The following is a 70,723-nucleotide window of genomic DNA, read 5'->3' as shown; positions in this document are numbered from 1 at the left end:
TTGCCATTGAAAAAATGCCATTTTAATGAGTATGTGCTTGCAAATCCCTGATGTGAATACCAGTCTTTCAAACACTTCCATCTGGTCTCTAAACATGTAAACAGCCTTAATGCTGGGACTGGTCAAATTGCTCAGTGCTGATTTTATGAGGCTAACTTAAAATTATCCAGTTCCCAGTAAGTGGCAAAGACAAAACCACCACATACAAAGTAGAAGGTGAAGAAAGCCTGTGTCACTGGCAGTAAAACTTCCGTGGCCGAATTCAGGTCCTGCGACTACTGACAGGTGTGAGAGGGGCTGAGGAGGAGGTAGAAGCACCCTGGCAATTTGCAGTAGCTGTTGCATCCAGCTGTTTGTGAAAGGGAATATGAATTATATCTATTCTGACTGTGGTTGCAAGAGCGAAGTGTTGTCAAAGGAGGAATGCTCTTCATGTTTCATAAAGGTGCTAGCCGGGAAGCAAGGTGACAGAGATTTTGCAACTCCATGGGTCTGCTCAGACATTATACCCTCTGAGAGCCAGTCAGTACCGTCGCATTAGTTGTCAGTTTGTCTTATTCCCACAGAACCAAAGAAATTATATTCTCCTCTTCCTCAGGAAATTTGTAAAAGTTTCATGCCTGCATGCGGTGAACCCAGAAATGGGCAGCCACATTTTGTTATTCTTAATCACTCAGCTCACCCCTTTCAGAGAAGTATGAACCTTTCCCCTCTCTGCAGACATAAACTACATGCACTGCTGCAGGACATGAGATGCTTTTTCTTAGGAACATTTGTCTTACCACAGCATCTCAGCTTTCCATCAAAATGCCGTCACTCCTTCTGGGCTGGTTCCACCTTGGTGAAGAAGGGTGTTCTCTGCAGACGTCCATTGATTAAGGGCTGAACTTAAACACCAGATTTATCTGAGGCAATATATTTGAACTTGGTCCAATATTATATGGTGAAAGACTAGTCTGCAAAGAAAATGAAACATTTAGAACGCTTTTAGGTGAAAAAGACACAAAACTTACCTGGGAAATAGGGAACAAGATTGCCTGAAAGTATCACTTAAGACCTAATGACAACAAACTCCATTTGCAGAAATTATTTAACAAATATAACCTACCTGTTCCTTTCTGTGTGTATCTGAGCAGCTGCATTTCAAAAGTAATTAAAGTTAATGTGCTGTGCTTTGTAGTAGAACCACAAAAACTTAATTGGTATAATTAGTGGTGAGATAGCAAGTGCATCTTCCTGGATAACAACATGTCACCATTTGATAAGAATAATAATGCATTTAATAAAGAAATCAGGGCCCTTCCAATACATTAATAAAATAATGAAGTAGAAGGCACACATGTGCAAATGATGAATTGTTGGTTTGGAGACTGCATACAATTGTCTGAGTAAGATGGATGGGGAAGTGGCCTTCTTGAAACCGTCAGCTATGGCTCTTGGCTGAAATCCAGTTTGCAATAGATGAAACAGCCACGCTGCCCTTTGCGGAGAACGTGTTGCAAATGCTTTCAGCGGAGGCCAGCATGCCTCCGCAGAGCAGGATATACAGTGGCTGAAGAAAAGCAGCTTTTTTTTATCTCTTCCTTAAACCCTTCTGTATTGTTGGTGCTGGGCAAACAGGAATAAAGATGGACAGAGAAAGCCAGGCATGTGTAGCAGGAAGGGAGCTACTGAAATTCAGTGTACAAACCAGCCTGTTTGACCCAAATCGTTTAGAGGCTAAGACAGGCAGAAAATTATGATTTATTGCACAAATGGCCTTAAGCTCAAACATAGACAAATACACCAAGACAAAAGCTTCTCAGGCATTATTAAGAATCAGTAAATAGAATCATTTTAATTAATGGGTGCCTTTAAAATTAAATTAAGTGAATGCTGCCAGAGTTACGAGAAGACCTGCATCTCCAGTGGATAAAATAATAAAAGGAATTGTCCTAGTAAGCAAACACCAAAAGAGCTAGTTTTAGGCAGAAATGGTGTCCAGTGACTGAGAAGAGGATGGGTCAGAAGATGGCTCTTGGTCGTGACATCTTTTGTCCCCTAATCAATGTGTGACCTCATTCATTCCTGCTCTTAATGTATTGCCCAAGATGGGGAATTGGAGGTCAGAATATTTACTTGTTGAGTCCGGTCCCAGCAGAGGAAGACTGGGGTGGGAAGGAGCCATAGAGAGTCTGATGTATATCAAAGAACAACTCATTTGTTAGCAGTGCTCAGTGAGATTTTATCTCCCTTGCAAGCATACATGGAACAAACTACAGCTACTTGGAAGACATCCACCTGGCTGTGCACCCTCAATACTTAGAACTTCACATTAGTAGAAGGCATAAAGCACAAATCCTTCAGCTCCACACAAAAAAAGTAGCTCTAGCTTGCACAAATGGCTGGTAAAAGCCTGCTGACACATGGAAGCCTTACAGCCATCCGTTAGGCTGCAGGAGTACACAACATACACTCCCCACAGTCTCAGTTTAGGAGCAGTAGGTGTTTCGGAACCAAGGTTATCTAATTAAAAAAAGTAAGGTAGCGATGGTCAGCACATGTGCAAATATGAAAGGAGTGAGACTGAACTTGTTCTTGACCTGCTGCTGGAAACAGCTGTGAAAAGACCAGACCATGTCCGAAATGTAAGGAGAAGTTGAAGAGAAGCACTTTGAATGGCAGCCAAGCATTAGTGAGCTTCAGACGAAATAACGCCCTAAAACTGGGCAGGCTGTGATTAAATACTATGGTCTAATGCTCTAAAAGTTAATTAAATACAGGGATAATGTGGGGCTTTTGCAAAGCTGTTTTTATGGTCATTAGTTGCTACGCAGCTGAAAAGGGAATGAAATGCAAGGGAAGAAGGCACTAGCTGGACTGGCTGTTCTCAGGCGTAGTCTTCCCGGTGAGAATGCTGCAGGGCTGGTTCTCCCCTTGTGCTCTGCAAGGCACAAAAAGACCACTCCAAACTCAGAAAGCCTAGTCTTGACCGCTTGACTTTTTTTACCACTATAAAAGTCCATCAATTTTCATTGCATTATCACTGATTTACATTAATGCACAAGGGAGGGGAAGCAGTTTATGTGAAATAATTAGGAGTGACTTGTACCCAGCAGAAAAAGAGCTGGAGCTAATAAGCTTTCAGCTAGAAACTCTAACTTGATAATATTGCGACACGCAGCAGCTTCCATATGTCAGTGGGAGGGAAGGGCCACAATGCCAGCGGGACCAGACCTAGCCCGCTGCATCGCTGTGCGGGGGATGCTCAGGTGGCAGATAGCTGGCAGCATTGCTCTCTGCTTTTCCCCCTGGAGCTCCTAGCACGGGCACCTACTGGAGATGTAGTTGGTGTTGTCATGCTCTGGATATTATCAGGAACATTTCCTCCGGTTGCTGTAACTTGCACCAAAGACTGCAGATGCCGTCAACAGATCAGAGGGAGAGGGGACACTGTGGAGGTAATCTATAGCCCTCTTCCCCGACTGAGGTGAGACCAGAATCAAGGCTTTTATTTCAGAAACCAGAAACTCAGCAAAACTAATTTGTGGTGGTGCTATTAACAGAACACAGGAAATTAACTAAATCTTTCATTACTTTGACTCATAGAAGTGATTGACTTGGCTGGAATATGGATTAACTGCCTGTCTCCCCTAAGCTGGCAAAGACCCCGTAGTTCTGTTTGAGTTAGATGTTGGTAAGTAGTTTTCAGACAAATCTGTATGGGGCACAGGTTTGACAATTAAAGATATTACAGTAGTAGGTTTCTGACAGAATGGCTTTTTATACAATCTCTACTTGCTTCCTATAGCCACAGTCGTTTTACCTGAGACCCTAAGAATGTAGATGAAACTCCAAGAGAGATATCTTCTGCTCCTACAAAGCTTTGAAAATGTATGCCTGAATATTGGAATGGGCTTAGTGAAATCAATGCCCTAACTCCTCTGCCTCCAGCAGTTATTACTCTAAACTTACTTTTAATCCTTAGTCTGGCTTGTTGTCCCATTTCCTATAACCATCAGACCCCAAATGCTGGCCTGAAGCATAGTGTTAAGCATTTTTACAGAGTGTATGACTAAGAGCAGGCATAATAGAGGAGAATAACCTTTAAATACATGTATTCACAATAAAAGATGCTTTGGTGAATGGTTAGGAGAGGGCTCAGAGTTAATGGAAAATGTCAGAATGTTTCGAAGATTCATTTGATTATTAATTAAGAAATACCACAATGCACATGAAATCACAGGCAATAGGTTTGCTTCACTGTTAAAAAAGAAAAGAAGCCTCTTTAAATTATATTGGGCTGAAAACAGGGTTCATAATAGAAACACTGATAGAATCTTAATTATAGAAGCAATTGTACGGACTAAGGTTCTGGCCGTGCAATTTAGGAATTAGAATGCAAGTATTTAAGAGGCTTAATAGGCCTGTTACTATTCAGCTGTAGATAGCAGCTGGCTTTGGGAGTACTGTAGCTAGGGATGCTGCAGAAAAAGGGTTCATAATGGAGGATAAATTAAGCAATTTCCAACCACTTCATTACGTGATACTTGCATGCATTCTCAGTCATTTTTGACCCAAGTGGTTAGCCTAAAATCTGGAGTTTTAGAAATTGTTTACAGCAAGAGACTTTGGTGATAGTCAAGGATTTGCTGCTGCAATCCTTTTTTATTTACCAAGGACATGTTAAATCCTGTTTTCTTAAACATAATAAATCAAACAGGAGAAATGTTTTTGCTCACAGAATCCCTCTGCAGAGTGTCTTAGGTGTCCAATACTTTGTACAGTGATAGGTACTCTTTCAGCTATAGCTCTATAAAGGACTTTACAGTCTTTTATCTTAAATTCAGAAGTCAGCTACGCTTTGCTTTACCTAGAGTTTTTCTAGAGCCCTTTATCTAGAGTTCAGACTAAAACATAAATTACAGATGTCAGTGTACATAAACAAACAAGCAAACAAAAAGGTCTACTTCTGAGTTTCCCAACTCGGATTTTGTGCTTTAAGTTAAAACATCAGTAAGACAGAAAAGCAAATATCTTGACTGTATTATCAAACTGTCATGTTCTGCTGTGGGTTGTTTAGAACAGCTATTGATGAAGACTATCCTGAAAGCAAGCAATACTAGAGAAAGGCTTATGCTAATAAGACCTGTACTTAAAAATAGTTCATATATTAAATCCTTTAGAGTCCCATCCTGAACAGTGCTCCATTTATTGTACCTGCCACAAAGGTGAAAACATGACCCTTCTTGGCAGAAAGTCCAGACCTTTTCTATAGGCCTTACAGAGTTATTGCAAACATGCTGAACATTAGGAAAAGAAATTGCATTTGGCTTGACAGACTTGACCAAGCAGAAATGCCTAATATATTTCCTGAGTATCAGGGATAAAAGAAACCCCTGCGATGGTTTCATCCCTAATAATTTCATTTTATAGCTTTGGCCTTCATAGATTTGGCTGTCAGAGTACAGGAGCAGTTCTAAAAGCCATAAGAAACAGGAACTGCATATGTACCAAGGCACAAATACCAGAGAGTTGCCTCTCCTGGAAACCCTAGCATTTCCTTCTGTATCCCTAAATACAGAAAGAGTGACCTTCTGAAACCGGCCAGTCTATAAATGCTGTTGTATGCTACAGATGTGCTATTACTGGGCTTCTACCACTTTGTCTTGCCTGTGACGGGTGAACAAGGTGAGAGAAGACGACATACAAAAGTCCTAGAGAGTCCCTCTTTACAGAAAGAAGGAATAAAACAAATGTTATCATGGGGAATTTGAGATAAACAGAACAAATACTGCACTCAGACTCTGACACCGGACTGATCTGAACCCATAAGCTACACATATTGTTGACAATAGTCCTCTTCCATGCTCATGGAGTTCCAGCTCTCTGACAGCTCTCCTACGTCCATTCATTAGTCACAGAAGGGCACATTCCTTCGTCTTCTGGACAGCTGCAGACTAAACACTATTAGCCTCTTTCCAGCCATGCTTGAAACAATACATTGCTAGCTCAGAGAAAGCAATCTGCTGTAGCCTCAGGAAAGGATCTTTTCAGTCTTTGTTACATTTTGAGTTGTTTTCATCCCTGACATGTTCTATGAAAGCTTCCACAACTGTGTATTTTTTAAGCTATTTTTAATCCCCCCTTCAGAAAAAAAAAAACCAAAACAACAAAACAACACTCAACTCCCTCTCCATTATCTTTTCTTTCCCTGAGAAGTCTCTTGTGATTTATTTTCTTATGCCCCAATAGCTGATAACTTCTTTTCCTTCAAGCCTCAGGGAAAAGGATTCTTTTATCTTCCACAACAAGTAAGTACATTTTTTGAGCAAAAGTAGGATCTAGGTTTTTGCTGTTATTTATCACACCACTGAGACAGCAGGATGCCTTTGCTGGGACCTTGTGAACATTATTTATTTTGAGATTAGATTTGGAAGTTTGAATGCAATCAAACAAACTGGTAACATAGCATAATATATGCCCTCAGAGTGCCAATCCTCTATTCCGGCAATCCTCAAATAACCACCTTAAAATTCTAGTAAGAATGCCCTTGCTAGCATTATGCTGTAGGTAGAGTCTGTTAAAGGTGGAGGACCTCTCTCCCAATGAGTTGCCATTGGAAGGAACAAACAAAATTGGTTAAGAAGAGAGAAAACTTGGGATATGATCAGATCCTATGAGCCTAGCCATAAAGCAGTGTCATCCGTATACAGTACCCTACCTTTCTCCTCAAAAATTTGACTTTGTGTCCTCTCACATGTACTATTGAGAGCAACTAGAGGTTAATCCTTCCTTCCTTTGCTGGCTGAGCGCTTTTGGCACAATTTCCAAAGAAATTGGACTTCCTGAGTGAATTAGCAAAATCAATGAGTTTTCGAAAGAATAAACATGTCGGAAGTTACTTCGACAGCTACCTAGGTATGTTAAACCGAATTAAAGTATATCTATCTCCTGACAAGATGAAAGGTCCCTGGATAGGCATTTATTTCATGTAGTTTTCCATTTCACTGCAGGCAGATGGAGCTCTGTGTTGAGGAAGTTGTTTCTGCAGTGTCCTGAAGGCAGCAGCAGAGGATGTCACCCATGTTTTGAGCTTAGGAATCAAACGAGGAGTTTGTCATCTGAAATCATTGCACTGAAAGCCAAATGACACAGAACAATAATGCTTTTCCGTGCTGCTGACAAGAATGATTCAATGGTCCTTGCTAATGCCACCTGCTCGAATGCTTTTCTCAGCAAGCACAAAGTTCGGGAGACAGGAGCTGGTGAGCCCAGCTGGGTCCCACTGCGATGTGCTGGAATAAGTTTTATTTATTTTGCGATGAGATTTGCAGGTGTCAATGCAATCAACAGAATCGCTGATTTAGTGCAATGTACCAGCTGGAAAGATCCAGCCAGTTTCTGGAGCTGCCCCTTTATTCCTGCTGCCACTGGCTGTCCTCTTGCTGTTCTGGGCAGATCACCACTAGAGTCAAGGGGCTTGAGTCCTGCGAGGACCAGAGTATCTCTTTGAATGCAGGGACTAGCTTTTATGTTATAACACATGTGAAGAGTGTGATGTTATTCATAACAACGATTGAATCTTAACCATTAGGGGGCTTCTTCCTTCCTACTTGTAGGTATAGCATTTTGCCACATGTTAGACAGAACTGATGAACTAAGCATTAACTAGGACTTTCAAAGATGGTTCTGAAAGATGTTTTATTTGTTTTCAGGAAGACAGACACCACCTATCAGGGGTATTTCTTTGAGTGTCTGTCTTGATATGGTGTCAGACCCAGTGAACTATGAGATGTTTCACATGGTTTTTAAATCCCATCACAAACTAAGATGTCCTAAGCCTAGGCACTGCTGGAACAGGGATCTGGGCTGAGAAGCTGCTAAGAAAGATGTGGCAAAGCAACATCAAGGATAGGAAGAGTTAAATGGCTGAAGAAAATTGAATACAGATGATCATTTGGGATTTTTTCCTACTTAAGTCAGCATGAAGGGGAAAAAATGCAGTCACCATAAACAGTCTAACAAACAGAAGCACAGAGGAAATTGCTGTGGCCGGGAAACAAGCAGGAGAAAGGCAGTTTACCCACTGGTTTCAATGGAAGCCACAGAACTGCTTAGAAAAGGAACAGAATGCTGCAAGAGTCAGAAATTGCAGGCTAAGGCCCAGATCCAGGAGCTGAAGGAGGCACAGGCTCACAGTCACAGGCTTACTCAGGAGCAATTCCCAGATCCAGGTCTCGATGTGAGTTCTGTCCTCACCCAGATGCCTATGCGCACAATTTTCCCCCCTGGCCTGCTGCCCAATTGCCTTCTCTCCAGCTACTGCTTCTCTTCAATGACTACAGAAAGCCCAGTAAGAAACACAAAATCTACTGACTGGCGGCTGTACACAAACTCTAGTGTTGTATTTTTTTATGTCAAAATATTAAAGGCAATGGGCCTATTTCCATTACAAATCTCCAGGTTCAGCCTCATTTTTCGCCCTTGGAGATATTCCAAAGCAGTCTGGACATGGTCCTGGGCAACTGGTTCTGGGTGGCCCTGTTTGAGCATGGCACTTGGGCATGATGACCAATTAATTCACAGAAGAATTACAGTGCTCGCTGTTCTCAGACAATTACGTGCAGCGGTACCACAGCAGCAAAATTTGGCAGGTTAAAGTTGTTGGATGTTCAGCCATGAAATATGAACCTGAAGTTGTAGCTAGAAACCCAGGTGCAGGCTGACATAGGGGATACAGAGCACCTCCTGTGGTCACCCTGGTCTCATCATCCCCCAGAACAGTCTATTTCTTCTACAGTAGCCACATCCCTCGTAGAATGAGAGCAGTACACCTGGTTCTAGTCCATTAAATTTGGCTTTTATTTTCCCTTGTGCAATTTCACTAAAATTCAATAGAATTACCCCGGGGTGAAGTCACTATTTTGGGTTTGGTTTTTTTTTTACATTAGGTTGTAAACTACCTCCTTATTTATGCTGTAAAATCTTAATCTGTTAGACATCCATCAACAGATTACAACGTAACTGCATAAATGAGCAATGTAATTTGTTGCTGGTTTCCTGTTTTGTTGTTCTTTTTGTTTTTAAACTAGCAATCCCACTAAATCCCAGGAATTACAATTAACTGCAAAACAATTGCAACCATTACAGAACCAGCTAAAAGCAATTCAACAGCTGCATCTTCTAAAATGTTACTGAGTCCAGAGACCTGCAAATAATACAGACTCATAGTACTAGCTACAATTACGATGTGGCTTATAGAACATGGATAACTGTGAATTACATGATAAATATCTTTAATTTATAAGGTAGTTATTTGTAGTGCGTAGTGTATAACAAAAGAAAGCAAACCCAAATGACTGCTAAAATCTTTCTAACATTTTATATATTTTTATAGATATATGTTTTAGATCTATTACTTTATATTGTTTTCTTTGCTTCTTATAGAATAACTGATGAAGACATTAGGTCTAAAGCAGAGACATACATGTATATACACAAACAGTCCTCCACAAGAAGATTCTGCATAACTTGCTATATAAAAGCTTTTCAAACAGTAATTGATATATTAAAAAAAAATACATGAAAGTGTGAGTAGGACTTGGTTTTGGTGGGCAAGAACCTACCAGATCTCATCTCCCATTCACAATGAGGCATAAAAGCCTGATTTTATAGTGTAGTAGGGAAACAGGCCTCCATTTTTCTAAACTCTTGGTATTGCTTGTTGTAACTGCTGAACAGCTGCCCAGATTGTTGAATCTGCATTTCAGAAAGCACATCAGACTCCAAGCAAGTAGAGATAGAATAATCAGCTCACATTACTTGCTTCTACAAGTCATTCCAACAGTTTTATATACAGTATATTTTCCACTGTTTTGCTTCGCTCTTTGCCATTTCAAATTATTTTAGTAATGAAACTTGCATTGTTTAGCCTAGGAAACCAACCTATACTTTGATAGACATCCACACTATTAGAAACTTAACCTGATCTAAGATAGCTAAACATAAGTCAACAAAGTGGGTAGAAGAAAGCTTTACCTCTCTAAATAATTCCTCTTTGCACCCTTTGCTGAGTGGTGTAAATGGTAAAAACTGCTTCTAGTGCCTATGGATGTAATGAAAAAATATTACTGCTAGAAAAATCCTGTGCATTTAAAATTATACAAATAAGCAGTTAGGTTCAGGTAGACATTCACATACATTTCAACGTCAAATGTATTCCTACAAAACAACATACTGTAAGCTGGTATCTATTTCAAACTATATGCAATGAGTGCCACTTAACGTAGGTTCTGTTATCAAATTTGTAAATTAAACCAGCAAGAGTGAATAATTTACAAAGTGGTAAAAGCCCTGTGTGACTCTTCTTTGGTATACCACCAACAATCATTTTATCTCTCTTTCCCCTTTCATTTTTACCTGAGAACACCACCAAAGTCAGGGTGTCTGAATTAGTTTTGTTTTCTTGTGTTAGGACAACCTCCCAATCTACTCTTCCATTCAAAGACAGGTGTAAAAGACTTGTTTGGTAACCTAGCAGAGAAGCTTTTCTTATACACTCTCTCTCTTACACACACATATTTGAAAGGTTCTGTTGATCCATTCAGTGGAAGGATGAGCAATATACTGGGAAGATGAATATAGAAAGCATTATTTACTTTTAAAATTTTGTGGATGTCCTGTTAAGTGAAGAATAATTTGATGTTGCAAGCCTAGAGATGTACACTTGAACATGAATTATGTTCATTTAGAAATTACCTAGGTAGGTAGACAGATGAATTAGTAGTTCACTACATAAACCCCAAACTGAGGACACGGTCCCAAGTAAGGGCCATTTGTTTGTTGAAGCTCTTTTAATTAATTGTTTTTGCTAAACGATGAGAGGGGAAGAGGCATTCCTGTTGTAAATTCAAGTCACATACATTTTTCTGAGTATTCAACCAAGACTCTATGGTGTAATCCAGTGATTTCAGTTCCTTCTTTTGACCATTTTGCCAGCTTAACGGAAACAGCTCTGGACTAAGCTACAGAGTAAATGAAAGAGTCTCCAAATTCTCCTGGGACCCTCCATTCCACCTCTGGACTGCTTCCAGTACACCAGTAATTGTACAATTATGGCAGCATTATATATAGAAAATCAACATGAGTTTTGAAGTCGTTCAACAATAGCTAAGCATAATTATTTACATTACAGTCACAGAATATCTGTGAGGAAAAAGAAAAACCACAAACAACCTAAAATTAGGCTTTTGGGGAAGGCAAATTGTAGCAATTAACTGGCATGGTAGCTCTTTTTAAAGTAATGTTGATGTGTTCAAAAGGAAGAAATTTTGTTGGGTTTTCTTTCAACTGCAATGCTAGCTCTAATGCTGCAATCAGAGTCTGTGTGTACTCACTTAAGAAAGCAGAGGGAGCTGTCTGATGGCAATTACAATTCTCACTGCTAGGGAGCCAGGTCACAAATTAGCAATCTGTGACTTCTTATCATATCTTGCAAAAAGACAGGCCTCATATCCTTGGGAAGACAAGAGAATATGCATTGCATTATACTGTAAGATAGAGCTTGTAATTAATTTATACCTACAGAATAATTACATTTCACTAGAACTGAGTAAAAACAATATAAACTACTGACTGCTACGGGGTATTTACAGCAGGGAAACTAAAGCTGTTTTTTTTGTAGTGGGAAAAAAAACCCATCTTCTTGAAAAATATGTAGAATAATTGAAGAGCCATGATGATACAAAACAGTATAAATAAATATAATAGCCCTGAAACATAACATAATCAGGTACAAATGATACACTTTTAAAAGGTGTGAACAAGATAAGTGAATAGCGTACCTACCGACAAATTAAAACAATGAGTTATTAAAAGTCATAGTTACAATGAATTAGTAACAGTCGTATTTTCCACAAATAGGAAATCCTGCTGTAACCAAAAGTGGTTCTTTGGTTCAGCACTGTCACACCCAGCACGTGGAGGTCTCGCCCCATTGCTCAGTGAAGCTGTGCTCCTTGAGATAACCAAAAGCTGTGCTAGTGCGTTTGGCGATTGCCAGTGCCCCACGTGTGGCAGGAGAGTGAATTGGCGGAGACAGTCAGCAAGGGCCTTTTCTTCAAAGGATGCTCGCAGCCAGACAATGCAGCAAGGAGCCATTAAAAACTGAAAGTAATGGAAATAAAGAGTTCATCACATACAATCTAGTGGTCCGTCTGGCCCTATGCCCACAAGCACAAATGTCAGTCTTACCCTGCAGGCAGTGTTCCCAAAACTAAAGGAAGAAGGTTAATTGAGATTAGTGCCTGTTTTTGATGGGGCCCATGAAAAGTCCTAATTAATAAGGCAGTATGTTGAACAGTGAACATAATTTATGATAAGTGCAATCTTTAGAAGACATGAAGAGCGCTAACCAACCTGATGCTGAGTGAGAAAAATCTTATGCCTTTCTCACTTTACTTTTTAGAGACACTTCTACCTGTCGAGTTTAAAGTTAGCACTCAAGTTTTTATTTTTTTGAAAGCCAATATGCTTGCTTCATACACCAGCATTATCCAAACTCTTGCTGATGTCACACCAAATGGATACAGCTTCAAATCAGCTTACATTGTGGTCACAGACGACAGGCTTCTGTAAATCTAAGTTAAAGTAATTGTACTTACATTTGTTGATTTTGCTTGTAGTGATATTTTTCTAGGCTTTCTTGAAACGTTAAACATAGCTTTTCTCCATTTCCTATCACCTGTAATGATCTTACATATTTTTGCTCACACTGTTGTGGCAAAACACCTTTCCACACAAGGCCAAAAATTTTCATATAGTAATTCCTGCCTCAAACTAACTGTCCTCAGGTGAACTAGGCTGGTATCCTGTTAAAAGGTATATAATTTAAGAATTTCACATATTAGAGATTTAATAATTCATATACATACACAACACACACATATACTTTCAAAGGTAAGGGAAAATAATTTACTGTTTCCTTCATGATATACTTGTTTAATGTCCTGAAAAGTCCCACACAAAACGGTCAACATCATGCAAGACTTCATTTTTTCTGATACACACTGAGTATGTACATGCACATGTCCTTGTGTTTTATATCAAGTAATATAAATACATTCACAAATACACAGATAAAGTATATGTATCCAGTCTGAAATAATTATATTCAGATGCTGAACAGATTACATAATAAACAGCAGAAATAAATCAGAGTGTAAAATATTTTATCTTCAAATGTTCCTGTTATCATCATTACTAGACAATGCTCCACTTTTCCTCAGTAGATAGATTTATTAAAACAGAGAACCAGAATTTTTTTGTTTCTTTACCAGGTCTACTTAAAAACTTGTGCTTGCATCTTGTCTTTTATTCTAGCCATAATTTTAATTCTGCTTGTCCAGAAGTCTGATTCTTCCAAATGTTCTAATGAAACTCAAATCCTTCCACGTTGTGCAGCCATTCTTCCTTTTAACCTTTGCTTTCAGTCAATGCTGGCATCTTCTCATTTCTTTTTCACTAGCTTAGTTGCAGTTCTTGAGTGAGTAGTACTCACGATTCATGTATCACCACCCTAAGCATAACTGTCACAATTTGCAAATTATAAAACACGAAAGAAATTCAGGTGGATGTAATTCTGTTGACCACAGCAAGCTCTACCTAACTACAAACAGTCTCATTGTGGTCCTAACATTTTATTGAACAGTCTGTATGTAAGCTGAACATTCCTTAATACTCACACATGAAACAATCATCTTCCATAATTTTTAGTCCTTTACATTATGGTATTTGCATGCTACACTAATGGACTTAAGTTTCTTTGCAGCATATATTTTCCTCATACTTAGTTTGCTGCATAGAATTCTTTAACATGGAAAGAAAACTGTTCTTAAGAAAACCCATCCTACTTGAAGGATGCTTATCCTACCCTAAAGCAATCAAAATCAAATTTGTTACATACTGTTAAAATCAATGACAATTCTATGGATCATGCATAAAGCAGTAATTAATCAGAATTTGCCTACATCATGAAAAGAAATCATTTTATACTTTTATGAATTAAAAATGTACTCATATTTTGATATATGTGGTATAAAAAAAAAGAATTAAAAATATTGTAACTCCCATAATAGAATGGCAGGTTGCCCCAAAATACGGTCTAGAACCCAAAATTTTTAATCACCTTTTTCATGTAATACATGATATATATCAAGTATATATCATGCATAGATAAAGACACATCATACACCAAAAGATTTGCCACAAAAGCTTTAATTCATACTTGCATTTTGTAATTAAATAGACTTGTATTTTGTAATTATTATGCTTCATTGAAGCCCAATTAGGAAGAAAACGGTATTTCTCAGAAGTTATGGCATTCTTATAAATTTTACATTTCAATTATTTTATGCTCAAACTCAGTTTCTGGTGTACTTTAAAACACTTATGATTCCATATGAGATACATTGAATTTGTTTGATGTTACTGCATTATGCATAGCCTTTTTTTAGACAATGTAAGAATTTCAGTATTTCAGACTTAGGGTCTCATTGCATTGTTTCATTAGGAAATGGTCTTTCATTTCCAAGAATGGGAAAGATTGATTCCTGCAATTAGCAACAATTCTCCCATCGACTTCTGTGGTGGCAAGATTAGGCTTCCCTTGTACACCTTTACAAAATTATTCTTACAAAACATATTTACGGTACTCACAAAACAAAGCTGCCAATATCTCATTTGCTTGTGTTTCAAGGAAGTGTTTTTACTGTAAAACGACTGTGCATTACAATGCTTACCACAAAAGGGGCCGAGCAAGGAAACCCAGTTCTAATTGACTCTGATAAGAACACTCACAGATTTTCTGCTATACAAACTTTAAATGCTTTTGCAATCAGGCACCCCGAATCCTGTAGTACTGATTCCACAGTGTGGCTGTGAGGGCTCCTTTTGCCATCTCTGTATCATTTCTTTCCAGACAAGCACAGAAGTGCTGAAACATCACACTATTCAAAACACCTTTAAGCCTGGTCCTGTCCTGCATTTTTTTTACATACAGAAAAGTACTTTTTCAGTCAAGTAGATTTTTGATTGCATAAAAATGTCTTAGTTGCAATTGTGTGCAGATTTAAATGTGCTTAATAAACAAGCAAGATCAACCAGTGGCATCGCAAAGTATGCAAAGTTTGTGGTCAAGTCTTCCTGGGAGTAAGACCTGCATTACAAGTAGTAAGTTTTGTAAATGTATCCACAGATTAAATAGCAGGGCTTCTACCACAAGGGCTTGAATCTACCCTTTCTACTCCTTCCAAAGTTCCTGTACTTTCTTGGGTCGTCTGTATAAATTGGATGAGGATTTCAGAAACCACACAAAACACCACACAGAAAGATTTTTAGATTCTCTACAGAGTACTAACGTCTCAACAATCCTATTCAAACTGATCAAAGTTCAGAGCTTGGGGTTCTTCCTCTGTCTGTGTTGGTACAAGCTCAAATTCAATTCACAATTAAAACTAAATAGTAGCCTTAGCATTTGCCTTACTGTTTTTAATGTGAGGGATAATGTTGTATGGCTTTTGTCTCATATTCTTAAGGAAACAAAAGAGCTCACAAAAATTATATGAGACAAATTAGTCAGTTTTAAGATCGACTTTTATTGAAAAATTAAAACTGCATTGCGTATCTTCTTTATAACTTCGACATTTCTTAAACAACAAAACAGAGATTCTGTTTAAAAAATCTCTTCCTATTTGTCACCATTCAAAAAACAGATTATGAACTAAGTCAATAACAATTTTAAAATCCTGGGCTACTCCCAAGGCCCCTGGTTCTGTCTGTCTGTTGTGAATAGTATAATCTAACTGTCTTCTCTAAAAAGTACATTTAATAATACAATCAGATTTTTTCTCATTAAAAATCAACAGCTGCTGTTGATTTTTATCCAATGGTCAGTCTTTTCCAAATAAATTACATCAGTTAATAAGCACTGGAGCTACGTGTTCAGCTAAGATCTTGCCTATTGTTTATTTGATCTGAATTCACTCACACAAAATTACAGTGATTGTCCATGTGATTCTAAAGGCAAAATTGCTATCTTAGAGTATATTTTTAAACCTCAGAAAAACAAAGATACTCACCTGGAATTGCAGTGCTTTGAATTATTCAACACTTCTGTGTATCCATACTTCCTGATCTCTCACAGTCAATAGTGTATGGATTAAAAAGCAGGAAAATTCCAGGTAAGCTTTTGTCTGAGAAGCTGTAACATATTACTCAGATGAAAATTACCTACTGAGAAGAAAACACAGATGAGTTCTCTCACTGATGACCATAACTGCTCTGTTAAAATCACCTAACCAAGTCGGAAATCAATATGAGCCCTGTACCTGTGGAAGCAGGTACATGTAACGGGGAAACACTCTGGAGTCTGATATTAGAATTAAAAGCTTTGCAAAAATCTAATTGTGGGTATCATCTGTGTCAAGACACACCACTGCAGAAAGGGAAGATAAAATGCAGAGGGTAGGAAGATAAATTTACCCCCTGTCTTTAGAGAAAACAACTTTCTGATAACTGTCTCACTTCTGAAACAGGCAGGAGGGGCTCCATTATTCCCACCTAGCTGCAAACTATCAATGGCAATAGGTGGAACCTCTGATGATTTTGATCTCCAAAACCAAGATATTCTATTAAATGAAGAAGCAGAAATTTTACTGAGCAAAACACTGTGTATGTGCTGAAGATATCTAGACCTATTTCTGACTACATCACAGGACTGTCCAAGGTTTGCTGTATGAATGCCAGTAAGCCATACTACGGTCTGTTTTACAGTTTCATGATCAGTTACATCAGGATGATTCTCTTTACACAGATTATGTGCTTCTAGGAGACACAACATTTCAAATACAATAACATATTATTAGAATATTGAGATGATGATCTGGATACAAGGTCCATGAGGTTAAAATACTAAGGTTAAGTCAGGATCTTCAGTAATACTGTTGCTGAAATATCTTGACTAGGGAGGTGGAGGAAGTCAGAAATTCCCACCTAAGAACTGGTTGAAGAAATCACAAGGACCATGGTGCTGCTTGTGTGAAAGATGTAAAATGCCCTGGTGAAGCTAGGTCAGCAGTTATACATCTTTGCATCGATCATACTAGTTCATATTGTTCCTCATAAACAAGAAGGACTGAGGGAAATATTTTAATCTTCTGTAGCTGCCCTTTGAACAAAGTAAAACTGTGACAGAGACCAGATTTCAGGCAGAAGCCTGTGAATTGAAGTGTGACATGTACTACCTCTTCAAAACAAACTTCTTCCTGTATTCTAAAAAGAGCTCTCAATGAGAGGCCCTCTAGTTTCGATGAATAGCTGATACCTATAAAGAATGACATTTAATATTATGGAAGTTGATACTGAAGTCAATGTTCACACTGCTTCTGTATTGCAGGCCTCAGGTCATACAGCATGCACGTTTACATCAAGAAATGTTAAGTATTGAAGACATGGTAAGATATCAGGGTTACAGTTAAGGAAGATTGAGGTTTAAGATCAAGAAGGCAAGAAACCAACTACACTGTCTTGAGGAAAACAACCTAATGAAAGAAATAGTGTACTGGTGAGATTACTGGGGGTATTCATGGCATAAAAATAACAATGTAGATAATATTTTGAAAGTCAGACTCATAAATCTAAAAGACAGTGACAGATTTATAATAATTTTTAGATTCAACTCAAATAATTTCAAGAAAAAGTTTTACAGAAGGTTACAGAAGGGGGATAAGCAACAGTCCTACAAAAAGCTGGAAAGGCTGTGCTATATGTTATGGCATTTACCATGGCAGCTTCTTCCTTCTCCCTGCTATGACTCAGCCAGAGATGTGAGACAGCATCCTCAGAAAACAACCAGTGGGACCTGCAGGATGGAAATCTCTCCTGGCTGTAGTTGTCCTTCCACAGGACTGAAGTGGGCCAAAGAGGCTGCGAAAACTGCATAGCATGGCTGCATTTCTCTGAACATTTCTAAAATGATTTAATTTTATTACTGATTTGGAAAAAAAAAAAAGAAAAACCAATTAATTACTGACTTGCATAGAAGAGAGCCATAGAATCATGTATGAAAATACTTGAAATTAGCATATTCCATTTATCACCATGACAGTAACTCAGTAAACAGAGGATTATTGAACCTTCATTTTGTTCCACTACTCTGTTTCCAGTATGGAGTCTTCCACTTGGTAGTATTGATTATCTAATGATTAAAACTGAACAAGCTGCAGATGACTCTGGTGTCTATACTTTGAAAAGTCTAGCCAGTTTAAATTGTTGTGACAAGCCAGCTGTATTTAAAGATTCTGAGATTACTTTTGTTTTTATTTATTTTATAAGTTCCAAACACATAGTGAATTCCATTTCACTAAAAGAATGATGCTGGTTAAAACTCCCATAGAAATGCTATAGACCTTCAGGAATCTTCCCACAGAATTTAGTTAAAATGGTCATAGATCTCAGTCCTGAAATACAACTCAAAAACAGGGGCCTTGGTTAGCAACCAATATTCACTAGAAATGCATTCAGTACACTGAACAGACAGTCTGACATTACAATAAATAAAACTGAAAATTCTAATAGATTAAAGGGATCTCATCATTTGACAGTCTATACACAATGTTAGAATTCCTTATATTCAGTAAAATTATCTGTAAGTTATTATTTTAAGGGCACTAGGATTTAAATGAAAGTGTCACCTAATATTTTTGTATTTTTTCTTTGGCTCACAAAGACACTAAAATACCATAAACATTATTTAGAACTTCAATAATATATAAATAGGATACATTACAAACGGAAGAAAATACAAGACAACTCTTCAGCATGGTAAATCTCTGCATATAAATAAGCAAATATTTCATATACCTACAATTCAACAGTTATCTTGCTGTAAAACTATTACATTTAAATCCTTTTACACAAAGTCATTTAACAATAATATACACAATCTACACAAATTAACCTCTAAAAATACAGCAATAATATACCTGTTACAATGACTGTGCTACTATTATCCCCTGATGTGACACTAAAGGGGAAATACAACTATTTTCCTTGAAGGTGCTGTTAGAGATTGCTGTTTTGTACGTGAGAGAAGCACCAACAATAAGATTTAATACTGTTATACATTTTCTTTAGCTCCTAAGAATCTACATTTTAGAAATGTTTCTATATGTCTATTTTTACCTGGCAGAAAAGTCTTTAGCACATTATCCACATAGTTAGTTGTTGAAGGAAAAGTTAATTCTCTTAAAGTGGAAAACATGCTGTGGCTTAGATCTAAGTTTATAACCACATTTTATATATATATGTATGTGTATATATATATAATTATATATATTTATTTATACTGTACATATATACTGTGCATGGTTCTTAATTTGCTATTTTAGTAGTTATTAATTTCCTGCTGACTACAGTAAACAAGACCAATGTAACAGTCAATAGTATTTCACTTCAAGATAATACATTTTCCCTCAGCAGTATGATCTACCAATACATATACATTTCAGTAGCCTATAGTTTTGTTTAACGATGTCTTAGGAGATTGGAACTTACACAAAGAGAATTTCCTTAAAACGTGTTCTGCAGAACTGGTTTAAAAAAATAGCCAGTGCTGGAAAACAGTGAATTAGAGAAATAAATAATTCAACCACTGTACTACAGCTCCTGCCCCAATCTCTCTATTTCCTCAAGGAGGAAGTCAATGTCAGACTTAGTCGCTGCTGGGTTTGAGATGACCATTCGAAAGAAGTTGACTTTATCGCCCTGAGGCTGATATCCAACCATGGTAGTACCTGACTCCATCATCAGTGCTTTGATTTTTGGTGCCACCTTTATAATTTAAAAAATAAAAAAGAAGAGAGAGATAAGAGTAATTAAAAAATTTCATCCTTTCTTTGTATGTCACAACATTTCTTAATTTGGAAAAAATAAATGGACAGATCAGAAAGGCACTAGTTTTTATAAAAAAATCTGTAACTGAAAAAGCTTGAAAAACTAAACATGTAGGATTGGATATTTAAAGGAAAATTGACAATCATAATAACCATCTTTTTGATTAGTAGATTCATAGCATCCTAGAGCATTCACTATGTAATAATTTTATGTGTTAAATGTACATGTCAATTTTTTTGTGCTGAAGATTTTCTCATGAAGACAGGTTTCTGTCTTTTTATGAAAACCTACTCCAGAGCCATCTTTTTGAGGGTAATGGATGTTTTCCATGAGAGTATTATATATTCTCAAAGTCATTTTCTGGGGTGGTGGTGGTGGGAGGGACAAGAGTGATGGAAATTTTTCACCAAGATCTATGTGCATTTATCACATTCTCACTTCCTCACTTTAATTTACAAGGAATAATGTTCTAAAAGTCTTAATATTTGGTATTGACTAAGTCCAGTTTTTCTATCCAGACCTTCTTGCTCCTGCTCTACTCTCTGCCAGCCAAGGTCAGATGTCTGTCTCTTTTACTGTTTTGTAGGATGCTTTACAATGTCCTCTAACATTTAACAGGGTCAAGTCAAACATTTCAACCTTCTTACCAGTCTTATCTTTTTTCCTCTTTTCTCTCTTTTTTGGCAATTTCTTTATCTAACATGTCACTGGGTAGACCCAGGAATTTCTATTCTCTTCTGTTCTCTTTCCCCAGTGTGATGCAGACATAAAATCCTCTACAAAACCTCCCAAGTTTGCCCATTCTTCTCCCTTCCCAAACATAAAAAAAAAATTGCAATTCATTTTGACAACTATAAAATCATTCTTTTGTCTCTTGAATGTTTTTCATTCCAATTCTGTCTGTCCAAAATGCTACTACAAAATTAATGTATTTCACTTCCCTCAAGTCCTAAGTAACACAATACTTTTCCTGGTGGTGCCTCTACGATGCCTTCACTTTTCCCTCTATCATTTCTTCAAAGAAATTTCTCCCAAAGTCCTCCAAAGGCTATTCATTTTCACTGAAAAGCATTAATGCATGACTAGCCAAGCATGTTTAAAATCAAAATAAAGACCTGAGAAGGACCTACAGGTTTCCATGCCCTTTACCCGTTCCAGCATTTTCAAATAATCACTCTTCCGTTTCTCTTGCTGATATACTGTCCTGTTCCAACAGAACTAGGACGTCTTTGTGGCTAGCTACTTTTAAAGATTCGTAACACTTTTGGGAGCACAGAAGTGATACAAAGCAACGAATAACCAAGTATGTTCTGTAACTGGTTCTATAGGGGAAATGTGACTTCAGTCTCAGTATAAATGGGAGACAAAAGTGAACAAATATCAAGGTCATAACAAGCAACTGGAGAACTGTTGTCCCAGAATTTGGAACATGTGTCAACACACAGATACATTATTTTTAATAAACAGAGTACTTTGAGTTGAAGGAGTAGACTGTATTTTTGCATTTAATAAAACCCACATACCCTGTGCAACTTTTCTCTTCTCTCATCGCAGTCTGGCATGCCCCTGAGACTCGGCGGAATATACCAAAAGCATACATTTGTATGCTCTGGCTGCAAAAGGAACCAAACACATACATCAATAAACAAAATAATATAGATCAATCACACACTAAAGGCTGGTCAGTAGCATATTTTAGCACAGAGATGGAGGAGAAAATATAGTAATAACTTTCTTAGTTCTGCATGTTAAAACAAAATAAATGGATTACAGTACTGCTGGTTGCATCTGTTGTCTCAGATTCCCTACACATTGTCCCATTTATGATGTTTTAGGGTGCTAATGAAGTGCAAATGCTTTTCACCTTCCCACAGTTTTGTGAGGAACTGTTTTCCAGGAATTATTCCATCATTCATACCCTAAATTGAGAAGTCCTCTTCAGAAGAGAAGGAGAGGAGATAAATCTCACATTTATGGTACAAAACCACACGCATTTGGCCAAAAAAACTGCCCAGATGCCAATAGTCATGTAGTTCTTTAGAAAATAAAAGCAGTTTTGCACAGGTGGCTTGAATAACTGTGAGAAGTGTGAAGACTGTTTTCGAAATTGCATACAGATTTGGCTCCTCCATGCATGTTAAATGAAAGAAAACTTACCTCCCCTTCAAAAACCATCTCAAATTCTTCTCTGGTTTTGATTTTAGTGTAGAGATATTCTGCCAGCTCCAGGCATTTGTTGATCTGATTTTCAAATCCTACTGTACCCTGTTTTAAAAAGAAAGTAAGTATTAATTATATGGTCATTTTTCCTCCTCCAATGCAATTATCTTTTCAGATAGGCTTCACTCTTAAATGTCTTCAATCAGAAAACATTTAACAGTATTATTTCTTGTAACTTAAAAGTAAAGTTAATCAACATTGACTAAATGTGGCCTGACTGCAATCACTGTTTAGTTTTGTTCTCATTTTAAGAGAATTTATTATGATAATAACAAGGGCTTTTGATTTTTTTAATAGATTATTTTTAGCTCTTTTTTTCACTTTCCAAAAATACTACGAATATTAAGTCTTGGCTTCCCAGCTCTCACTGAAAGACTAGGAACGTGGAATGGGAACTCAATTGAAAGAGTAAGAGTTGGGAAGTAATTTATTTCCTCTGAACAGTTTGCTAGAAATTTGCATTTAAAAAAGTCAGCAAGCAAAATCCTGCAATATGTTTGCTAAAAGTCATTTGCCTACCAACTGATCTTTTGTCATATCTGATTTGTTTTGAAAGATCATAATCCCAATAAAGTGGATGAATGCTGATAATAAATGAAATAAGAAAAAAAAAGTTGTGGGTTTTTTTTTAAAGTACACTTTGTACATGAATGAAGAAGTAAGAAGGACAAGTACAATCTTAAATTATTGCTTATTTGGGGTAAGTTCTTTGTACTGAATAAAATGACTGAAGGTAAAGTCACAAGAACAGTTTTGGACCTAGGCTGTGTATTTCTATTATGAGGACAAGAGTATGACCACTCACGGTGGCTAATGCTGAAGGAAAAATTTCCATAGCCCCTGATATTTTGTTTTCTTAACATTTTTGTAATATAATCGTTCAATCTGCTAGAAACAGGCTCCATACAATACTTCAGAGAACTCGGGTCCAAGAAATCTGAATCTGTCAGACCAAACAGAAACCCAAAGTAACAAATTTCTGGAGAAATTTAAATTCCAGATATACAGATCAATTCACCAATTTTAATCTATAACATTTTTAAAGAATCACATCCACAAATATCTTACTTCCAAATTTTAAATATGACCCATATCCATTATGGTTTCCACTATATTTTTTTTCTTTATTGTGAAGTGCTCTACTTCTTTAGTGAGGTCAGTTTAACAGATGATTGTAACAGCAGAGGTAGAATCAGCATGCTAGTTTTAACAAAATATGTATTCAGAAAAATGTTCGGTCCATGCTTTAATGGTGTCAGCACTTGGTAATTAGAACCATAAACAACACACTTCAAAATTGCTAGTCACAGTTCGATTCTAATGTGTCATAAGCAGTTTCATGTTACTGGATTACAATCAAAATTATTTATTTTGGAGGAAGAACTGAGTCTGAACTGAAATGTACTTAGCCTGGTAACCAAACCTATGCTGATTACTAAAGCAATTGTTGTAAGTATTTTGTGTTGAAGTGTTTTGTTTCTTTTTCTGAAGTACTTTTAAAAATAAACGATGACAATTCTACCATCTGTTTAAAAGTAACTGTATATCTAAAGTTCTGTTATTTTCTTCACTCAGTCTTCAATACTGAGGAACTCTGCATGAAAACATCTCTTATCATAACAGGTTATTTACTATTGCTATCTAACTCTCACCCAAAGTGAAAACCGTTTTATGATTTTGGCATAGAATTTCATCTCAGTTTTATAAAAAAATATTAGACCATGGACAGGTTACCCAACTGAATTCCCATTTTTTCAGCATAGGGCAACAAGAATAATAATAAGATGATTGCAGATAAAGAAATAAAAATTAAATGTGTTTTCTTGACTACATGGACCCTCATCTTGCAAACACATAAGCCTATTATCTAAGCCCATGCTTAAATTCAGCCATCCAGGCATATCACAGTAGTACCAGGGAATCAACTGTTAAGTCATCAGTTGGGCAAAGCTTCTTAAGAAAAAGGCTTTGTTTTCAAAGTTGCTTATAAAATCTATGCATTGAAACGTGATGCTTAAAGGACCCTTGTAAATCACCAAGTCTACCCTACTGCTACTACACGTAATCTGTCATAAAATACATATGTAACTATATACAGTTACAACAAAAGACCATTTCAGTGTCCTGCCCTCACTGATTTTACTGCAGGACCCATCTAGTGACTTAAACCTTTCTTCTAAATTCCAACTGAATTTATTGATGGCTAGTGTTGTTCTATGGCTCTTTTCTGACTTAATATTCAGATACCTGTGTGTTTAGAGATTGTAATTACACAAACATTTATGTCAAAAAAAAGTGTTCCATTATATGAGACTTACAAATTAAATAAATACATTTCTGATTTTTGAGCTGATTTTTTAAATTATTTACCTTTGCCTTCCACATCAACCAGAATTTGAAAATGTCCACATGTCGACCACACTGTATTGCCTTATCTCCAGTGTCATAAGATACATCATACTGTTTGTCTTGCTGGAAGAGATAGCCTGCACACATTTGATTGCAGCCTTGAAGTATGCCCTGTAATGAAAAACATGCACTTATATAACTTATATGGCATATGTGCATATGAAACTGTATGCATTAATGACATACAAAAATATATTTCAAATATACAGAGAAGACTTGCTCTTTAATGGGTCAAATTATAAAATACTGACCTTGCTTTGTAAACCTGATCCACAAAAATCATTTCATAACCTAAGAGGGTTCTTTTACAAGTCCCTGAGTAGTCATATGGTTTTACACACCCACACCTGAAAAAACATTCTCAGATTAATTGGATTACTAGTGTTTGGTACTAATTTTGTCCTCTTCACTTGGTAAGGCTATGTTCTTAAGACTTAAATTTTTGATGTGTTAAAGTACACAGTAGAATAAAGCTGTGGTTTCTCAGTGCAGCAGATAGCTACGGAAAATGAAAGAAAAAAAATTGAACACTTCAACTTTATGTATTGTCCAGCTTTTTGAAAATTAACATTAGTGATAAATATAAGTACAAATTACCTGAGCCAGTCATTTTTGCTTACAAGTAAATATGGTCCACAGACCAATAGAAACCTACAAATTACTGGTAAATATCTCTGAAGGAAACAGAGGAGCAAATTCGTGTATGTTACACAGAAGTCTTATATATGTGACATTTGTAAAGTGGTTTGCATCTCCTTTAGAGTTTATTAGTGGTTCTTTGAAGAAGCTTGAAGACACTGGCATATGACAAATACAAAAACACTTATCAAAGTTCTCATATAGAGAATAAAAAATTTTGCCAAATCCTGCAATACTTAGCATGATAAACATGCATGCCACTAATTAATGGCTAGTGCTTCCCTGCAATAGATGTCACAGTGTTTTATAATGGGAAATAAATGCTGCAGCCTTCAGTTTAGAAATGGGCTACCTGTAAGAGCAATGGCAGACCTAGGACTGAAACCCACGACTCCTACATCCCAGTTCTATGCACAGGGACCACTTCTTCAACTAACCTCTTCTAGAAGCAATTGACATGCCATAAATTAGTAGTCAATAGAATTAATCTTATCCACAAATGACATGACTTCTTTTTTCTATCATCTAAGGAATATACATATTGCTTAAAAGAATTAAGACACTGGTCTTGCTTTTATTGATGATAATAAAGAATCTAGAAGAAAGCACTAAAAATAAATATGGAGTCATAATAAAAGCAGCATGGCTTATTTTCAACAGAACTGAGAAACTTCTAAACCAATGTGTAAGGTAAAAAATGTTGATTTTTATTTGAGCAGTTTAGACTGTGACCAATTGCTAAGACCAAGGGTATATTCAGTATCATATCAGTATACCACAGAAACAATGGGACAGGTGGTCAGACAAAGTATATTAGTTGTTATTAGAATATGCAAAGATTCTACAGCTAAAGATCTGACCCATATTGTCTACAGCTTTACAAAAAAACCCAAAACACAAAAACCTCAAACGCAAAAAAACAGAAAAGATAAAACAACTTCCTAAGCACAATGTAAATTCACACAATTATTCCTTCCAAAAGAAGTTTTGAAATTAAATAGATTTTGCACTACCCTATTAAAAAGTAAGGCTTGATATTTACTTTTTTTTTTAACTGTTTAATTATTAAGTATAAGGCAGACCTTCTCCCGGACAAGAATGGCAGAACATTGTAACAACACTCCCATCATCTTGTGTGGATTCCAAGTGACTGAGTTGGCTCTGCAAAAAAATTACACATTCAGATATATCTGGAAAACAGAAACTTAACCTGAAGCAGTCACCTTTGTTTTCTACTTTCAGCTGGAAATGTATGGAGTTTTGACCATGATGATTTCACTATGGAGATTATTACTGTCTCAAGTGTCTTCTTTCCCAGCTATACTGTCCAGGAAAGGAATTTTTCGTGTGTTAACATCGCAATGTCAGACTCAACGATAAGTTTATATTATTACTAATACCAGCTAATTAGTGTCGGACTATGCTGATTAGCTGATATAGTAACTTCACCCCCAGAAGACTCCACTTCTGCAAATAGCACTAATAAAACTAACCAAAACAGTTTGACAGATTATATCAATTGAAGGTACTGATTTCCAGGGGGCGAGGGGTGTCAGAGAATTAAGGGAATAATATGAATTCTGGGGCAATGCCAGTTCTTTACTGAACACCTGCTGGAAAAGTAGAAAGCAAAGGAAAAGACACTCCTCATGCTTATCTGCTTTTCACTTAGAGGCCTTTTCTGTACTAGGTTGTCCAGCCATGGATCGTTAAAAGGCTATAAAACTTTACATCATAATCCTACCATTCTGTATGTAAACCTTAAATCTTTTTACATGTAAGCACAGGTGGATGCACAAGATCACCTAATTTACTACCCAAACAGATGAGATGTTCCATATTTTTAACATGTATCTTAGACAGTTTAACGATGACACTAAAATAAATGTGCCAACATTGCACATCCATTGACCTCTTCACCCTAAGTAATTAATTACTAAATGTCCCCTTGATTCACAGTGTGTTCCAGAGAAGAAAAGTGCATAATCATATTTCACAGCCTATGCATATGTTCTTACAACATGGTTGAAAGAAAATTCAAAGATATTTCCTCCTCTTCTACACCCTGCTCTCAGAGGACACAGACACAACCACAGTTCCTCTGTTTTGAGCAACACAATGACTTCTTCACCCCAGTCTGAGGACTGCTAATTCCATAAAGATTCCAGAAACAATTCCAATGTCCGTCTGTGCTAGGTTAGACAACCCTCAGCCAAAAGAACAGTGCAGCCTGTGCTGCACCTGGGGAGCTCACCATCCCACTAAAACCTCCTGCTTAGGTGCAAACCAGCAGGTATATAGGTCAAACTTAGGAAGCAATTATCTTTTAAAAAATTTCACTTGTAGTTCAGATGGAGTAGTCAAGAAACAACAATTTACGTAACAGCTCATTTCCTTTTGAGACCGCTATGGTTTCAGCTTCGCACATTTATTTAACTTTCAGGGTTCCAAACAAAGACAATTTCAAGTTGCCTTTGCAAGGAGCATTTCGTTTATTTTAACATGAAGACGCCGCTCTCCTCCCTGCACAGCCAGCCAGCCAGAGGCTATCCTACCACAGGCAATCCCCGCTCTGCACCGTGGCAGCGTGCCAGTCCTCACAGTCCCATGCCTCCAGGCAGCCCAAATCTGGCCCGAGTGTGAGCAACAGACCCCAGCTGGGGCCCGTGGCAGGCAATTACGCAGTACATGTGGGCCCCGACCCGTGTTTGAAGATCCATACTGCTGACTAGAAAAGAAATAATATCATGCTTTGTCTCTGCTACTTTCTGTATTTGCTTAAGATGACGGTCTTAATTAGCACGTCTGGGTGGATCTCAGGTCAAGAGAGATGTGCCAAACTACTGTGACCAAACCTGTGTATCTTAAGGTAACTATTTTTTGATGCTGACCTCATATTAGACATGTTGCCATAACATGAGTGAATTGCAAATTGGATTGGGCAGAGGTTGATATGATTTGGCTACCTCAGAGTACTCCTGCCATACTACACACTGCTGTCCCTGCGACAGAAGGGTCCACATGATTTTCCTGCCAGTCCTTCTGTACATTATTTTTTATCCTGTACTTGTTCTTCACTTACTGTATGATGAGATGCCCACCACTAGGAAAGTTTGTTTTCCCTAAGGAAGAACATTGCTCACTGTTCTCATTTTATGCCTTTACACAGTGCCCACTTTCAGCACAGTTGACTCAAGGAAGCAATTTGGTACTAATTTGAGAGTACACGGGTAGAACAAAATATTTTTTGCTTCCCTGAAAGCTGATATTTGCAGTGATGGGAAAGATCCCGTGTTTCTGGTTCTCCACTGCTTTTCTGATTTTTATTCTAGATGGGCAGCCTTTTATAACAGAGCAGTTTCAGAGGAAATCTAGAGATGCACACACCCATGGGGTTATAAACAGCATCTTCGACAGACTACAGCCTTGTCATTGTTGGATATGGGAACATCTGTGCCAAAGACTACACACAGGACTCCTCCTGAGTCTGAATTGTAAGGGCTAGGGGGACGGTCATGCTCTCACTCTGCTATCACTTCCAGCACAAATGCTTCGCCTTTTTAAATTTGGTTCACTTAATTGTTTAATAAAGGCTGGCTTCTGGTCTCAGTGGGCATCTTGGTAACCTGGGTTATGTGCTTGGGTGTACACACGCACTCTTTTCTGCAGACTTCATGTGGCCTCTACAAGAGCTTCCTGCTTGTTTCATATAATCACCCCATGGCACCAACTCATAGGCCCCTTTACCCTGAGATGCAGTGAGTATCTGTAACTCTTCCAGGCATCCCTATAAGTTCTCTAAGTCTTCTGTCTGGCACTGTAGAACTGTACCAGCTCTGTGCTATCATAGTCCTTTCCAGCCTTATAGGTACTGAAATTTGCCCCTAAAAATCGCTGCTAATTCAGTCTCTACCATGTGTTCCTCTCTTTGTTTTATACAAATATATATATGTGTGTGTATATATAAAGCAATACAAAAGCAAGCATATATATGTATTTATAAACTTCCATTTACAGAACACCCATTTTCAGGCAGAACATATGCTTTATTTTCTGGAAATAACTGCAAACATCTTTTTTTATTTGAGCAGTTTAGACTGTAACCAATTGCTAAGACCAAGGGTATATTCAGTATCATATCAGTATACCACAGAAACAATGGGACAGGTGGTCAGACAAAGTATATTAGTTGTTATTAGAATATGCATTATATATATTAGATTCTCTCTTTTAGGAGAGAATCTCGACAAATTCCCACCATGCCATTGCTTCCCATCATAGGTATTCATGCTCAAACACCTTCTCTGGATTCCTCATTCCTCACTGCTATTCTCGGAGTCCTACATTTCAGAGATTGTCTAGCTCTCACACTCTGTTTTTTCCTCAAATCCTCCTTCACCCATTCCCAGACTTATGGTCCCTTCAAAGCTATTCCCTTTTGCCAGGCAATATCCTTGTCCTCCAAATCTGCTGAAAACTTACCTTTCACTCAGCTGTACATCACTGTTTTCTTCTGCAGTACTGCTTCAATCTTCCTAGTGTGAACCTTTCCTGTCTGTCTTGCTTTTGTTTAATTTAGTGTTTAAACTCTTTAATGCAGCAAATTCATCTTCTCATGAATTTGTGAAGTGTCAGGTACCTTAGGAAAGTACTTTAATAACAGTATTGCAAATAAGCACCATGTCATACCTTTCTATTCCATTCAGTTTATGACGATGCTTTCGGGACATTAAGAGTCCACCTCCCCAGGCAGCCTGGAAGAGAGAAAAAAAAGAGAAGATTCATTGTTTTGGAAAAGCCTAACATATTTTAATTTACTCAGGACCTAGTAATAAATATTTTAATTCAAGACAAAACACATGTAAACAAAAATCCTAATTTGCCTGAATAATAGCACTTAATTTAGTTACTTACATCTACATGAAGCCAGAGGTTGTATTTTTCACATATATCTGCAATCTCCTGTATTGGATCAAAGGCTCCATATACTGTTGTGCCTGCAGTTGCATTTACAAAAAGAGGAATGTATCCCTACAATAAAAATAAAAATATTAAATACAAACCCCAACCTCTTTCAGAAAAAAATATAAGTGCAAATAATTTTAGAAACGTTGCTATCCCATTTTACAGCCTAAAAATATTTTTCTTCCCATGTGAAAGGTACATATAATCAACAGTAGAAACTAACAAATTGTATACATAGTAGGAACAAACTCTGTTTTTATTGTACTGTAACTTCACATAATTTACTAGCCAGAAGGTAAAGAATATTATTTTGTATAATATCTTTCAGTGAGGAGATTCAAACATTCTAGTAGAAGACTGGAAACAGTCAAGTAAAGTTGAGACTTTTACAGCAGTATAATGGAAAATTAATTAAATGTGATTTGTAAGTTGTGATATGAAGGCTTTAAGTTGTTCCTTTAGATTTTATCTACTAATAAACAGAACAAAGTAGAACAAAGCAATCCAAAACAAAAACAATAAATGTGGAAATATCAGATCAAAGTGAGACAATTTTAAATTAGATTAAATAAATGTGAGCTGCAATTTCATAGAGTGCCCAAATGTAATGAAGTTAAGAAATAAAAAAATAATAATTGTATTGCTCTAACTTTAGTGGTTTTATACAAAATTAATGGATTTTTCATTGATTCAAGAAATAACAATGCATGCCTCAAAAAATTAAACTTTCTGGGTATATTTACTAACATTGCAGCCTTGAAATCTATGGGAATTTTTAGGACTAAACTTCAATAGAATTTTTGATGGTTTTGGCTAAACATTAAAGTTGGATAAAAATAGGTTTAGTTTCATGCTTTCATACTTTTTTCCATATATTTCCAAATAGAAACTTATTTTTAAAAGTCATAAAATACAGATGTAGTTCAAGAGTCAAGAATACTTTGTTTTTAAACAGTAAATTGAAACCTTAGCAAGACATATAGATAATTCCCTAAAAAATACATTAATGTAAAATTAAGCAGCTGAAAACATGATTGTAACATTTATATCATTATAATGTTCTCTTTTAATGTTAATTCCCAGCCTTCAAAGGGAGAGGTAATTTTACTAAGCTAAGCATTTAAGCACTAGTTTTTAAAAACACATACCTTTTGTTTTGCTTCCAAAATTTTTGCCTCCAAATCAGCTGGTATTATTTTGCCTCTGTAATTATTGTAAAAACAGAAAGACAAAGGAAATTAAAGAATGCATATGGAAATACTAGCTACAGTTGAAATAATTTAATAGGATTTTCTCAACAGGCCATTAACAACTTGACACACTGTACTGAACCAGTCCTTAAGCATAATACAACAAATTTAACAGATGAACACATTTGATACATGAAAACCTTAGCATTCATCCTACCTTTCATTGCATTTTATTAAAATCACATTGTCTGTTCCAAATCCAAGTGCAGCTCCAGCTTTCTTTATGGAGTAGTGACTCTGCAGCAAAACATACGCACATTTAATGGAGTGGTTGTTTAATGATGAAACATCTTCACAAAATACATCAATAAATTAAGAATTAGCAGCATATTAAGCTCACATGTTCCGAGGTAAAGAGAACCAGTTTAGGGACTGCAGCCATGCCTTTGGTTTTGACTTCAGGGAAATACTTGTAGCGTGCAGCCATTATGCTGTACATGTTGGAGATAGCCCCTCCTGTTAATGAATAAATGAATGAATAATAAAATAGGGATAATGAGAAAAAAATGCATATTAGACCAAAGACATAGAAGTCTCATTTGCATTATGCAGTGAAAGTGACAGTGAACTATGTAAAAAATAAATCTCTGAAATGCACGGTCATCTGTCTAAACAGCATAGGGAGAGACCCTCTAGAAAGTCACACCATTAGAATTTCCTATCCATCATCTCTTTCAATTGCTAATATTTTGTAACACGTTCCTAAAAAGTTTGCTTTCATTGTGCTGCTTTTGCAGGACAACTCCTTGTTAGCAAGAATAACAGGAAGTTATCAAATTGTCTGAGACTGAAGAAAAGTTGCATTGATGGATTTATCCCATCTCACTATATACACAGAAGTAGATGCCTAAAAGGGAGATTTCTACAGCTGAGCTAGTTATCCTACGCTTCCTTACAGTCTGCTACGGGAAAGAGGCACTTTGCAGGCTATGATTCAGCTAATCTATTTTGACACTTACTTTTAAAGAATGTGAATTGAGGGAAAGCACCTATTTCTCTTGGTTTACTGCTGAAAAGAGCCCAGGACAGTTAGCTCAGTTCTATGATGCAAACCCCAATATTAGCAATTTGAAGCTCACCCATAAAGTCTGGGATAACTTATTCCTCCAATATTTGTTCATCAACAAGAACACTGAGAAAGATCTGTATTTTTCTAGCAGGTGGGACTGGAGACAAAGCAAGTGTGCATTCCTGGATTTTATGCTGGCTGTTCCAAAAGGAGGTAGAATTGTCCTTCATCCTCTGAAACAGAATGGTGCCCTCTCCACCCCAAACCCAGAAATCTGGAGTTCTGCTGGACATCCATATGGTCCACTCATGGGTCCGTGACTTCCACATGGTTTACCAGTCTTTTCTGCCATTGCTGACTGCCTTTATATCACCTTCATGGGAAGACACTTTGTCTTGGTCTTCAGAAGCATACTTGTGAATACAGTCAGATTATGTCCCAGATAATCTGGAATGTGGCCTTCTATGATGGAATGACAACATGAGTGGACAAGAGAAGAGCTACTGATGCTGTCTACCTGGACATCTGTAAGGCCTTCGACATGGTCCCCCCACAACATCCTTCTCTCTAAATTGGAGAGTGATGGATTTGATGCGTGGACTGTTGGATGGATGAGGAATTGGTTGGATGGTTGCATCTGGAGAGTGGGTACTGGTCAATGGCTCAATGACCAGATGGAGATCAGTGACAAGGGGTGTCCCTCAGGGGTCTTTACTGGGACCAGTACTTTTTAATATCTTCACCCATGACATAGTGGGATCAAGTGCACCCTCAGCAAGTTTGCAGATGACATCAAGCTGGGTGGTACAGTTGACACACCTGAGGGACAGGATGCCATCCAGAGGGAGCTGGACAAGTTCAAGGAATGGGTCTGTGTGAACCTCATGAGGTTCAACAAGGCCAAGGGCAGGGTCCTGCACCTGGGTCGGGGCAACCCCCAGTACCAGTACAGGCTGGGGGATGAAGGAATCGAGAGCAGCCCTGCCAAGAAGGACACCAGAAGTACTGGTGGATGAAAAGCTGGACATGAGCTGGCAATGTGAGCTCACAGCCCAGAAGGACAACCATATCCTGGGCTGCATCAAAAGCAGTATGGCCAACAGGTTGAGGGAGGTAATTCTTCCCCTCTGCTCTGGTGAGATCCCACCTGGAGTCCTGCATCCAGCTCTGGAGCCCTGAGCACAGGAAAGACATGGACCTGTTGGATAGGGTGCAGAGGAGGGCCACAAAAATGATCTGAGAGATGGAGCACCTCTCCTATAAGGACAGGCTGAGAGAGTTGGGATTGTTCAGCCTGGAGAAGGGAAGGATCCGGGGAGACCTTATTGCAGCCTTACAGTATTTAAAGAAGGCTTATAAGAGAGATGGTGACAAATTTTTAGCAGGGCCTGTAGTGATAGGACAAGGAGCGATGGTTTTAAACTCAAAGAGTGGAGATGTAAACTAGATAGAAGTAAGAAATTTTTCACAAGGAGGGTGGTGAAACAATGGCACGGGTTGCCCAGAGAGGTGGTAGATGCCTCATCCCTGGAAACGTTCAAGGTCAGGTTGGATGGGGCTCTGAGCAACCTGCTCTAGTTGAGATGTCCCTGCTCATGGCAGGGGGCTTGGACTAGATGACCTTTAAAGGTCCCTTCCAACCCAAAGATTCCATGATTCTATGATAGTATGTCCCAGAAAGTCTTTTGCTGACTGTGAGCCCAAATTCCCACTGACCATAAAGGAAGTCAGTACATGATTCTCTGGAGCTACTGGTCAGCAGGAGTTGTAGTTGCTGAGCACCTCCAGAAACGAAGTGCAAAAACAGTCTGCCTGACTATGTACCAGAGCTTGTAGTAATTAAAATGTTGCCCAGACATGATACACAGCCATACTCAAAGATTTTTTTTTCCACAACTTTTTTGTGGGATGCTTAAACAAAGGATGTATTTCAGATAGGAAATTCCTACTTCTAAGTATCTGATGTGTTGTTTTGTGTTGCAGATATTGTGGGCAATCAGACAACCTTATGTTCATTTTAACTTTTGAAGTCAAACCACCAAAAGAGAGAGGAAAAACTCACCAGGTGAGAATATTCCATCACCATCTTTATTTGACCATCCAATAATCTCTCTCATCTTTCGAAGTGTTAATTGTTCCATGAGGACAAAAACAGGTGCAATTTCATAGGTAAACCTGCATGGATAAAACAAACAAAACCAAAAAAACAAGGTCAAAAACAGATTGTAAAAACACACAATAAATTCCCAGTCTATGATTCTTTGTGAAAATGCTTAAGATTCCTAAAAGTTTTCCTATAAATTGAGGTTCTGATATTGCAGCATTTCCCCAAGCAAAAATTCTCAGGAAGACAATACTGGTCAATAAAAACTGCAGTATTAGCTGATTTGCAACTTTCTATATAACCAACATAAGATCTAATGCTCACCATAATAGTGCTGCAGACTGATGTACAAGATCATACTGTAAAACATTTGTTTCCCAAAGTGCCAATTTCACACTTGTGGAGTAACATATAACCAAATCCTTATGAAAACAGTGAACTTCACTGAGCTAAACACAACCATAATTAGAAGTATTGAGCCAGGGCTTCAAAGTCTAAATACAATTAATTATGTGGATTTATTCTGTTGATGATCTCCAAGGACAACTTATTTCTACAATACCATGAGATCAATAACTGTCAAGAGTAATTATAAATGATGATTTTCTAATTATGTATTACAAAAAAACAAGTCAGCAGTCAACTATTGTATCTGCTTAATGAGGGCAAAAACCACTGCATAGCCTGGTATGCCCTGATGTCACAGACAGATATGTGGATGGAAAGTGACAGATCACATTTTTGGTGATCAAGGTACATGGACAAATTGCTACTGCTGTAAACAAATTCTGCTTGCTGTGGACACACACACAAAAAAAAAAAAGGAAGAAAAGGGAAGCATAAAGAAACTAAACAATCAACCCATGATTTCCAAAGGTATTTATAAGAATATGGCAACCTGACACTTTGGATCCGACTGATGCCTTCCACTTGAATGATTTCACCAAAACGTATGTGTTGTCTCTCTAATACTAAAATGACATTTTGAGAATAGGTATGGCAAACTTTAAGAAGACATGTGGTATGAAGAAGGGAACATGTCTGAAAAGCTTGTCTTTTATTTACAGCTACACTGGATAGGTTAAATATTAATTTTTTTCTACAATCCTTATGTGTCCTTAGTCCATCAGAGAAACACCACTGCTATTTTTACAACATTCCTTTAAGATTAAACAGCATTTGTAATTTAATTGTTGTAATTGCTATTTTCAGAAGCCAAAATACTGCTTATTTTGCTTTTATTATCCTTAGAACTGTCAGAGACCGACAGTTGCACACTGATCTTAAGTTTGGGTCCTGCCAGTATTTACAGAGAGACAAAATTAATAAACCAGTTGATGTCTCATAACAGTGTGTGTGGGGGGGGTATTTTGTTTTTAAGCACTGCAAGTCTAGGATATATTCCAATCTTTATTTAGGCAGAATGACCAACTGAAGTCAACAGGAACTCAGCAATGTATAGATCACTGTAGCCTAATACAGGATACATTTAAGCCGATATGATTTTTTCCACCAGTTTAAATGCATTTTAAATTTTGTCCTGAGACCTTTTACACTAATCCCTACATACTTCCCAGAAGACTTAAAGGCTTGTACAAAAAATACATAATGTTATGCAAGTTTTTTTGTATACAAGATTGCAAGTGTTCACATGGGGAATTTTGAATATACTTAAACCCAAGTAAAATAGTGTTTATTTATTTTATTATGCAATTATTTTCTGAGTGTCCAAAGATTGAAAAAGAAATAAGACTGCAGATGATTATAAATGATAAAGCCAGTGCAGCTACATTAGATGATAGCTACTATTTTAAAATCACATCTTGCTAAAGTTCACTTATTTGTATTAAACGTAAATTCAGTTAAATTCAGTATTAAATGAAAAATTCAGTTAAACACAGAAATCATTTTTGTCTTGGAAGGAACTGTCCAACTTTAGAACCAATCTCCTGTCCAAAAAATGCTAATTAGACTTTTTGTACAGTTAAATCCTTTACAGATATTTCTATGAGTTAACTAAAACAGTCATAAGTCTCAGTTCTTTACTAAACAGAATAAATGAATGGGTCTTTTGGTAGTGGCCAGTCCTGACTTAATTCTGCTTTAGGCTTAAAGGCCAAATCATTTTTTCAGGCCAAATCATTCTAGCTACCTCTTTTCCTGTTTGCTAGTATGTGAAAAGCATTCTGAGAATAAACATAAAGCATTTTACATCATGTTTCTATGTTACATTTTCGTAAGCATAAATGCATAATACTGAAAATACCAATGTAACTCTCTTGTCTTGGCTAACAGTGGGCATAAAGAGAATTTCCAGATAATATTATCGCTTTCTAACTTCAGCTGGCTGCTGCATGTTGAGCGAATGCCCTGCACTAGAGATCCCTAGAGCTGGATGAATAACAGCAACTTCTGAAATTTCCACCCCAAAGATCTTACAATTAGTAAGATTGAGCTATGAATAGCACATTGATATATTATTTACAAGGCAATGTGGGAAGCTTATTATGTTTAATTTAATATATTATCTTCCCAGTGACATTTAAGTAATATTTCCTAATGACAATTTAAAATTTTAAGAGAGCACAGATGTTTTGGCCAGTCAAAACTCATTTGTGAAAGAAAACACTTATTTTTTAATTGTTCACAAATATTTTAAGTATTGTTTACAGATGAAAAAGAAAATATGGCAAAACATTCCCTACCATAATCCGGTGTTGTTTATGTATTACATGCTTGTGTAGCTGAAATAGGTTAGAAAGGTTTCTAGGTAAAGGTCAGAACTTGCTCTTCTGTGCTGGAACACTGCTCAAAACAAGTAATATGTTCCCCAGAGATGATGTGGCTATTTTTAATAACCTTCTCTGATGGTTCTTTGAATCATATTTTACAAACATCTTGCTTTAACCTTACTTGCAATTACTGTGTTATTTAAAAGCACATCATGTTGACCTTGGTTTACTGAAAAAGGAGAGAGCAATGTATTATTTTACATTTGCTAAACCTCATGCAAACAAACAGATACTCAATTTTCATGCTTGCAGAGAAGTATTTTCAAGATATGTTCTTGTTTAAAGTATAAATTGATCAGAAACTAGCTTTACAGGACTAGCTATTTAATAATTTAATTTAAAACCAAACAAAGGCAAAAGCAACCTAATTTTAAAAAAGAGTTATTCTTTCAGAACTGAGTGCTATGTTCTTAATAATGATGGCAATATTTCATAATACTAGCACAGTCTGTCACACAGCTGAATTCTATTATGTCCTATCAGATTTGTGCAATTTCACTGATTACAAAAGGATAAGTAAGCTAGGATAATGAAGTTTCTCAAAGGAAAAGGGGCTTGCAAATGTGACACTGTCTGAAGTATGTCTTTGTCACAGAGGAACAGTGTTTAAACAAATTTTTATTTTAGCAATGTAGTCAAATTTGTTTTCACTTTTAATTGTAGTGAAAACAAAAGAAAAAGCACTTTGCCATACTTGTTTTCTGATTAAAATGTATGTTGCTTGGTTTTCTTCCCAATCAGCTTTTAAATCTGAATGTCTCATACCAAATTTTAGCAAACAGAGAACTAATTGAGAAGACAATTATTACAAAGAGCAGGCTGATTTTGGCTCGAGCACCTTGTATATTTTTCTTTATTGCTAATGTCACAATCCAGACATAGCTACACAGAGCTACTAGTAATCAGCTATACTTAATGAACCATTTACTCAATGGATAGGCCAGTGAAAATATTGTTCATTTCCCAGTCTGGAGATACATTTCCTGTGTTCTGTCAATTAGTAACAAACTACCCAAAACAGAGGTAGCTTTAGAGTTAAAAGATACCCAATACAGGACCAAAACAGAAGGCAATCTGTTACCTGCCAAGTATTTGGACTCCCATCCAAATGATATGCAAATTGATATACAAATAAAAACTGGCTAGAATTTTTTTGTTGTTTGGTGGTTGTTTTTTTTTCATTAATTACACTCTTTATTGCAAAAACTCAACAAAATACCTTACATTTACATCTAGCTTTCATTAATTTTGAGGTCAAGAAAAATTAGGAAAAGTTTCCTCATTGATATGCTCTAGAAGTAATATTTTACTTTCTCCATACTTCCATTTATTTATTTTCACACAACTTGAATTACTCTCAGACTGAGTAATTCCTTCACTATCATCAAATTAATTTTCAATGTTACATTTTTAATCATTTTGAAGACACCCAGAAGCTACTTCTACACCAGCACATGGACAGGAGAAGGTGGTGCCCCAAACCTACTACCTCTGAAGTCAACAGGAGAAAAGATAATAAAGTTTTACATATTTTGCATTCCAGTGTTAATATATGGATTGGTGCAGAATTACTCAGCCTAGAGACAAAGCTTAAAAAAAAAAATCGGGAAAAGATAAAGGAGATTGGTCCAAGAGAATAAAAATATTTTCCTGCTATTATATTAGAATCAGTATGTTTTACTTACCATGTGCTCTGGGATATCTGCATTTCTGTTTATCAGAAACGTAAAACTGTTCAGCTATAATAATTTTCACTGTATTACTGCCACATTAAGAAAAATGAGATGCTTTTATTGAAGGCACAGCAATCGGCATTTAAAGAAGAGAATTATACACGCCTATGACAATACATGTCTGCCATGATAGATGGCAGCCCCTCTAAGCACCAGTCACAGGCGCTGACGACAAGCCACTGCTTACATGTTTGTATTAGCCGTTGATGTCAGCCACTCCCCAGCCAAGCCAATAATGTCCAGTCCTGTGGACAGCTGATTGAAAAAGCGAGGGTGACCTGGAAAGGGAATTGAGAGCAACTCAGAACAACTCCACCAGTATCTCTCAGGTTTCAATTTTAAACCATTTCAAACTTAAATCACTTAAACCGGCCAACTATTCTGACACAAACGGTAGTTGCGCACTCGTAACACACTTGCAGCGAAGTTTTCAAAGCAAGTCCTGCTCATGGGGAGACCGTTAAGCAACATCCATGGATGGCTTGTTACAAACTTGAAAACCCGCTTTAGAGGCCGCTCCTGCACGGAACCATTGCCGCTTAAATTAAAAGCGAGCCTCAGAGCCGACCGAGCCTGTAAAACACCTCTGTGCAAGGGCTCGGGCCGGCCCCCCTCCAGAGCCCCCCACCTCCGCCGCGCTGTGACCGCTCGGCAGCGACAACCCGCAGGTGCTGGGGCCATTTGCATTTGAATGGAGGGAGACAGGAAGGCTCATCCGCTTGTAATGAGGCCGCAGGAACATGGGAGGGGTGCGGGAGAGCTGCACGGCCACGGGAGCGGCGTTTCGCGGGGCGTCTCTGCGGGAGAACTCCCCGCGCGGCGGGGCAGCTGCAGCGGGGCGCCGGCAGCCCGCCGGGAGCCCCTCCGCACCGGCCTTTCCCCCACGGGGCTTAAAAGCTAGGGATCACCTCAGAAACAAAGGCTTTGCTATCAAACCGAAGTCGGTCATATTCCTGTATTTCAGCGGTAACAACTTTGCTACGCAATAAGCCCGTCTGCCGGGGCTCTGCTTTTCTAGCAGGAAGAGACGACACTGCTAACAAATGATGACGGACTTTGTGGGGAGGGGGAAGGTGTCATGATTTAGCCCTTCTCCCCACTCTCTGGGAAACGGACGTGCAGCTAACACACTGGGGACAGCCCAGCCCGAGAGGGAGGTCAGCGCTGGACGCCCGGAGGGACCCTGTCACGTCGCGTTTGGCTCAACACGGGGAACATCAGCACTCTTGACGTAAAGAAATAAATGAAACGCCTGCGACGGGACTCCGAGCGGTGTCGGGGGGATCCTTTCGGAGGCGTGAGCCCGTCGGCGCTGCCACGTCTCGGCACGCGCTAAAGACGAGGCTGCCACGGAAACTGGGGGAGCACGGAGGCGAAGCGAGCGGGCTGCTCCCGCCCCGGGGGGCCAAGAGGCTCAGGGCGGTGGCCCAGAAATATCACCCTGGTTTAGCTATTTGCTTTGCACATCAGTACTTCTCTCCCTTGCCATGACACACGGTTTGGGAAGTTCTTTTAAGAGCTGTCAGCGAGCCTGCGGACTCCTGCGGCTGGGCTGCAGATACAGCCCCGCTGTCTTTAAAGGGAGCTTCGTCTGGAGAGGGAAGGTGAGCCCTCGGGGTCCGGGAAGCCAGGGCGTGTGTCCCGAGCAGCTCTTTAAAGCTGCAGCAGGTACTGCTTTGCACAGAGCTGGTGTCTGCATCTCAGCTCCCGGGAACAGGTCCTGCCGCTCTTGCAAAAGCTCCAGGGGAGGTGGGGACCAGGGGAAGAGATTGCTCGACATCCTGGCGCATCAATACCTGAATAACGGTGCAAGCATGCAGGCGGCAGGGACTCTGGCTTGGCTGCTGGCCACCTCTTCAACAACCCACGGGTCTGGGAGTGAAATACGTTCCCCTTTGATTAAGGGCACAAAATCAAAATATTCCCCTGACAGCCTTGAATAAATCAAACCACCACGTAAATGGGAAAAGACAGCAAACCGGCTCAAGATTTTGTTCCCTGAACGCGCTGTGTTGGGTTTTCACAGCTGCGTAACCAAACAGCACAGAAAGCAGCAACCTGTCCTCACCGGGCAGGAGAGGGCTGCTCGCCGAGCAAAGCTCAGCAGCCCTGGGGAGGGGAGATGCAGCCCCTGCTCCGTTATTGCTCCAGTTCTGACCTGCCGGGGTATATACAGCAGTCAGGACTTGCTGCCAGCTGAGCCTTCTGCTGATACAGGTGTAAAACATTTCAGGCCAAAGAGCCTGAAAGTGCCCAGACTTTGCCATAGAGCGTGGCTACAGCTCACCCAGTAAAAGAAGTGATTACAAACGGGCATTTCTATCCGATTCAGAAGGACCTGGATAAGCGGGGCTCCTGGGTAATGGGCTGAAATCCACAGGGTTCCTTTATTGACGATTCCTAGGATTTCAGTCTCTTTTTTCATTAAATGTCTGGTGAACATAAAGAAGAAAAACTGCAAATTCAGTGTCATTTATGCCCTCATTTACCTAATGATATTGCTCCCTGGAGATACAGACAGCTCGCATTTCATCAAGTGAAAGAGACTACGTCTTAAAAACTTGTTTCTGGGCACTGCAAACAGCATCGAGCCCTGCCTGCTGGGGATGGATGGAGCATCAAGAACTGAAGTTTCTGAGCAGAGCCACTTCCAGCGCCCGCAGACAGGCCTGGAGCGGAGCCTCCAGGAACACGGAGTCGAGGGTGTGGGCTTACCTCCATGGGCTCAAGCCTGCTCCCTTCACTGTGGGACAGAGAAAAACCCCAGGAGGGACTCTCCAGAGTAGTATGCAAGAACCTACCTGTCCTCACTCCGTATTTCAGTGTGTCCCGGCAGTCCACCAGGATCTGCTCCAGGGACTCAGGGTTGTCCGAGAGCTCCAGGTTGAAGCCCTCCATGCCCTCCAGGAGCTGGTGTGGGTGGTGGAAGTCCAGCACTTTGGTGGATCTGTCAAATGTCTTCCGCACATAGCTGAGGAGAATGTCCACGACCTCCAGCAGGAACTGCATGGTCTGCTCCTCACCATTCTTGGCAGGCAGCAAATCTGTGGGGCAAACCAGCTGTCAGCACCTGCTTTGGGAGCGAGAGGTGGAGATGAACCAGCCCCAGCTGCCTGCAGCACTCCCAGGACCAGAAAGCCACTGCCCCATGCTGCCCTGTTCGCTCCCTGGCAAGTGAAACCCTTGCCCAGTGGAGAAGGGCGAGCCCAGGTTGCCCAGGGGAACAGTGGGGGCACCTCTGAAGCACCCCAGCCAAGAGCATGCCCTGCACTATAAATGCTGTGTGAGGCACTCACCTCCTGGGGGCCAAGAGCACCCCAAACCCACACCTGCCCTTCTCCCTCAATGCTCCCCCATCCTTGCAAAGGGTCTGATTTCCTTTCGCCACTGATCACAGACCGTTTCATTGCTATTTTACTGAGGAGGAAACAAATTACAAAATTACTCTCCTCCCAGGGGCTGGATCTGGAGTGACTTCGGAGGAATGGTGGGAGCTGTGCTGTAGGGGATCAGCCCAAAGTATGTAAAATAGCATTTCAGGAAGCTTGTATGCATCAGTGTGGCTCACACACACACACAGAGCATCCTGAATGTGGCTGCACTGCCAAGGAAGGTCAGGGCAGACTGCTGAGGGATGTGTCCGAGCTGGAGCAAGCAGAAGCTGTAAAGGGCATTTACCTCTGGCATACAAATTGGAGAAGTCTGTCTCAGTGCGCCGGAACCTGGATTCCTTCTCGCTGTTCTCGCACACCAGCAGGCTCTTGGAGGACTGCCTCTCCTTCAGGGAGTTGACAATCCGGCCCTTGTCTTCCAGGCTGTTGGTTCTTTGCAGGAACCCTACGTTGTTATTGCAAGGTGCACAAGTCAGAGTTTTCTCACTTCCCAACATGTTTAGATATATGTAAAACAGCTCTCTAGACAACAGTTCAAAGTGGTGTTGGCTCTGGATCTGACTAATAAGGTCAGGAATAAGAGTATTTATGTGGATTATTTGCCTCTAGGAGGGAGAGCTCAAAATGCCATCAACTGCAAAAGCCCAGCCATGCAAAAAACAAATTTTTGTCATTTAGTGCAGTGGTAAATTCTTATTAAGTCGATCAGACAGATTCCACTTCAGTAATCAGCCACCAGAAGAGAGTTCAGGATGAGTCAATGCTATTTCAGCCTGCAGGCGAAGTTTATGGACCTAGCAGACAGGGGCAATGATGTATGATTAAAATCAGGGCCACTTTCAGTTCTCCTCGTGGTGCTCTCACGCACAAAAGGCATGAGAACAAGCAGCCATTCCGGAGCAGCCATCCTGAGAGCACTGGTGCTCTAAGGACACCGGTAGCACTCATCAACCTCACCTTCCTCTTACCAGCACGTGTCCAGAAGATGCGTATTTTCCACCTGAAAAGATGCTTTGATACTAACACTAATCATCCCCGGGCTCTCTAGGAGCTCTGCTCTCACTGGAGGCACAGCCCTGGCACCCAGGACCTGATTCCAACTGCTGTTGTGATGTGCAACGGCAGTAATAAATCCCCTCGCCCCAAGAATTATGGCGGTGGGCGCCAGGCAGGCCCCGTGCCCAGTAACGAGACCCATCTGCTTTAGCAAGGCAGAGAGAACAATTCATTTTCAGGATTTGAGCCACTAAATCCATGCCCGCTAAAACACACATAGGCAACGCATTTTGACCTCCCAGGCTGCAGCAAGCGTGCCTGTATGTCTGGAGGAGAGAGCATGGCAGCGCCGGCCTCCTTTTTTCTTCCTTTTCTTTTAACACAAGTAACAATTGAAACCAACGCTTGGACGCCCGCCAGAGAGAAGGACTTCGGCGGGAGGAAAAGCGACGCTCACCGACGTCACCCGACGCCGCTTCTCTCCAACGCCCTCCGCTTCCCGGCCGTGCGTCCCCGCTCTCCGGGGACCCGGCGGCGAACCAGGACTGCGGGCTTCTCCTGCCGTTCGCCCACCGCCGGCCCGCCCGGGCTCCCTGCGGCTCGGGCAGTCCCCGGGGGCTGGGTCTCCATACGGAGAAAAGGGAGTGACACAGAGCCGCTGGGCGAAATGGCCCCCGGCACGGTACCTGTGCCTCCAACCCTGCTGCCAGCCTGGCAGTCCCGGAAGAGCTACCGAAAATATGGGCCCCGGCCGACAGGCCCTTCTGCCTCAGTCGGGCACCCAAACGAGTCCCCAGGAGGGTTGTTCGCAGGCAGGTTTGTCTAGCCCATCCTTTCAGTGAACACTTCACATTTTGCCTTTTAATATTGGTCTTCTACTAATTAGTTTCTTTCTATGATGCTTCTAGGAATACGAGTCATACGAGAAAAATACTGTTTATGGGAATCTCTCTTCGTGCATAAGTTACGAGGAGCCGTCCAGCATCGAACTTTTTTTTTTTTAGTTTTGTTGTTACTGCTTTTAAAGGTCCTTGCGGCGATCAGTAGCTCCTGCAACTGTTAGCCCGCTCATTAGCTGGAGCAGCCGATACGGAAGTCTAGACTGAATTCCGGAGCGATTCTCTTTCGCCAGGTCCTGTGGCTTCATTTTGCTCTATTTTCCCCACTTGCCTTTCTTCTAGGCTCTGGGTGGCGATGCTCAGTGGGAAGAGTTAGGTGAGAAGAGGCGCCTGCAAGAGCAGCAGCCTCCCGTAGAGCCGCGCTCCCCGCCGCACAACCGGCGCTCCTCTAACCGAGAGGACCTGCAGGCCCTCGGAGGCGGCGCTCCGCTAACCGAGAAAGGCTGCGGTTGCCGCTCAGAGAGGCCGGGGCCTCGCTGAAGGGTCTGGCCTAATCAGAGCTGCGCCAGGGAGGCGGCGGTGACAGCACGCCGGGGGCACGGAGCTTACCCCTTGCCCAAACGGCTTGGCGGCCGTTCTTCTTCCCCGCGGGTGCACGCGGCCCCGTTATTATCTGCCGAAGCCGGCGGCAGCGAGCGCAGGCGGCAGGGATCAGCTGGGGCTCGGAGCGGCTTCGCATGGGGCCTGTCAGCGTGCGCCGCGTGGGGCCCGCGGGGCTGCGCGGCCACGCGTGGGGCGTCTGGAGGGCGGAGATTAAAAAAAAAAACAACAAACAAACAGAAAAAAGCCCCGAAGGGAGGAACTTGCTGCCGCCCGGCATCGGCTCAGTCGGTTGTAGATAATGTGTCGTCCGCCCAGGTCCCTCGGCCACGGCAGTATCTCAAGGAGGTGGGAGAGCCCAGCGGGGCAGAGGCAGCCCCCGCTTTGGGGCCGCCGCACCCTCTCGTTCCGCGAGCCTCTGCCCCGGGAGGGGTGGGACGCTCCCGCGCGCCGACCCGCGCCCCGGGCTGCGGCCAGCCCTCGGGGGCTCCTTCCGCGCCGTGGCTGTAGCGAACCTTTCAGCTGTGTCCTACGTGAGAAGTGAGGTCGGTGTCGGAGAGATCGCACAAGCAGCAGCGCAGGAAAGCGTCCTGCCGCGGCGGGGAGCGCGGCCCTTCCCAGCAGCGGGTACCTCCCGCAGGTGCTCCGCTGACCGGTCTTTTCACCGACGCGCTTTGAGAGACCAGGTTTTTAAAAGGCCGAATAAGACCGGACTGGCGCGGGAGTTCCTCGGTCCCCAAAGGTGACCCCAAATCCGCCGTGATGTCACACCAGGCCTCGCACAAGGCAGGCCTGTGACCCCCTTGCGGGGACCTCAGCTTCCGAGGTGGAGACAGACCGGCCGGGCCCCAGCCGCGTGTCGATGCGCGCCGGTGACTGGGCAACACAAACCTCACTCGCTCCGGAGACGAGCTACGGGTTTCTAGCTCACACGGCTGCTGTTGAGATGCCACCCTCCCGCGTTGCCGGCTGGGCTGGCAAGCATCGGCCGGCCGGGGCCGAACACCTGAAGAAGCACATGAGCGGTTTTACTACGTCGAGTTATTTCCACTGATGCAGGCTCGGTCCCAGCAGCGATAATAATTGCCGGGGTGGGAGTGAAAGGCGTAGCATGCAACTCCAGATACAGGGGAAAATCTGCCCGTACTTCGCTCGCCGTGACAGTTCATTAAACCGCTTTAAAACACGTTCCCTTTTTTTAAGTGGATATGTGCAGAGACGAAGAGCGTGGGGGTGTGGCACCGGCAGAGCTCTCCTCAGGCGGTGGCTTTCAAGCAGAAAGGAAAAGAGCTAATCCTTAAACCGGTCAGTTGTTTGAGAAGAAATTACATATACATCCGGGATACGTAATGACTGAAAATGTCAAACACGCAATATACAACACAAGTGGAAGAACCGACTCGTTGTTCAAGACCTGCCTTTTCTCTGAGCTCAACCCTTATCTAAGGTTTGCATTCAAAATTAATTGATTTCTGTGTAATACACACAGAAAGAACAATGCCGAGGCGCCTGGTTTACTATAGCTTTGTGACTGCACAATATTTACGGTGTGGAACCGTGTCCTGTGAAAGGTAAGGGCGAGGGGACATCGTCTGTAATAATCAAACGTCAACTTGTTTAGCATGTTTAATTAGGATTCTTGGCAACCTTAATACTTCACTCTATATATTTACCAAAGACAACCTTCCGTCTTTGCTTTTGTGAAGGTGTTAAATGCAAGTGGGAGGGCTCATACGAGCAAAAACAGTGGTAGCAATCTGAATCACCGGCACTATTCAGGGTGTATTTTTCGTGTAAAACAGAAAAGAGCTAGAAAAGGAAAACCGAGCACCAAACCCGAGCCAAAAATACAGCAGCCCTGCTTGTTTTGAACTCCTTTCACAAAGCCTCTACCACACTCTCGTTGCCTTTCTCAAACCCAAAATGGTGGGGTATTTCATTTTAAGTGTATTTGGTCTCATTTGAGAGAAGCTGCGATGTCCCTCTGTAACCCCGGTAGTCTAGCAACATGGCAAAAGCCTAACGGTGCGTTACTTTATCAGTTCTGCTTGCCGGGCTAAATTAAAATGATGATGAAAAAGCCCATCGCTCTAGCCACTGAAGGGACTGGTAGGGAATCGGTCCATTAAACCCAGATCAGGAGCTATTTTTATAGAACTAAGCGACTACTCGTTAATGTCGCCTGCGGGTACCAATGAAATCTCTAACAGACACGCAAAAACATTCGCACCGCGATTCTTTTCCAGTCCAAATTTCCATGTAACAAAACGTTTAGCGAATGAGCTTCGACTCGGGCAAGTAGGGCAAGAGGTTTACATTTATCTTTGCTTTGAAAAAAGGCTCGTTTCTCCCACGAAATAATCGCCCACGCCTCCCAAAAGAGATAGCTGGGGAAAATGGGAAATAATTTCTATTCATAAGGGGCACGGGTTAAGCTGAACGATTCTCCTCATCAGAAAATGAAGATTTGACTGTTTGTCTGCGAAAGCAAAGGCGCTACTAAGAAATCTGGAGAAGGAGGACAGCTCGTTATCTGCAAATGAATCTCTTGCTGTAACGTTGCGATCTGGCTGTGCATTTGTTTCCCTTCCCGCATTTCATGTGCCTGCGTGCTGACTGGCTGCCAGCGCTATCTTACCAGCACAGCAAGCTGACGAATTGCTCTTTAATAAGGCTCTCGTTAATCTTTTCCCCCCAGGAGATCCGTATTTTCCAGTCAGATAAGGTTGAAAAATTTCAGACAGTGAGAGGCGGCCAACCTCACCCCCCCATCGCGCTCGTTCCCCGCCGGGCTCCCCGCGGGCCCTGCGCTCCCCACGCCGGGGGCGGCCGGCGCGTCCACACGCCCGTTTACGGCAGGAGGGCGGCGGGGCCCGCAGCCGTCCCTCCCACGCTGGACAACGCCTGGGACAACGCAAATCCACGGGAGAGCACGGCGGCCGGTGTCAGCGGCGAGGACGCGGCCGCGGCGAGGGGCCGCCGCGCGGCCGAAAGGGGGCGCCCGAGGCCGCCGCCCGGGGGGGCGGTGCTGGTGTGGACCCGCCGCGCGAGGGCCCGAGGCCCCGGCGGGACGCGTGGGTGTGTGGGGTGTCGCACGGCGAGGCATGGGCGGACTTACCGCATATCTTCAGCCCGATCTTCCTGGTGCACCCGTGAGCCACGCCGCACCACGAGTCGTAAGCTGGAAGAGAGGGCAGAGAGGTTCCCCTGGGGCGGCGGGTCTCCCCGGCCGCCTCCGCCCGCCTCCCGGCCCGCGGCACAGCCCCCCCGCGCCCCCTGCCCCGTGAGGGCCGGGGGGAACGGCTGCTTCCCGGAGCGTGCTGGGCAGCCGAGGCTCGGGTGACAGCGAGGTGACAAGCTAGCCCGCTGAGAGGACAGGGAACGGCACCCGGGACCCGGACATCTAATAAGTTACTGGCGGGGCGCCAGGGAAGTGGCAGCTTAAAATAAAGTGGCGTGAAATGGGGTCACAAAAGAGTTCAGGAATTAATTGGGTGAAAAATAGTATTTGACTAGATGATCGGGCTTGCATGACTAAGCCTCGGCCGGACTGACGGGCTGCCGACGGCCGCAGTAGGGGCGCTCCCGGCCCGGACCCTGCCCCGGAGCAGCCCTGTGTCCCGCAGCTCTGCCGGGACTGGACGGGCCCGGCCGGCCCACTACATGGCGGCCCCGGGGCCGCCAGCCCTTCGCCCGCGGGCCCTGCGCACCCCAGGACATGGCGGTCGCGGCAGGCGCAGGGGGCGTCCGGGGGGCGGTGCTGAGGGGGCCGGGGTGGCGTTGGGGCGTGAAGGGAGAAGGCGGCAGAGGGGCCGGGACAGGGGGCGGCTCAGCGGGGCAGCTCGGGCAGCGGCCGGGCCCTCGGGGAGGCAGGCGCGGGCGAAGCGCCCCAGCGCTGCCGGCCGGGCGGAGGAGCCCTCTCGGCGGGGGCGCTGCCTGTGCCGGCAGGCGGAGGGCCCCAGGCGGGCAGGACGGGGTGCTGCCGGCAGAGGTTATCTCATTTTTAGCCGCGTTGTCAGTTAATTCGATTTCTGCGTATGACACCTCAGCCGAAGGCAACAGAGCCTGTCAGCCCCACCTGGAACGAGCCCCGGTGCTGCCGTTCTCCCCCCTCCCTCGTTCCTTCCAGCTGCAGAATAATGACAGTAATGACTCTGATGCTCGTGCCTCGTAGCCCTTTCAGGGTAAAAGCTATTCCCCGCTTTGCTGTGCCTGACAACCTTTCATTTCTTACTGTTGCCCGTTCTTTGTCTCTGCTGCTTTATAGCATCCAGCCTCTTTTTAATTTATTTTCGGTAGGCGACAGTCTGAATTGCCTGGCAGGGCTATAAACTGATTCTCTATCCACCTGCAGCAGCCTCTGCTTCCCACTCACACCTCAATAACTCAAGGCGAATTCAGAGCAATTAGGAATACAAGGCTTTGAAAAGCTACAATTAGCATCCAAATTTCGCTTGATTACAGGCTTCAGCGTAGGCTGAAAGGAAGCTGCGGCATTAGCATTTATAAAATGTAAGGGGGGGCACCCGCTTTAAGCCTCTGGTAAAACTTCGCCCTTTAACGGGTTCTTTATCTCTACGGCCCTCACAACACCCCGGTTTTTTGGCCATCTGGGGGTTCAGTTTACTGTCTAAATCCCTCAAATGCGGCTGCAAGATAAAGGCAGCCCTGGCCGCTGAGGCGGGCTTTTCCTCTAAGCTTTTTATTCGCCACGGACCGACCCCTCCCGCTCCCACCAGGAAGATGGTTTCTTTGTGTAGAGCACTTTCCGCACCTTGCTTAACGGTGCGGAACAGGGCTTCACGGATTTATCGTTTCGTTTCGAAATTAGTCTTTTCAAGCCTAGGTGGAGAAAGCCTCCAAAATACTTTAAACGAGGAAAATAATAAAACCTACTTGTGGGTCGTAAATTAGTTGGGGTGGGGTCCGGAGCGTCGTTGGAGGACGAGGGAGCGGAGGAAGCCATCCCTTCAGCAAAGCCCCAGTCCTCGGAGCCGGGTTTCCTCCGATATTCCTCTGAGGGCTGGGCAGCAAGGAATTTGCTGGAAGGAAGAAAACGCAGGTTTAGTGGTCTGGTCTCCGGGAGAATCGCACCGGAGTCCCGTCCGGACGCCGGCGGGCGGCAGTCCGCCGCCCCGCCCGAGCCGCGCGGGTCTCGGGGCGGCGGCAGGACGGGCAGGGGCCGCGAGCCAGGCACAAGCGGAGCGCCGGGAAGGTGCCTCGACAAGCTGAAGAGCGAAATCGCCCCTTCGCTGGATGCCGAGGTGCTAGCCACCGCGCCTGACTGACGGGTTTAGCAGAGCATGAAGTCTATCGCAATCACATCGGTGGCCGCTGAGCAGGGCAATTATGTGTCTCGCGTCAAATGGAAACCAACGTGCAAAGTGGCCTTCGAAATTACAAGCCCAAATGACCTACAATCCCTAACGTCTCTGTGCGTTATCAGCCGAGCCCAAAGGCACGCCAGGCTAAGTGTTCGGGAGAGACGGACGGATAGACCCCTTCCACCACAAAGATGCGTTTTGCCCAAGTCCAGTGGCAGGCGCCACACGCATGTGTATTTGCACGCACACGCCTCAGCAGATCGGGACCAGGACGTGCTCCAGCAGTAACCAGCGCTCTCCCGCGCTCGCTGTGGCGGCACAAGAGGCAGGAGAAGGCATGTCTTGGGGAAGGAAGGTGCTGGACCAGCCCTCGCTCCTCGCCAGATCTTCAGCTCCTTCCTGGCGGACACGGCGCTCCGATAACCAATACAGGGTCGCTGATCGAGAATTGCCGGGTCAGTGCCCCGCTCGTCTCTTTGTCCCCACGGCTACCTGCCATTTATTTTATTCCCCTTGTAAAGAAAATGAAGGTCGCGGTAACGAACGAACGCTTTCTTTGTTAGCCGCGTTTTTCAAGTGGGTAGCAACCGATTCATTTCCACTACCGGGCGGATTTACGCCCGCGTGTAAACGCAACGGATCAATGATTTCAATAGAAAACGCGTATTTCATTCTTTTAAGAGGAAAAAAGAAAACGACTATAAAGCAGAAAAGATTCTCTAGACAATGCCTGGAAGTGAAGTAACAGGTTAAGACAACGTCTAAGGCGCTGGCTGTCTCAAAATACCCGTTATCCCTCTATAGGTACGACGGCGACCAAAATCAATTTTAGGGGAAAAAAAAAAAAAAAGCTCCAGATCCCGAAAGAGATTCCCAAAGATTTGAAAAAATAGGATGCTGTTTAGAGGAGACTTACCGAGGGGGCGCGGACACTCTTACTGCCAGAGTCCAGACAGGCAGGGCGACTCCAGCCTGGGAGCGACCCGCCGCTTATAAACTCTGCCAGAAACGACGTCGGAATACCAATCGCGCCGCGGAATTTAATGCGAGATGACCTTTTTTTCCAGAAGTGCTCGGATTTGCTTTTTTAAAAGCCTGAACCGCCGGTTGATCTGCTTCGACGCAGGCATGAGTCACAGGGCTGCCGCCACCCCCTTCGCGCCGCTCCGCGCGGGGGCTGGGGACCGCCGGGGCGGCCGGCTGGGGCGGGGAGGGGCGGCCCACCCGGCCCCCGCGTACCGCCGCCGGTACGCTTCGCCCCAGGGCGGCGGGGCTGGCTGCCGCGGCGGGTGGGGCTGCCGAGCAGCGGCGAGGGCAGCACCCCAGAGGCGGGAGGTTTCTGCCTTGCGAGTCCCTTGTGCGGGCAGAGGCTTTCCCTAGGTCGCGCTGGTTTGCCCCGAGGTTGCCGGCTGTGCTAACAGGCGGCAGAGCATCAGCGTACGGGCCGCGGCGACGGGCCCGACTCCCGCTCGGACAGTCCCTGCGGCCCCGGCGCTCGGTTGCGGGCCACGAGTGAGCCAGGCGGGGTCCGTGTCAATTGCAGCTTGGCAAAGCCACCCCCCTGGCCATGCTGAGGGGTCGCCGAGCCCCGCTGGCGCCAGCAGCGCCCTCCGCCCCGCTTCCCGCCAGAGGGTGGCAGCGGCACGGGCAGCGCCGCTCTCCTCGCCTCCCCGGCCACAGGGTAGCAGCTGGATTTCCGCGACTTGCCCTCAGTGCGGCCGTTAGATTACGATTTCATACCAGACAGCCGTTTGCTAAACCGATAAACATCAGGACTTTTTTTCTTTTTTTACCCCCGACCACCCCAAATCTGTGTTTCTCCAGTTCGCACCCCGAACATGCTTCGCCGACGCTTTGAGGTGATGACCGCCGTCCTACATTTCAGCACGTCGCGGTAGCTACGCACATGGCTAAATCAAGCCTTTCTCACAAAGATGGCACGTAAGGGGCTGGGAGGACTCTGCAATGAGAGGGGAGGGGTGAAATCAGCCCGACGGAGCCAGAGAATTTCATCCCGTGCGGGAGGTGCTGGGCAGCGCAACGAGCAGCGGGGACATGTCCTTCCTGAAGGACTCGAGGGAAGAGCAAAAACTTACAAGCCCTTTTTAGAAAGGAGACCGGCCGACTGACAGCGTTAAGTAGCCACGAGGATTGCTTTGCCGAGCGCGCCTACTGTCTAGGAACTGGCCGCGTAACGAAAACACGGACAGCACAAAAGCCAGCTTTTAAACATAGCTTTAAAGGTATTAACAGCCCTAGCTGACATGGTCTTTTCCCATCTATTCCCGGCTATCTTTTGCTCAGTGCAGAGCGTCAGAAATAATAACGAAACTGTAGCTAATTGTCTTTATAAAGGCAAACAAACATTCATAGGAAATCGTGGCAGGATTGCTGTGCAAAGAGTCAACGAAAGATCACGCAACGACCTCCTAAGCCATCAGTCACTGCAAGGCGCGACCCGGCTGGGACCGTGCCCGGCAGACACACAGCGTGTGCGCTCATTCCTTCCCCTCTGGCCTTCCAGAAGTGCGTGTGTCTGGAGTAAATAGACATGTTTTAACATCAATATTTACATAAGGAGAAGCTGAGTCCCGCCCGGGGAAGGAGCCAGACTATGCAGACCAACGGGCTTTTCGCGGCACGCTGGAAGTATGAATCGTTCTGGCACCTCGGTGCTCCGGACGGCGCGGCGCCCCCCGCCCCTCCGCTCCGCTCAGCACCGAGGACAGCGGCCGCCCCGCCCCCGGCGGGCCGCCCCGCCCCGCCAAAGGCGGCCCGTCCCGGCACGGCGCGGTCAGCGGCACGGCCAGGGGCCACGGCCCCGGGCGAATACGCGGCCCGCCTCGCTGCCGGGCGGGCAGGGGCAGGAAAATGTCGAAACCAAACCCCACCGAGCGCGGCACCGCCCCCCCGCCCCGCCTGCCCGCTAGATGGTGCTGTATCTCAAGCGCTGACCCTCGGCAAAGCCGGCCTGCACAGGGCCCGCCCCGGGGCGGCTGCGGCGGCTCCCCGCCTGCGCGGGCGGGGCTCGTAGCCTGCGCTGACAAGTCTCCTCGTCCTTGCCCCGGAGGCGACAGGAGGAGCGGGAGGTCTCCCCGTCGCTCCCCTACGGCGCGGCTGTATACACCACGCAAGGAAACGCTTGGTAACTCTCGTTTGCAACGGACCCTCTTACAAATCCGACCTAAAGCCAAACCACTCCAGCTCTGGAGACATCATTCGGTGCTTGCCATACCAGCTGAGACCTTTGAAACACCCTCGCCAAATGTAGATGCCCAGGCGGGGCCACACAGCGAGGTACCGGTTTCAGTGAGAGCGCTCAAAGCCTTCACCTCCAGCTGTGCTGCCTGAGCTTTCTGCCCACCTCTCTCTGCTATTTTCTCTTTCCGTCTCGGCTATTGCTCGAGTGTACTGTAAGCACAGGTTACAGAGAATCTCTCTGCAGGTTGGAGCCCCCAACTATAGCTCTAATTATTTGGCCCTGCCCAGAAAATTATACAAATGGAAATTTGGTGAAGACTGCGGATTTAAACTCCTATTCTACAGATAACTTCTGCTGTTTTATGGCATTTGATAAAAATGTATTGAAGGTGAGCAATATGTTTACTTTGGGTTTTATGACCCGTCAGTCACTGATGTACCCAACTGTCCCATATTTAAGGATCATGTCCATCACTCAAATTTCAAAGACAGCTCAAGATAAGCTGCCAGATAGAATATTCGGCACTGCTGTGATGAAGGGCATTTAGAGAAGTCTAATCTGAAGCACATTGTTGTACATACTTTGTGGCTTTTTGTTTCAGGATGTCCCCTTCCTGATCCATGCTGGCACGTGTTGTTGTCCATTTTGATCTGCTTCATCTGAAAAACATCCCAAAGAACAACCCACATCCTGAAACAATAGCAGCAGCAAATCCCAACTCTCAATACCCCCAAGCAAACATGGAAGTAAGCGAAGAACCTCCTTACTTCCAAACTAACAAAATAAAATCCAGCAGAAAATCTTATTTATCTAGATGGATGAAACAAAATTACTTAAGTTGGGGAACTGTGATCATAGCATGAAAAAAGATTACAAAAGTGATAGTATACTCAGTAAGCCCACTCTCTACCAATTTTAGGGAATTGCAGCTCTTTACCCTGTGTTTGAAATAATTTTTTTTTCTCACCTACCCCAATAACCCTGTAGAGCCAAGACAGGTAATGCCTGGATTTTCCCCTTGTGATATGTTGTTATAATTGTTACATGTCTCACTGAATTATATCTTTTTATCCCATTGGAGGGCATCAGTTTACAATGAGAACATTCAGTAATTTCAGTCATGCTTCTGCAACAGATAATGCAGTTTGGCTCTCCAATATCAGAATGAATTTGGAGAGCTGGACTCTGGGATTTTTTAATAATGATCTATTTAAGTTAAGCATATTTGATAAATAATCCTCAGGAAACAAGAAAAATGGGCTTTTCTGCTACTTTTAAAAAACACTTCTCAGATCGTAACTCAGTCTCAGGTATGGGGCTTCAAGAAAGTCTCAAAAGTTTTCAGGATCATTGCAGTTATGTGCATAACTAGGTGCCTTTTTTCTTTTTCTTCCCCCCCCCCCTTTACCTGGGGTGGATAAGTCAGGTTTTGCCTTGATGAGTTTGTCAGTTCACCCTGAATAATTGTCAGTACTAGTGAAACTGTAGGCCTTCTGTAGCACCATACTTGAAACTCTTTACCCTTCTGGTTTCTTTTTAGCTACAATATTACAGAAATTGAAATTAAAAACTTAACCAAAAAGGAAGGTTAAGTACACCTGATTGAAATGAAAGTGGTTTAAGCAGAAAACCAGTACCTAAATTTTGTAACCAGGTGAAAACATAGCACAGAAACACAAACAGGATGAAGGATGATATGAACAGCTACAAAAATGGACAATTGGCACACTGTACTCCAAGAAGTTAGATACAGAGTTTATCCACCAGAGAAAACAGAGGGGCAGTTAAGAAAAAACCTTCTTTCTCTCTGTTTGACTGAGTAGTTCATATTCCCTGAGCAGATTTCATTAGCACTCTCACAATAAACAGATTCCTATTTTGAGGTAATGGAGGAGTGCATGAGCTTTAAGCAAAGCTGTCAGCTGTTACACACACCTCTCTTTTCAGTATTAGTATCGAGGATTATGTGGGGCAATTTTAAGGAAAAAACACTTCTCCCAGATCAGGAAAAAGGTGATTCAAATTGAAGACATTGGCTCCCAGGCGGAAAATCAGATTAGTGTTGTCATGTTACAGACACATATTCAGGTCTACTTATGTTGTGTTCTGTCCTCCTGTTATGTCCTGTCCTCTACTTTGGCCCTTCAAAACTTCTCTGCAAGCCCACATTTACCTAATGCTCTTGATTCCTCTTGCTGGCATTTTGATAGCCGTGCTGGAAGAAGATGACCACAGGGAAAAGCAGAGCTGCTGTCATCTGGGGTTGTATTAGCAACTCAGCCCTAGAACAGGAGACATAACTTAGCCATGCTATCTTTAACAGTTCATATTCAGCCACAACAAAGTTTTTTAAAGTCTATGCACATCAGATAAAGAACAGCACTGCTCTGAACAATGAATCAAACATAACCTCTCTCTTTATAATCTTAAGGGTTACTTAATGATTGCAAGGGATTAAGGCAAATGTGTGGGAAAGGATTCAGGAGAGTACAATGGAGAGTGGTCTGGTTTCCGACAGCCCTGTTCCTTACAGGACAGGTAACAAGGCTACTTGCACTCCTCTCCAACTACAATGAGAGAACACCAACCTGGGACTTCACTCCTCAGCATTATTCTACCAGTCATCTTTTCTCTTCAGAGATTAATAATCTCTTTAAACAGAAGTCTAAACTAAACTACACTGAAGGCAAGGTGAGCTAGCCACAATTCTGATTTGACAGATATCCAGGCTCATGCTATTCATGCCATACAGAAAAGCTTTGAGTTAGAGATGTAGTTCCTCTGGCCTCTTCCTTCACAGAAAATTCAGTACAAAGGCTTTAGGGATCTTTTCTAGGATGGAAAAGAGTCCAGAATTTCCCCCTCTGATATCTGAAATGGTAGACCTGGAATCTGGCTTGCGTATCAGTGTAAATTAGCCCTCAATGCCTTCACATATTAACGTGTCCATTGCTTGCTAGAGGCAGGCTGTATAAAGCGCTGCAACAGATTGCAGTCTGCAGTAAGAAAGACTGGTATGACTGTATTCTGGTTACTGTTTTTTAACCTGTTAAAAAAATTACTGTATTTATTTGCAAGTGAATAGGCACTTCCTCAAGACACATACAGCATGGAATCTAGGTGAGTGAAGGATAACTGCCAAGAGTTTTAAGAAATTCTTGTTCTAGTACACATTATAGATTGATCTGCTACTTTAAAATGTTTGTTGGTCAACAGCCAGTTTGAAAATGCAAATTTTAAACCAAAAAAACCCACAAAAGATGCAAAGTCCTTTCAGAAGCTATTTGATCAATTTCAACCACTCAAAAGACCAAGAAACAAGTGTTTACAAATGAGGTTTAAAAAAATAATTCAGCGGAGAGTGAAAATTAGTTTTATGTTTTACAGTTATATTTATAACTTTTGTCATTAGACATAAGAAGTGAGATCAAAGATATTTAATTAACTACATTTCCTTAAAAATGAAGGTAAAGACTAACTGTTTTTAAAAAAAGTCTACTTCCCAGACAGTCCTGAGAAGCCCTGAAAAGCATCAGTAAAAGCCTTCAATGCTTTCAGCTGAAGAGGTAAAAATCTCTTTACCATGCTTTGCATATTCAGTTTCAGTTACGCAAAATAATCTATCATTATTGGAGTCACTAGGTTGATCCTCCCTACAGGTGCCTAATTTTGATTAACCAGAATTCGTTTCAGTAAAACTTCGGAGCCCTTCAGAGTCCCTCCATAATTAGTCCATTTGTCTTTGCTCCTGTTTTTCTGTCCAATTCCTCAGCAACAGTATGTGAGCTTCTCCTAGTCTCAGCTATGGACACTGTATGAAGATAACAAGAAAATAGCTATGCTAATCGTTCGAACTTCAGAGCACCTTAAGCACTCCCCTTTCTCAGAGGGCCACTTTCTGAGTACTGACACCTGTACCTCTTCTTTTTCATGAGCATGGGACTGTGAAGCCAAATGACATGCTCATTTTTAAAGTCATTAGAAACCCCCCCCCCCAATTATCCTTCTTTTTCACTTTGCAGTAATTCTCTACAAGAAACATGAAGAACAAGAATTGTCTAGTAATGACAGGGACTCCAGGAATGACCTTTAAATGCCACTGAGATACAGAGACATTGTACCTTGTACCAATATGAAGTGCTGGAGAACTGCAAAGACACCTCTGCAACACAGGAAGATCTCTTCAAGTAAAATAAATTATCTCAATGATCTGTGGTTTCACATCCGTCAAAGAAACAGACACTGCAAAACTAAAGCCTGTTAAGAGTCACAAGTATTCAATAAGCAACTTCTCTGGCACATTTACCCGAACAGATCTGCATCAGGAATTACTGAAAGAAAAATAACACAACACAGAGAAACCACAGCAGCTAAAGGCAATAAGAAACCCATGGAAGTTTTCTTATATAGGCACATCTATCTAAGCATGAAAATATTAAACAATTATTTCTCCAAGACTTGTAAACCTAGACAGTCTCATTATTATTTGAGCATTTATTTTTGATATGAAAAAGAACGCACAAAGCATTTATTCAATAACATTTAGACACATAATTGGTAAACAGAGTTTTTTCTTACACTGAGGTAAAAGGAAAATAAACCCTTAAAATTACATGAAAAAATACTATAATGTCTGGTTTTCATTAGTTGACTTTACTGAATGTGATTACACTCAGTCCAATTCTACATCCCCATATAACTTAAGGTTTTGTACAATAAAATTCTTACTATTTTTAAAAAATAAACTGTAAATACAGTAAGAGCTGGGTTCAAGCCTTACCTGCAGTAGCATGGCATAATCAAAGTATTTTTTCATAATTTTAAAGAAAAAGAGTTGCATTATCTGTTGAGTTAGATGCATACATTTTTACAGGCATGCCAGCCAATTTATATCCAAACTTTTAAAAACACTTAGCTTATTATCTATTTCTTTCAGCATTATAACATGGTTCACTTAGACCTCACCATGTGGACACCAACTGATTTGAGGTAATACATATGGCAGACATTCCACATAGATGTCTGCATTAAAAATGGCAGAAGATATTAGCACAAAATGTAAACCATCTTGAGTTTATATATACGATCTATTCTTAAGATTCTCTACTAAAAAGGAATTTGACTCTCAAGACCATATCTGAATAATTTTAAAGTTTTAATGTCAGTCCAGAAAAAACAGCATATTTATAAAGTAGGAAGAATGACTCCCAGTCTATGATTTTTCCCTGTGATTTTTAAAAGCATGAATATGAATTCATTTAGGTCTTGAGCAAATTGTTCTCTCTTAGAAAAATCTCCAAATTAAAAAACAAGCAATAGGAGTTGAATGATATGGACACTAAAATGAATATTAGTAATTCAGGAACCACAACCTCAAAGAGGTTAATAATTTTCATTCCTTTCAATTTAATTGAGACGGGAGGTGCTCCACTTCTCTCTGGAAAGCAGCTGTCTTACTTATCTTTTATCCATTTCTAGAAACTAAACTTTTGTTCTTTCTACAGCCTACCTGTGGCCAGAGAAACATCTGAATATCTGTGGCAAATTTACTCAAGATTCTCTTTATGCAGACCAAACTCACCAGGAGTATGAATTCAAACTTTGCCAGCTGAGTATGAATGTTTTATACCACAGTAACACCTACCATCACTGCTGTAGTTCATGCCCTCTCGATCTATAACTTTTATAAATGTTAACAATAAATGAATACTAAATTGGTATAAGTCACAATCTTACCAGTTACGTAGATTTTCTGATCAATTGTACAACTGGCACTTATTCAACACTGCTATACGGTTTATCTCCAAATCTGGACAAGAGACTTTCACTGAAGCTATACATTTTTACAAAGACTTCAGGTAAGGCTTTTCATTTGAAATATTCTTAACAGCTATTTCATTAATGTCAAGGCTACAAAAATCACAATTTTCAGCAAGCAGCATTTCTGTCACTCAAAACTACATCATAATTTTGCAGAACAGGGAGTTTCATATAATCATGCTGGAAGATCCATTTTCCCCTGTTCAAGTGGTGCAAAGAAATGTAGCAAGTCTAATAGTCCTAAAATGCTATGTTTTGCTCAACTGACAATCTATATCACAGTTTCCATGTGACTTGCTGCTCCAGTGGGAAAATACTTTATCAATTACTTCTGCACACATCAAATTTGCATGTGTCATCAAGTTACAGAACAAGGTAATTCTTGTAGGTATAAGTTTGAAAATATTACAAGGACTACAAAAATTCTAAGATCTGATATTAATGTTAGTAAAGACTACTGAAATTTTTAAGAAAAATTATCATTAAAATCTATACTTCAATATGCCTCTTGGAGAATCAAAATCATCAACTGAAATACTGTAGAATCTCCAAACTAATTATCCTCGGCATCATCACAACTTCATTTTCTTCATTGTTGCTATTTGAACAGCTAGTACTCTTTGTGTTACTATTGCTGCTTTCATCACTTGTTTCTTCATCATCTTCACTCTCCCCACTGGCAAGTTTCTGTGCTTCTGTGACATAAAATACACAAGATCATTCACTGCTGCACTGCATTTCATGTTAAAAAGAAGCAAGTAGGGCAACTAGTTTCACTTATTCTCAATGAAATAATTAAATACTGATTAATCCTTTCTAGCAAGCGAAGAAAGCCCTGTAATGATTGTGTGCCAGACTGCAGAGTTAAAACTATGAAACCAGCTTGCATCCTGAAATGTGCTGTGACCACTTTGCACTTGGAATTGGCTCAACATAGCTCTAACACCAGCACAGCTGGTCACCAGAAGATCACTCCCTTATGGGAGAATGCTCAGATGAATTAAGCCACTGTTTAAGCTTCTTTGTTGTTCCTGTTTCCTGTAGCTACACAGCAGCAAGAGAATGGAATATTGCCCCCCTCTTTACCCCCTGCTCTAGGTACCTTTATATCCTAATTGATACAGGACTAGGAGTACCCAAACATGGATTAAACTAATCTTTGTAATTCTTTCCTTCTCATTATTTCCTTCTCATATTGCAGAATTCTGAGGGACTTCTTGACGTTAACATTCGTCAGCCTAGTACCCATTTAATGATAAACACAGCTTACATTTTAGCACAATTCAAGTGCCTTGATCACAGGTAACATCTCAGAGCATAATCAGATGTCTTTGTGTGAATCTATCTGGCGTAGTTTAAAAAGTGATTTCCTTTACTAATTTTTACATATTCTCTGCTGGAAGTTTCCTGCCCAAGTGCTAAAAGAGTTTTCTTGAGCATTCCTCTTCCACTTCAGTGCAGGGAGAGCCAAATTAATTTAAGGCCTTCATTGATGGTTTAGACTAAGCTAGTTGCTATTATATTGCAACAGATGATGGGAGTTCACCTGGTCCGCTCTACTTCTTCTGAGTTTAGAAGGCTGTTTCTAAATTTCTAAGAAGATTTCTGACTCTTTTCTTCCCCTCATAACACACTGTAAAATGAATGCTTGCAATTGAACATTAACAACTAGATAATGTTTACTCTGGCATTTTATAGACCAAGGCAGCCTATTTAAGATGTAGAAAATCCAGATGTAATATAAGTATTTATTACTGGCTTTTTAAACACAAAGTCAGGTTCCTATTGGTACAATAATTCTCAGTGTTTATCTGTGAAAGGCAAGATTGCCTCTACAATGTACATTGAAGTTGCAATTCTCAAACTTACCCATCAATATCTTTTCTTTGAGAAGTGGAAAAAACTGCTTGGCCTCAGTACTTTCTGTTTCATAGATCAGAACTGCAATCTGACAACACAATATATTACAAACATATATATAATGACAAATAAACAGAAAAAACTCCAGAAATAAGTCTGCCACTTATGTTTCAGGAAAGTGCAATTATACCAGTGAAAAACTTTACATCTACACATATCAGAAATCGATATTCATAATCTGAAGAATATCAAGCTTGCTGTTACAACCTGTGCTCTTGGGTAGTACTGTAATTTTGAGTAAGTGTCTGCAATGCAAAAAAAAAAGTATTTCTCAGCTAATGACATTAATAATTTCAGGTAAAACTTAAATTAATTTGTCTTCTTTCCATCCTAATTCTAGAATTAAAGAGCAATAAGATAATAAATAAACATCATAACTGATATAATCATTATATCATAAATAAGAATAACAAACACAGAAAATTCAGACACCAGGCTAAACCTGAAGGAAACCCAAAACCAGTAAGACATGAGAAAGCTTTAATATTATTTTGCATACTACATGCACACACACACTGTAAAGTGAGCAAAACCAATAGAATTCAAAAATTTCACATGGGAGAATAATTTTGAGGTGAAAATTGCCCTAATTAAATTCCTCAAGATTCAGTTAGACAGTGGCTGTGCAACTGTAATTTTTCACAAGACAGTACAAAAGTCACTGTTCTTGTTATAGCAATGAGCCCAGTACTTCAGGTTTTGCCATCCTGCCTCCCCTTATCAACCTTCCTTCTTTATTGCATTTTCTACAAAAAAAAAACAATTAAATGAGTTTTATCATTTATCATTTAACCATCCTAAAGAACAGTGCGTGCAGGAGCTTGTGATGAACTAATGAACAGGGAGCGAGGAGAAATCAGCTGAGGTCACTTGGAGACAACAGCAGCAACAGATATCCAAGAATATAATCCTAAAGCCAACTACTCAATTAACTGATGCCAAGCAGGCAGGCAAGAGAGAAACAATTGTAACTCAACTAACCACGTGTGTGAGGCCCCCAATGCTGTGCTGTTTGGCAAACATAGCAAAATATATAAATATATTTATCATCAGGGGTTGTTGCTGAGAAATCGTGGTAATGACTGACACAATGTATAATTTTCATCAATGAGTATTTTTCACCATAAGCGAAAATCACATGTAAACATAGACCTAGGAATGAAAGGCTCGTTAAGTAGGTAATTAATACTGCTGATAAATCTTGACAAGAATTAAGAAGTATTCACTGCAGAATTGGTGCCCCATCTTACCTGAGTCCATAAGACTTAGTCATGCTGTTAATTGTTATTTTAATAAAGCAAAATTTACCTCTCCCAACAATTCTATTGGTGCAGTAAGTTCTCCCTCTTTATTTTCACTTTGTTCATTGCTGCTTTCTTCATCATCTGATATTTCTCCTAGTAGCTCATCATTATTTTGATTTTCAATAGTATTTGGCTCAATTTCAGCACCAGTTTCATTACTGGATGCTTTCTTAATGTTCCTAGATTCTTTTTCATCTGAATTAAAAAAGTAGAATAATCCATTAATGACAACAATAGCAAACCATAGCACTTGCAGAGCATTTTATATGTTCAGACTAACTCCCAAATATTTATTCATTAATGGTGATCACTGCTAAGGTCTTTTTGAATATAGCTTAAAATATTTTCTATTTAATGATTACATCCAAAAGGTTCCTTTTAAAAATTTTCTTAAAAGAGTTTGTGAACTTCAAAGATATTAGTATTATACCTGAAGAAAAAAATAATAATCTCTTACTGTAAGAATGCAATGCGACTGAGGTGGTATCTTCCACCAGTAAGAACTCAAAATGCTAGCTGTCCAAACCTCTCTTGTCTATACACCCATCTGATTTTAAATGCAATCCTCCTGTTGACACATAGGACAAAAAGCTAAACAGATATGTTCATCAATGAGTAAGTTTTTGAGTTTAAAAAAATAAAATCACCACACTCAGGCTACAAACAGAATCACGTTACTGGGCTCAACATAGTCTCAGTGATATTAATTTTACCAGCTTTGTCCCATAAGATTCAGTTGCAAACAAGTTTTTATAAAAGCATGCATCAAAGAATATAGTAGCAGTGAAAAAAAGTAAAGAAAATTAAAATTTTTATATTATATGAAAGAGTCAAAGAACTGATGCAGACCAGAATGTCTTTATGGCAATATCAGTTGCAGTTCCACTGTAACGAGTTACACAGACTAAAGAAGAGAATCGACATCTTTACTTTAGATGAAAAACACATGTATTCTTCAAAACTAACTTTTTCCAATCATACAATTCCTTTTCAGAACATGTAAAAATATGACCAAAAAAATTGACCCATTCAGAAAATAATGCTAAGATGAAAACAGATCACAAGAAACTAAATAAATATGTACTTAAGACTTTCTTTGTTCCTAATACAACAAGGTATGTTGTTTCAGACTTCCAGGATAGCTTGAATTCACTGCAATCTTGTGGGAAGGTTCGTATTTCTTTCTTTTGTTTTTAAAAATAAAATTTGCTTGTTATTTTTCACAATACAGAGTTTTGTCTTTAGTAGAATGCATACAGCCAAATTCCTTTCTTTGAAATCGGCTGTTCTCTAGCCTTGTTCTCAATGGAAAGTCACAGGCTAAATTCTGCCATTTTCCCAAGGGGCTTGTTTTCAAGAAAGTTTGGCCCCTTGTTCCTTGGAAACTATAGTGAAAGCGAGCACCTTCTCTCAATTTTTAAACAAAATAATTTCTCAAAAATTTCTCTGAATATTTTGGGGACAAACAGTTCACACAAGATGGTGTTTCAGGTAAGAAAAACAAAGCAAAGTCAAGGCAATGAGTCAGTACTTATGTATTTTAGGTCTCCCCAACTGGGAAGTCAATAGGAAAAAAAGAACTAAAATATGTGATTTTATACAAGCCTGCCCATGTGTGTAGAGGTCCATACACATAAGGGAAGGCATACAGGAATGAAGAAAATCAGAAGAGGGTGCATATGCTCAGAGGGTAGTATGCCAGAAGAGAATTGGATAGAATTAGGTTAGGAGGGAGAAATCTGACGAATTTTCGTTAAGAGAGAACCACCTTACTCCTCCCATCCATCCCCTTAATTAATATCCCCCTTCGATGTCAAAAGTACCAACTACCTTTTCTCTCGCAGTCTAACTAATAGATGTCAATTTAAACTCAGACCACCTGGGCCTTAACTTACACTTAGCTTTGAAGTCTTCTGTTTCAATATTACACGCTTCTGTGTCCAGTATTCATCTACTTCTCCTCAGTTATACAAATTGGTCCAGCAAAAGACTTAACCTCTGTCCTCACACCTTGCCTATGTCTTTAGCTCATTACAAATATCAAAATGCTGTCACAGGAGTCATTCTCACACTTGTTCTTTCCTTGCTGGCATGATGAATATTTAATAATATCATGGGAGAAGGAATAATTTCAGCAAAAATGTCCAACACAGCCCCTATCCATAATGGCCTACAATTTGGTAATTTTTTGCTCCCTGGGGGGTGGGAATTGAGATTTAAATCCCTGCAGGCAAAAGGAACTGAGTTTCAAAATATCTCAAAATGTACAACTACTCAGATTTCAGGAAAAGGGAGAACAGCATTCTCATCTCTGTCTTTTCCTCTGTGCTAGGGGAAAGGATGGGTACCTAACTCTTGGAAAAAGGCTCAGGATGGAAACTCTTCTGAGGAGACTTAAACTCCTTATTTCCAATTTACTGGCTTAGAAGGCTTCTCAGCTCAACATGTTGAATTACAGACATCCATCCTTGGGCATCTAACCCTTCCCCATAGTGGCTATTTATTTACCATTAATGCCAAAAAAGAAAAATTTGAAAAAAATGGAAAAGAGAACTCTACAAAAGATATTTACATGGAGAATTAATAATAATTCAGGGTACACTTCACTACAAACATTCATGTCCAACTTCCTTGATTTTTAATTCCTAAATACAAGTAATATAAATAAGGTTTTAGTAACTTATCATTGTATTACTTAAAAAAAAAGTAATCTATTTCTATATCCTTGTTAAGATATAAAATAAAATTTTCACTGAAATACTCTGTAGAATTTCTTTACATGGGCCAAATCTTCTCGTCTGCTACACACAGTTATTGATGCTATCAGAATGTCAGACTCTCCAGCTTCAGAAAGTACAAACTTTATTTTGGAGCAATTGTTCTGTAGTGTGTCTGTCATCAGGTGTTAGTTCCATGTCAATCTAGCTAGAAGGCATTCTGTAACACACTGGTAAAAGCCAAATGTTTTCTTTTTGTTACTACATAAAAGGCTATTCTCTACAGACCTATATTCAGGAGATAGCAGAACTAAAAAACATGGCTCCCGTAGCCTGAAATATGTTTACAGGCAAATGCTTTACCAAGATAAGTATTCATCCTATGGGTGAAACTTTCTCCATAAAGCCAGATAAAAACAGGTGCCAAGACAGCATATTCAGACCTGAGGGAAAACAAAAATTCTTTGCACAACTGAGCTGCACAACTACAAGTTGCTTGTAACCTTTACTATAAATCAATCCATCATAAATATGTCAGTTGAACAGTCACACCCACAAACCATACATAACTTTAAGTAAATAAAAATTGTACCTGTATTTTCTTATATAATCTGTGGAGGAATGCTGGATAAATTCTTACTTTTATACTTTTGGAGGATTCATCCTATATAGAAGTACTGCAAGAAATTTTCTGGTAGTGGGTGGAAAACAAGGGAAAAAGAAAAAACCAAGCATATAAATATGAGAAATACTAAAAATTGCATCATTAGTCACCAAACTGATCTCTAATGAGGTTTTACAGCCACAGCAAAATAATATACCCTATGATAGCCCTATACCAAATATTAATTCTCTACAGAAAAATGGGTTGGTTGAAAAATGAACATACATGAAAATGAAGGACAAAATAGTTCTAGATATAATATGATGCATTAGTAACTCACTCTTGAAGCTAAAAATTCCTCATTTATAAAGCATCAGAAAGGAACAGTCATTTAGCTTGCTACCTTTCTCCTTTCCTGCTTTCCATAAAGAAATTTTATCTCACATTTTAACAAGCCTTCTGTTATCCAAGCTTTTCAAAGAGTACGATGAATAATGAATTTTTTCTTTGCAATTAATTTCAAGGCAACCCAGATCAAAGTTGGGTTCACTGACAAAAACTAGGGTTTTACAATAGCCCCAAATTTTAGAATATGATTTTTCAAAGTCATGTCCAGCAGACAAAACCATGCAGCTCAAACCTCGTATTCCCTGGCTGCCTGAGATGCTGCTTTTCTCCCCTCTGTGTTCACCCTCGGCAATGGCAGATCACACTGACTGCAGCTGCTTCATCTCTGCTACCAGTCTCTTCGGAATGATGTATCAGAAAGACAAGCTAGGAGAGAAAATGTATTGTTCCCAACACATCATGCTAACCTGCAGTTCAAGGCTGCAGTCATGAACAGGTGAAAGGAGAAGCCACAGAGGTCAGTGTGGAAAGATTTCTGGCTTAGCAGTTCCTCCCAATGGCCATCAGCCACCTCCTGTTGACAGACCTCCCACTGACCAGCCATTAAAAGAACTGGATACTACCTAAATTGTTGAGAGCTTTTAACACCTATTAAAAAAACCTTCCTGGTAATATTTACATAGCACTCAGTAATCAAAAGTACATAGAGGGGTGAAATCAGACCTATTTTTCAAGGGGTATTTTAGAGGTTTGTTTTGCAGGGGAGACACCATTGCTTACCGCTTGTGGTCTAAATCCTACGCTGCCTTATACTAAAAAGCAATGCTTTTCCACACAGAGAAAACAAAACACATTCTCCTCCAAAATTGTAATATTCCAATAAAAATACAGTATTTTTTAGCTTTTGCTGAACAAAGCTAGTGAGCTTCCAGTCTGTACCATGGCAAAAAAAGGTTGTGATCTGAACATGAGTCCCAAGAAAAGGTTCTTTTTCATGTTTGTTTTCCACTTACATGTAATTTGTGGCACAGAAAGCTCCCACACAGCATGTGGGGTAAACAGCATCATTCTGTTCTTTGACACATATGAAATGACGGCAACACTGGAAATCATATTTATTGACTCTGCATCGCTCATCAGTTCCATTCACTTCCTTGAACTTTTTCATTTACAAATCATAGATATTTATCTCCCCTTTTTAATGGTTCTTTGAGAATGACACTGAAAACATATTTAAATAAGTAAAAGTACTCCAAACAGTGAGTCTATGAAGTAACTATGTTAAAGCATAAGGAAAGCTTACTTCTGCTTATTGAACCTTCAAATCCCTTCAATTATTTGTCATTGGAAGTCTTATAAGTAGATCTGTATTATCAGTAGCTTCAAACAACACCAAATCACCATCAGCATGATCAGATCACACTGTATTTATGTTGTTGGTTATAACGGTGGTGAAAATAGTAATCCAAGAAATAAACCCAGGGATGGAAGATTCAAATATGAAAGTTCATGCTACAGCTACAAAATTCAGAGTATTTATCTAGTGTTCTACAAGGTTTCCCTTCATCTTTCAAATCCAAACCAACAATTTTAAAAGTCCAATTATAATAGTATAGGGACATGACAGAAACAAGTTTCTTTAAATAGAGTTTAATAACCACCCTCAGAGCTTCTGCATGATGGTGCCCATTCCAGAAACGTATACTACTTCCAAAAGGCACACACAAAAATTTGAATCGCCATTTGTGTCCAGAAGAGGTATTACCTGAGTAGTTATCAGTCTCTTTCAGTGCCACGTGCAGCCCCAAGCCGAGCTGGCAGCTCCTGCCACTTTTGCCTCCATATGGGACAAAGCAGGAGGACTGGCGGTATACCTTCTCCCGGACATGTCACTGGTGCTGCTTTGTTACATGTTTAATGTCTTTCTTTAATGTGGTACCCGAGCAAACTTAAGCTTGGAAACCCTTGAGCAGTACAAGGTAGCAGGGCTCATGAATAGAAAGGCAGTAGTCATTCTGCGTCACAACTTTAGTAAACTGCACATGTTGTTTCACATTAAGCTATAGGCAAACTCTGTTTTTTTAGTCCAGAACATGCTTGTCTAGAGCGAGCATTCTTTCCAAGATAACTCACCTGGAAAGCCATACAAAGGTAATAAGCAACACTAGGTCTATAGTCTTAAGGAATACAGAAGTTCATTGACTGATTAAGCAATTTTAAACTAGAGCAAAAATACAGAGGTTTTCAGCAAAAATGCAGAGGTAATGAAGTAACCACTTAATACGGGAATGTGTTAACCTAGCACACACATTACAACCAAATAATCTTCCTGTACCAGAGCTGAATGACAAAGAATAACTTCTTTTTATTCTACCTTTCTAGAGCTAATATTCCTACTTTTAAATTAATTATGCATGTACGTACACAGAACTATGTGACACTCTCTCTTTACAGAAAGAAAAGGCTTCCCTGTAAGATGTGGCAGAAAATCACATTTCTGATCAGCAGTACATGTGAATAAATCTAGATGTACACCCCTTAGCACTATCCCAAGTTTACGTTAGCACAAGTAAGTTGCCAGTCTGGCAACTCAAGATGAGTTTACAAATACAACCTATAAATGCAAAATACCATTTTTAAGAGTGTCACAGACCAAGAAGATAAAAAATACCAAGCTTTCAGATTATCTGAAGCAAGACGACACATATTGCAGTTGATTAGACATTTAGGATACATACCAGGAAAAAACCCACACAACATCATTATGAGGGTAGTCAAACACTGTAATAGGCAGCTCAGTGAGTCTATGGAATCTCCACCCTTGAAGATTCTTGTTTCTTCGCTGGATGAAGCCCCGAGCAACATAACTTGGCCCTGCTTTGAGTACAGCATTGGACTAGATGTCCTCCTCTTGCAACACATATTATTCCACAATTCATACACCTCTTTTCAAGAATACAAAAAATCTGAGTTAGCATTTGCTATGCATACCAGTTCAGCACAGAAATTCTAGAAATTAGGTCTCACTACACTTTCCATACTGAAATTGCCTTTACACTGCCTCTCCTTGGGAGGAGCAGAATCTTGTCATGAAGCATCACTGAAATAACAGGATATCATGACTTTAAGATTAGAAGTATAAAAAAAAAAGCCTAGGAACTAGTTTATTTTGGCGTGCCCATAGCTTTCTCTTAGCCTTATAGGAAGTTTATTTTCAGTGCTTAAGGTTTTCAAAGCTGTGAAGATAATATAGGGCAGGAGGTGTATATTTATAGAACAAATTAGTATAAAGATTTTTAAAATGTGTCTCATATATACTCTTTGTCATTAGAGAAACAAAAAATTAAGCTTCTGTCCTAAATTCCACATATCTTACTCGAGCTATTTGAAGATCTTATTTGCTACATGTTATTAAAATCACGTTTGAGCCTACAACATTTATTTCACACCTTGCGTAAGACAGGTACCTTGGCCCATCCCTTGGATAACAGCAGTTTAAAACTTACCTGGGAGAGAACAGACAGTATACAGCCCCTCCTGATTCACTGAGCTGTTGTTGGCATTCAAGGAGAGCAAGTGGGAACAAGATAGCTCTAGAAACAGAGTAAAGCTGTAGGCCATGCAGTCTCTTTTCCTCTGTCTAGCAAATCCCAAACCAGGTAACTAGGAAGAGTTGTTTGACATTTTATGACTGTAAAATGGTGAAGTTCTTCATTGTGAGGAGCAAAAGCAGTACCTAGAGTTGTAGACCAAAGAGACACACAGAAATTCTTGTGATTTCAAAATGGAAAATATTTATTGCACTTTCACAAGTACCTAACTTAAAAAAGCATCCACTAGCTATAAAACCCTACTTTTTTCCTCAACTGTAGCTGCAGCATCACTTACATAACTACATAAAATCAAAATACAAAATTTGAATGTAAAAGTTTGAATAAACATTTATGAAAAAAAGCTTAAATTTTTGACATATAATAAAAATGATGCCAAGTGAAGTTAGTACCATTCTTAACCTATTTTGCCCTTCAGAATGTGCACTTTTTATTATAATTCTAATTTGGTCCACTGGGTGGATTGCTCCTCTTTTATCCACTAGGCTTGATCAAATCAGTGCAATAGAAGAACTGCTGATGCATGAAATGATAGGTCAATGTAACCTTGTCATGGAGTAATAGCCCTGCAAATCACAGTAAACAAATAAAACAATTCATTTTATATGCTACAGGAATTAGGCATAATTACTAAAACCTAAAGCAGGAACATTTTTACTTCAAATATAATATATTACTGCATAGTACTGTATGAAAAACTCATTTTTAAAATAACCTTCGAACACACAATAAGGGGAAAAATATTTACAAATAAATGGTGGTTGCAGTGGCCATTATCAAATAACCTGCCAAACCATGACACCCCTTCATCCACCACCAGACTTTCCCAGATCAGTATAACTGATTTCTTCTTATGACCTTTGTACAATGAAGGCTTTCTAAAAACTTTTGGCATCAAGATGTATCTTTCTTTTCTTGCCTTGTCGATTACAGATGTCTCTAGAGCAAGTTCATCTAAACAGCAGGCACAGCACATTTAGCACAATTTTTACA

At 40.9% G+C, this 70,723-nt stretch overlaps 1 protein-coding gene across 1 annotated transcript; it reads right to left on the bottom strand.

Annotated features, from left to right (window-relative positions):
- Positions 1-19,695: 19,695 nt before the first annotated feature.
- On the bottom strand, positions 19,696-49,846 carry GAD1 (glutamate decarboxylase 1; the record flags this gene model as incomplete). The annotated part of the gene is made up of 16 exons (XM_082001510.1): positions 19,696-19,869; positions 21,456-21,545; positions 22,090-22,197; positions 24,523-24,672; positions 26,283-26,361; positions 29,890-29,954; positions 30,115-30,231; positions 31,314-31,368; positions 31,573-31,652; positions 31,756-31,871; positions 34,487-34,599; positions 39,241-39,331; positions 41,855-42,097; positions 42,732-42,890; positions 47,999-48,061; positions 49,777-49,846. 16 exons carry the CDS (start codon positions 49,844-49,846, stop codon positions 19,696-19,698), a joined length of 1,773 nt encoding a protein of 590 aa, XP_081857636.1.
- Positions 49,847-70,723: the final 20,877 nt, after the last annotated feature.

Source organism: Phaethon aethereus, assembly GCF_964289735.1.
Source record: "Phaethon aethereus genome assembly, chromosome: 6".
Classification (NCBI taxonomy): Eukaryota; Metazoa; Chordata; class Aves; order Phaethontiformes; family Phaethontidae; genus Phaethon; species Phaethon aethereus.
Note: the sequence above shows the minus strand (reverse complement) of the source record. Positions and strands in the feature narration are given on the sequence as shown.